Source organism: Populus trichocarpa, chromosome 19 (genome assembly GCF_000002775.5).
Source record: "Populus trichocarpa isolate Nisqually-1 chromosome 19, P.trichocarpa_v4.1, whole genome shotgun sequence".
In the NCBI taxonomy this organism is placed as follows: domain Eukaryota; kingdom Viridiplantae; phylum Streptophyta; class Magnoliopsida; order Malpighiales; family Salicaceae; genus Populus; species Populus trichocarpa.
Window position 1 is genome coordinate 8,530,770 of NC_037303.2, and position 71,385 is coordinate 8,602,154.

At 33.0% G+C, this 71,385-nt stretch overlaps 5 protein-coding genes across 9 annotated transcripts; 2 read left to right on the forward strand and 3 right to left on the reverse strand.

Annotated features, from left to right (window-relative positions):
- The first annotated feature begins 3,604 nt into the window (after positions 1 to 3,604).
- LOC18108302 (uncharacterized) lies at positions 3,605 to 10,114 on the forward strand. Of its 2 annotated transcripts, none has more exons than XM_024591573.2 (12): positions 3,605 to 3,799; positions 3,879 to 3,955; positions 4,061 to 4,136; positions 4,231 to 4,303; positions 4,399 to 4,450; positions 4,774 to 4,838; positions 5,917 to 5,980; positions 6,582 to 6,639; positions 6,738 to 6,824; positions 8,596 to 8,689; positions 9,010 to 9,112; positions 9,605 to 10,114. In XM_024591573.2, exons 1-11 carry the CDS (start codon positions 3,729 to 3,731, stop codon positions 9,100 to 9,102), a joined length of 810 nt encoding a protein of 269 aa, XP_024447341.1. In that variant the 5' UTR covers positions 3,605 to 3,728; the 3' UTR covers positions 9,103 to 9,112; positions 9,605 to 10,114. The 2 variants fall into 2 exon arrangements, with proteins under 2 accessions (XP_024447341.1, XP_006371257.1); XM_006371195.3 differs by having other exon boundaries at positions 4,777 to 4,838.
- Positions 10,115 to 17,082: 6,968 nt separating this feature from the next.
- On the reverse strand, positions 17,083 to 20,667 carry LOC18108303 (probable NADH dehydrogenase [ubiquinone] 1 alpha subcomplex subunit 12). The gene is made up of 5 exons (XM_006371196.3): positions 20,500 to 20,667; positions 20,136 to 20,162; positions 19,623 to 19,711; positions 17,480 to 17,589; positions 17,083 to 17,403 (listed from the first exon to the last, which is right to left on the reverse strand). The coding sequence occupies exons 1-5, from the start codon at positions 20,652 to 20,654 to the stop codon at positions 17,245 to 17,247; spliced, it is 540 nt and encodes a 179-aa protein (XP_006371258.1). The 5' UTR covers positions 20,655 to 20,667; the 3' UTR covers positions 17,083 to 17,244.
- An 8,577-nt stretch (positions 20,668 to 29,244) lies between these two features.
- Positions 29,245 to 36,276, forward strand: LOC18108304 (ERAD-associated E3 ubiquitin-protein ligase HRD1B). Of its 2 annotated transcripts, none has more exons than XM_024591558.2 (8): positions 29,245 to 29,462; positions 29,749 to 30,295; positions 31,262 to 31,438; positions 32,715 to 32,864; positions 32,964 to 33,181; positions 34,554 to 34,707; positions 35,189 to 35,462; positions 35,944 to 36,276. In XM_024591558.2, exons 2-8 carry the CDS (start codon positions 29,763 to 29,765, stop codon positions 36,136 to 36,138), a joined length of 1,701 nt encoding a protein of 566 aa, XP_024447326.1. In that variant the 5' UTR covers positions 29,245 to 29,462; positions 29,749 to 29,762; the 3' UTR covers positions 36,139 to 36,276. The 2 variants fall into 2 exon arrangements, with proteins under 2 accessions (XP_024447326.1, XP_006371259.1); XM_006371197.3 differs by having other exon boundaries at positions 29,249 to 29,462; positions 32,964 to 33,172.
- A 4,431-nt stretch (positions 36,277 to 40,707) lies between these two features.
- Positions 40,708 to 44,273, reverse strand: LOC112325288 (probable serine/threonine-protein kinase PBL25). 2 transcript variants are annotated; one of them, XM_024591353.2, is made up of 6 exons: positions 43,928 to 44,273; positions 43,679 to 43,791; positions 42,834 to 43,030; positions 42,539 to 42,725; positions 41,863 to 42,254; positions 40,708 to 41,748 (listed from the first exon to the last, which is right to left on the reverse strand). In XM_024591353.2, exons 3-6 carry the CDS (start codon positions 42,993 to 42,995, stop codon positions 40,984 to 40,986), a joined length of 1,506 nt encoding a protein of 501 aa, XP_024447121.1. In that variant the 5' UTR covers positions 42,996 to 43,030; positions 43,679 to 43,791; positions 43,928 to 44,273; the 3' UTR covers positions 40,708 to 40,983. The 2 variants fall into 2 exon arrangements, with proteins under 2 accessions (XP_024447121.1, XP_024447120.1); XM_024591352.2 differs by lacking the exon at positions 43,679 to 43,791.
- A 16,737-nt stretch (positions 44,274 to 61,010) lies between these two features.
- LOC7491099 (probable UDP-arabinopyranose mutase 5) lies at positions 61,011 to 64,821 on the reverse strand. 2 transcript variants are annotated; one of them, XM_052449532.1, is made up of 3 exons: positions 64,450 to 64,821; positions 62,453 to 62,582; positions 61,011 to 62,218 (listed from the first exon to the last, which is right to left on the reverse strand). In XM_052449532.1, the coding sequence occupies exons 1-3, from the start codon at positions 64,579 to 64,581 to the stop codon at positions 61,173 to 61,175; spliced, it is 1,308 nt and encodes a 435-aa protein (XP_052305492.1). In that variant the 5' UTR covers positions 64,582 to 64,821; the 3' UTR covers positions 61,011 to 61,172. The 2 variants fall into 2 exon arrangements, with proteins under 2 accessions (XP_052305492.1, XP_024447578.1); XM_024591810.2 differs by having other exon boundaries at positions 61,011 to 62,357; positions 62,453 to 62,524; positions 64,450 to 64,789.
- Between the last annotated feature and the right edge of the window lie 6,564 nt (positions 64,822 to 71,385).

Consider the following 71,385-nt stretch of genomic DNA (forward strand, 5'->3'; position numbering starts at 1 on the left):
CAAATGTAATGGCTTTTGACACGTCCAAAAGATTGATGTCTTCTCCCAAGTGCAGGAGTGTCGAAGTAATAAATAACCCGGCAAGACCAGGGTCGAACCACAAGGAAGTTAATTGTATAAATTATAAGCAACAATAATACAACAACAACAACAACAACAACAACAACAATAATAATAATACTAGTAGTAGTAGTAGTAATAGTAATACTAATAATAGTAATAGTAATAGTAGTAGTAGTAATAATAATACCAATAATACTATTAATAATGATAATAATAAAGATAAAGAAGAAGAAGAAGTTGATGAGAACTTTGAGATGGAAGATTAACGTAAGGATTAAACAATGATAACAACAAATGTCAAGGTTAGAGGATCCACTAATGGTATTTCAAACAAGTATAGTATAAACTCTTTTTATTAAATTGGAAACCACACACAAAGGAGGTTCCAATCAGATTATAAATTGTTAACATGATTACATTAGTTATCTTATTCGAATAATGCTAATACTTGTAAATGTTGTCAGGCATTCATGATTATAACTTATGTTAACAACAAATCAAGTTCCTTTCATAGCTCAGGTGTCGGTTATACCATACAGTATGGGCTATGAAAGTGTCAAGTATTTGTTGTACCAAGTGTTATACAACATAAATCTAGATTAACCATTTAACAAGCAAAGTATTAAAAGTGAACAAGATAACAAATATAAAGCATGTTAGTATCCAACATTAAGGTCCATGTTAAGTTTATATTATACTTATTCTTACACCATTAGTGTACCCTTTTCACCTTGACATAATTAACTTAGCTACACATAATGAAAGAAAGAAACATAAATAAACAAGATAAGAACATAAATGAGAAAGAAGTTAACTAAGTAAAAAAAGGAAATGAAAGGCATAAACAAGAGATTAATATAAACAAAACTTAAGTATTACAAAAGAGAGAGCAAGAGCATGATCTTGATCTGAACACCAAGATGCCTAAATACATGGCAAATGCCTCCTTTTATAGGCCAAAATTCGGAACTATTGATTTGTTGACTAATTGATGAATGGGTGGCCACATCTTGACTTGGTGACAATTCTTATCTTCTTGTCTGCCAAAAATGTCATTGATAACATCATAATTTGAACAGACTTAAATCATGAAAGTTCTAGGAAATTGTCTCATCTTTCCAGGGAAAAAATTTGAGATCATTTGGATTTCTAGAACTCGAGATATGGGCTGAACACTAAACAGTATCTGGGCTGCAGGACAGATTCGGACTTCTTCGTTGTTGCTACAATTTGGACTTGAAAACAGCCTTGTTAAATCTTGGACTCCTCATGAAAGTTGTAGGCCTATCTCTTACCTTTCCATCCATATAAAGTAGACCTAAATCCGAGATCTACAGCTCCAGATATGACCCAATTACCGAACAATGTTCCAGTTTGGACTGCACCAACATCTTTTTTCTAAGTTTGACCATCTCTTTGTCCTTTCAATTTCAGTACTTCAACTCATCAATCAATTCTTTCATTTATGTGATAGGCCTGCATTTAAGATGAACATTTACCATAAATTAAAGGTATCTTATATTATTAGATATGTTATTATAAAACATGCTTTGTTAAGGAGTTATTGATACTTCAAGTGCAAAATGATGATATAAAATCTTGATAAAAATGCACTTTTAAGTACTAATCAACTTTCAATGTAAACATAACTTCTAAAATCACATTTTGAATAGATAATTGTTGGGCTCTCTTGTTGTAATTGTAAAATTTCCAGTACCTATTTATAAGGGATCTTGTTCTTTCTTCCATCAAAACATATGAGAACAATTTGGTTGTGGCTGTCAATTAATTTTCTTGTTCCAACTTTTCTTTCAGTCCCTTTAATTCTTCACCTTATTCTTTTTTGGTTTTATAAATTACATCCTATTACTTTCTCTCTCTTTTCATCTTCTTGGAAATCTCCAGTTTCTTTTAAGCCATATAAAGATCAATATCAAATGGCCACCATTTTTCAGGGATTAGGAGGAGTTGTTGTTGCAACAGCTTTAACCAATTCTTTTGATTCAAATAAATTACTTTTTCCTTCCTCTTGAAGATGCCTCGTAGGTTTGTTTCCTTTCATTCATTAGTTAATGCTTTCATTTTCATTTTTTATACAAGATTTGTTCTAACATGGATTTTGTGTTGTTTGAATTCAGAGAGGAAAGCTAGCAACAACTTTTTGATGGTGAGATCTGATGGTAGTGTGATCAATTGATTACAAATGCAGTTGCAGTTAATTATAGAGGTCAAGGCAGTGGTTACTTAGAGAACAATGAGAATGGGTGTAAATCTTTTTTATAGTCTCTAAGGTTTTTTCTTTTGGAAAAGAAGGAAGAAAAAAATGGGTGTATTGTTTGAATGGAGAAGAATTCTAGATAGAATTTTCGGAGAGAAAAGTTGATAGGAAAATCTATTGCAACAAAGGTTGGCTGTGTTGTTTTTGTTCCTTGTTATTATTTTTTTCTTTTCTTTTTGATTAACGTGGATACTCGAGCCAGCTTGCGCGCACCTCGACTAATCTCACGGACCCTGAAGTTAACGACCATGTAAACCTCCAGTGGTCATCATATTAGCAATCACAGGGCTCAAACCTGAGACCACAGGGGGAGTAAACCCCTTGCTCCTAAGCTCTTACCACTGGACCACTTACTAGATGATTCCTTGTTATTATTCTTTTTCTTCTTTTTTTTTCTTGTGATGGTTTTCTTTAAAAATTTATGGTGAAGAATAGCTGAATTTCTAGGATCTAGGTTTTTTATTTGCTGGAACAATTAAATGAAAATTGTTGGAATTAAGAGGATCAAAATCTAGGATTTTAATGAGAGAAAGGAGTTTCCTTGTTTGTTGTATCATTGTTTTTTTTGTTCATGTGACAAAATTATGTACAGCAGGTTGTATTTTGATATTATATTCTCACAAACACTATGATTATTCACCTCTAAAAAATTTTAAAAAAAAAACCGAATAAAATAAATAAAAGATATAAAAAAAGTTTAGGCAAATGGAATAGGTTTTTTATATCAATTAAGAATCTTTAAAAAGCCAAAAAAAATTCTCAAAAAAATTAAATAAGTTTTTCTTGTTTTTATATGAAATAAATCGAGGTGAAAATACATATCTTTATTCTCATCATATTAACCCTGTTTATTTTTGTGTTTCAAAAGCGTTTTTGAAAAAAATTGAAATTTTTTTATTTTTTCCTTTACATCAAATTAATATTTTTTTTATTTTTTTATATCATTTTGATACGCAGATTTTAAAAATAATTTTTAAAAAATAAAAAATATATTTTTTTAATATATTTCTAAATAAAATCAAATCACATCAAATTTAACAAACTTTTTGGTTTGTGATCAATAGAATCCACCAACAAAAACTTCCCACAAGCATAAAATAAAATAAAAAATAGCTATATTTTTTAACACAGCAGCCTATTGAACATTGTGTTGAAATTATGGTTAAAAATTAGTGTTAAAATTGAATATGCTAAATTATATCATTAATCCATCGAGTTCTTACATGTTTCTTCCCAGGACTGTGTCCATTCCAGCGCCCCCCCCCCCCCGCCACGTGTCTTCTTTGTTCTGGAAACACGACACGTCTTCCCTGTCTGATACTGCTGACTGTGGAGGAGAGCCCCTAATTTGGGGGAAAAAAGCAGCAATTCGTTCATCGAATTAAGAATGACCAAATATCATCTTTCTTTACAACTACTCATCCTTTTTCAGTTCTCGTCTATAATTTCAGCAATCAGGTAGGCTAATTTCTCATCCTGGCTGATAAAGATGAGGGAAAAAAATTCAGACCTTATAATTTTTTTGGCATTGATGTAGGAAGGATATCGGGTTCGAACAAAGCAGAAGTTGCAGGAATACAGTTCAAGGAAGATATCTGCTCTCTGACGATAATGGTCGGTCTGTCTGTCCGTCGCTCATCGATTTCCCATTCTATGAGTTCTATGGTTAAGAAAGCTTGCTAGTAATAAACTAAAGCAGATATACATTTTTTTTTGTAGGGTATGTATGTGATGCGCTATCAGTGGATCCACCATCTCGTTGCTGCCCTGAAAACGGATTGAGATTTTCTTGTCAGTGAGTTTTTTTTTTTTAATTCTTTGTTTGTTTTGATGGCAATCAGAGAAAATAAATAAATAAAAAAGGTGCTAATTAAAATTTATTATTGCAGGGGATGCAACCTTGTTTCACAGTGTTGCAACTCCTATGAATTTTGTGTTTCGTGCTGCCTCCATCCTTCAAGGGTATTTCTTCTTCAATGCTTGTTTATTTGGGTTGGTGGGTAATGGATTCGGTTGCTTTTATCTTGTCATGTCACGATCTGTTCGTTACTCCGCAGACACAAGAGGCACAAGTTCTCAAGGTCAAGATAGCCAAGCCTTCAACTGCAGGTAAACTTATCTTTCTTGCCCTTCCAACATCCTGATTTCTAGTCCGCTTATATTGTTATTCATACAATCAACTTTTAATTCAATTCAATTTTTTAACTAAAATTGGATGGTCGTATCTAGTCTACATAGCACTGAATATTTAGACTAACCTCTGTACCAATCCTTCTTCTGATTGTATTTTGCCAAATCAGTCCCCATTGCTATTCATGCCTGCACTCTTTTAGGGTTTGTGTAATACAACAAACTGAATATTCCCTCTTATGAAATTTCAAATTTTACACGAGTATCATTTGAAAATAGCTGGTGCTTACATTTCCTTTTAGCAGTGAGTTATACAAGTGTTTTTGATTTCTGTGCTGGGAGGTGCCGTCATAATTCGGAGAGCGTGGTAAGTTGTCTTTTGACATATTTTATTTTTCTCAAGTTTTATCTATATGTTGCATAGAATGATGATGATGCAGTCATATATTGAAATCATGAAACCTAGAGTGACCAAATTTAGAAAAGATTTGGACCAATGAGCATTGCATTGTTTGACGAAGTACAACTATAGAGAAAACTCTTTGAAAACAAAGTTTCAATATGGAAAAGGGTGGATAGGAAAACATGCTAAGAGATTTACACTGCTAGGTATGAACTGTCATGAAATGATGATGATAATACTGAAACTAATTTTTCTTTTATTTTATTTTTTTAGGGGGGGGTTGTTAGTGATTGTTCTTAGAGAATTGAACAATAATGAAAATGAGTAGTTATGCAAATAATCTTTGATCTGAATGTGTCAAATAGTAGAGTTGATGGGTGGAGAAGAGGACATAACCTTACGATTCAAATTGACAGGAGTTACAAAAAATGCACTTATTCTCTCTTGAAAAAAATTATTACGGTTATTTAAATAAACACACTAGTGAAAATAATCATTCTGTTAAAAAAATTTGAAGATAAAATGAAAAAAACTGAGAGAGATAGAAACTGATTTGTGTGGTCATCTTGATTTGACATTAGCAGTGCTACAGAATTATAAAATATTTGTAAAGTTAACATGGATGGGAATTCAGAAAGTATCGCTATTAAATAAGCTTGCTAGTTGGACACATTTTCCTTTCTTCTTAAACTACACTATTTTCTTTTCACTGTCTTCGAAACGGAACGAGATCAACTTTGCATATCGGAGACCTTCCGGTCGGAACTTGTCTGGAATTTCCAAGATAACCCAACATCTCAAACGAGATTAAATGGAGGGCTCAGTGTTCCATTTTTTGCACAGATATGAGATAATCCAGCCATTCTGGGCGGAATGGAACAGATCTGACAACACTGACCTATATATCCTCCATCGTGTCACCTTTTTAAATTCTAATGTAGAGGCTGAGATTATTAGCTGCTTTTGTTTCTATCCTATTCGTACCACTTTGTTCTGGTCTAATAGTGGTATACTGCACCTGAAATTGGTATGAACATTGCAGGTTCATGAAAATGCTTATCGGAGTGATTTCCATCATTGCTTTTCCCTGCCATCAAATTCTTCAGGTAATCTATATTTTTATCTTGTCAAAGTTTGTTTACTTACAAATTATGAGTTGCACTCTTGCCCTTTCCCTTGTTTGTCAGATTTGAACTTATGTCACACCCTAGTAACATGAATTCTTGAGTTAAAAGGATGATAGTTTTGTTCAGCAGAGTATTTTTTTTATGATTCTGCTTATCTGTAACCTTTATTGCTGTTCTCATTGTTTTGGAGATTTGGGCCCTGTCCCCGTGTCATCTTTATTCTCTTTAGCCTCAGTTGGTTTCATGTTCTTAAAGCTTCGATATTGAGTGACTTGGAGATTTTGTTAATGTATAGAATATGCTGATCGCTCATTCTAAAAGAATCAAGTTGCAATTTCCTTTTGCATTCTTTAATTTACCACTTAGAGAAATTACGAAGGCCATTCATGTCTTTGATATAACAGATTTGAGATCAAATAATGAATCATACTATTCTTTAATATTCTTTAATTCTCATCTTGGAATTGTCCCCCAAATTTTTTTCACGTTAATCTTTTCTGCAGTCCACTAACTTTTTTTTTTTTTTGTTTATCCTGTGAAAAAAAAATTGTTTTTTTCTGTCCTGAATTTTCTGTGTCAGGGGCCAATTATACACAATTAGAAGCAAGGCTCGGTGGAATTAATGTTGTAATTGGAAAGTGAGTTATCATCATAGTTGTGTCTGTTTGTTAATTTCACTAAATTAAATTCTCTTGTAGAGCTTATTCCTTTCAAATTTCTCATCACTGGTTGATAGGCAAGGTGAGTCCTGTGATTCAGTTTGCAAGTCAAATGGACAGTCATGCGTCTTAAATAAGCTCCTGGTGCTTAATCAATGTGACGTGTAAGTAACATTCTTTTTAAACATATTTGTTTACGTATAGTTTGATATTGTTATAGAATATCTGAAACATTTTCTCCAATGAAGAAAAATCTTTGGTAATATTGTTTACAATGTTGAACTACATAAGGTATTCCAGCTTAGGGTGAGGCTAAAACATGCAAGTGAAATCGTTGGGATTTATTGTTGACGTTTGGTGATTTCAATCATATTTCCCTCAGTATAAATGCTTCCGTAACCAATGTTATGATCACTCTTCTTCAAATTCTCTCTTTTGGACAAAAGAGAATTGGAATTTTTACTTTGTTCCCTGATGCAGGAGCTTTGTTCATAATTTATTTTATTATATTTCTGGTATTAGTGTTGCTGAATTAAGGGCATGTAACTTCTTAAAGTGTTTCCTTTATTGGCTAAGTAGTTCTACTTAGGGACCTAGACTAGGATGTAGGGCTTAAACTAGTATAAATAGGCTGTCAGGTTATTCTAAAAAGTAGTTCTTTGTTATTTTATCAATCTATTCAGATTTTAGAGGTTTCTTATAAACCCTAAATTCTATTATCGTGTTCCAACTTCAATTCTATCCTAGTTTTAACCATTTTTCTAATTTCTGTTTCTTCCCTCTTTCCATACTACGTCATTCCTACTAGTAATGTATACCACGTTTCTTTGATGCAAAAGCAGATGTCGTGTTATTCTCAATCCTACATGTCTATTAATTTGTGATATGTCAAGCATACTTATGAGTTAGGCCAACGTGAACACCTTATTAAACACAATAAAAAAAAAAAAAACACCCTCAACAACAAATCTCATGCAAGTGGAAAAAATCTCTCCACAACCCCCCCCCCCCTTTCTCTAACGAATAAAAAGAAGTTTTGGCAATGTGTGGTGGTGGCTGAAGAGGAAGAGGTGAGGTTGTTAAGATGTGGTTGTTATGAATGGGTGGTGGGTGAAAAGAGGAATTGATGAAAAGGTGTAGGTGCTCTTCTTTTATGGTGGCTCAGCAATGAACATGAGATAGAAGTGGTGGAGGATGTGTTGGTAGCAGGTTTGGGCTTCTGTTGGCTTGGTAAAAAAGAGATTGGGCATGGGTTTTTTTTCCAAGTGTCTGTGGGGCAGAATTTGTGGTAGTAGCAGTTTTATATGAATGGTGGTGGTGGTGGTGGGTTAAGGTTCATGACTAGGTGGGAGTTGGTTGTTGCAAGATAGAGGGGTGTCTTTTTTATTGTTTTTTAATTTAATTTAATTTTACCTTTATCATATAAAAGAATATTTTGAAATGGTAGAAAATTATAGGTGTGCCTTTAGTTATATCTGATCTCATAAATCAATGTCACCACTTAACAACACGTCAACCTTTAACTTCACAGGCTTCCAATTTTGCACTCAATTGTGCTTTTAAAATGTTGACAACCTTAATTGTTAAAAATTAAAGCAGAAACACTTGATTGTGAATTTGGTAAAAGTTGAGACATTGAAAAATGCCTTTTTCTCGAAGGGTTTTAAGTTTTAATAATTAAACATCAAGTGTTAATTATTACTATTTGCTTCATCTCAATTTTGTTTTCTAATTACTCGATTGTGAATAGTGAGTTTTTCATTTTTTTTTCCGTCAATGCTATGGACACATAAAAATGATGCCCTGGTTTCATCTTCCCTTGGGAGATTGTCACTGGTAGAGAGCACAATTTGGACTCCAATGTGATGCAAGTCTCATTTTGCTTTATGTTTTTTATATAAGATGTTTTTCTGGAATCTTTCTTTGTGGACACAGTATGCAGAAATATATGAGTTGCAAAGGAGGTTGTTTAGCAAGCATTGGAACAGATCAACCTGCTGAGGTTGTTGAAGATGCTCCAAGACACTTGGTATATTTTCCCTTCTTGACAAAGTTATAGCAATTTACTACAAGGGAAAATTTGCAGTACCTTTTGAGCGGTCTACTTCAGCATCTCTTGCTTAAATCTCTTCTGACCAATTGGCAATTTACTAATGGTATTAGAACTGGCAGAGGTGGAAAGATCTTAGATCAATTTGCATAGAACATTAGAAATGATTGTTTTTCGAGCCCTGTACTATTTACAATCAAAGAAGAATTGATGTTGTCATAATCAGAAGTTAGGATTCTAAAATTGAATTGATTTCTTGAAGTTAATGTATCAATTATGTTTTTTCTGTGTTTCATCAGAATCCAGGAGCATGCTTGTATACTCGAACACAATCATTGCTTTCCTGTGATGGTTCACTTTGGCATACCAGGAGACTTTGTCCATGTGCTTAGTGTATGCTTGGTAAGTTTCACAGTCTATGAGTTATGTGGATATTGTAGATTCATTATATATGTCACTTCAAGCCTTCTACAGCATCAGGATCAGTCCTGTAAATAGGAGCATATTGATTATTATGCAGTATAAGATATATGCATATGCATGAATGCAGATGTGTTCTCACATGGACACGCATTCAGATTTTGATTGCATGGACTATCTTTCTTGCAATACATTTGACGCGAATTATTACTTGAGGGCTTTCTTCAACATTGAACCAAGACATAGGTAGCTTAATCTAGGTATTATGGTTCCAAATGATAAATCTGCCGTTTTAGAGTAAATGAAATGTGACTTCTGAAGACTGAAAGTACATCTCAAATTTGGTTCCATAATCATGATTGTTTGAATTCTTTATCAGATAATAATTATTGCATGATGTGCTGGTCAATTTTTCTGATTCTTAGTTTTGAAAACCATTAAAAAGTTTTCACTATCTTCACTTTTTATTTCCAGGAAGTTCTCTTGGTGTCTTGATTCTCGGGCATGGAGGATTGTGATCACTTTTGTTGTAATCTTCGCGAATGTTACTGTTAAGTGTAGAGGTTATGGGTGGCTGAAGGAAAGGCAGGGATGATTGTTCAGAGAAGTTGCCGTTATCTTTCTTTCTACCTCCTTGTTGTTTTTTATCAAGATAATGTGCACCACATCCAAAAGAGATGTGGGATTGGCTAGGAGCTTAAAATATTTGTCCTTGAAAGGTTACAAAATATTAATGGAGGTTTGATGCTCTGATGGAGAAGGGTTTTTCTTTTTTTTCTTTTTTTTAAAGAACACATACAACCACACAAGCCATATGTTTCGATGCAACTGGAGTATTCCTGCTCGTCAATTCTGCTGAACTTTTTATCTCTGCAATCGTGGATTGGCTTTCAACTTGAATTGGCTTTGTAGGAAGGCAAAGGGTAGTTTGCGTGGTACTAATACCTGCCTGTTCTCAGGTTATTGGCTCATTTTGCTCCTGTATTTTTGTGTTTTCTTGTTTTTATTTTTTTCATGTCCATGTACAAGGATTTCGATGGATTTTGCCTTTGTATTATAACTTTGGTTAGGGATGAGCAAAAAAATCGAAAAATCAGTTAAATCGAGAAAATAAAAAAAAAATAACTGAAAAAATTGAACTGTAAAAAAAAATCGATAAAAATTGAAAAATCGGTTAAACCGAAAAAAATAACTGAAAAAACTGAATTATAAAAAAAATTGATTAAACCGATTAAAATTTTGAAAAAACAGATCGGTTTGGTTTTGATTTTATAAGCCTGAAATCAAACTGAACCAAACTGAAAAAAACCGGAAACAAACCGAGCCAAACTGAAAAAACCGGTCTGAATTGGTTTTTGTCCAAAAAATCAAACCGAACTGAAACCGGTCGGTTTGAACCGGTTTCGGTTTGGTTTTGGTTTTTTAAAAAAATTAGTTTTGTTATTTTTTTTTATAAAAACCGAACTAAATTAAAAATGATCACTTTTAAGTTTTGTTGAGGATTTTTTTTTTTTAATTTCTGGTCTAATTTTGTTAAGTTACATACCACGTGTCACGTGCTTTATTTTAACACATTGAAAAATAAATAAAGATCTAAACTGAATGGAAAAATGATTTTGTTTAGAACAAGCGGAATTGAATTGAAAAATAAATAAAAGTAATAACGTTGATGTTATTCCTATTTCAATTTTTTTTTATTCTCACTCTAGTACTTATTATAGAGATTAAAATGGTCTTATTTAATGTGTTTCTTCTATTTTATTAAAATCTTAATAAGTAATTAATTTTAAAACTGATCTTCTTTATATTAAGAAAAAGTAATTTATAAGAAAAACAGTATATTATGATTAATATTTTATTTTTCAAAAATTGAAGTCTTTTTTCTCTTACAAATTGGACACTACTTCCCTCACTTGTTTTCTTTATAACATAACCCTATATGGATACTGCATATTAGTAGTGTTGGATACTGTTTAATTGATAATATTTTAAAATAATTTTTTAAATTTTTTATTTTATTTTTGATATTATCATATCAAAATTATTAAAAAATATTTAAAAATATTAATTTAAAAACTCAACAAAAACCCATTTTCAGAAAACCTATAAGAAAACTAAAAATATGTTATTGAAAGTGTATAGTTTCCATAAATGTTGGTTGCAACAAGCAAGCAAGAGCGGATAGCTAATATTAATGTATTTGTCCTTAAAGGGATAGTTAATATTTGAGATTTCTTCTTGAAACTTGTATTGTTTAAATCTCAGGTGTTTTTGAAGCATAACTATTTTTGGTTTAATATCATTCAAATGAATTTATTGTTTTTTTTTTTCAAAAATGAAGATGGTAAAGAAGGGGAGAGAGAGAGAGAGAGAGAGAGAAGCACCTAAATGTTAGGTTTGTTTTAATTGAAAGTTAGGTTTTTTTTTCTTATGCGAATATCTAGGGTTGTTTAGTGTTTATGCGAAGATTACTTGATAATCAGATTTTTTTTTTTTTTTGCTTTGAATATTTGCTTCAAGGTTGGGTTATCGCAAACCACAAGTCGTCTAAGTATCCAGCCTCTAATGATAATCCACATGAACCACCAGTGAGAAATCTCCTAAACTTTTTTAGGAGAGAGATTATTATATCTTAGAGTGCTACTATTTTCATTTGTATTTTAGGTGTTTACTTACTGTGCTTTTATCACACTTCTCTTAGGAAATAATAGTCATAGCATTTTATTTATAGAGAAATCTAAAAACCATATAAATGATAAAATATCAATTTTCCCCTTAAATAATATCACATATATTATTTTAGGATAATTTTAGAAATTTATTCAATCAAGTCTCTGCTTAGTTTTTTCTAAGTCTAGAATTGTAATCTTCTATATTAATTACATTCTAGTTTTCACTTTCTAAAATTTATTTACAGTCAAGTCACGATTGATTAATCATCTCATTTTAATTTCTGATCAATGGTTCTTATGTGTGTGACCTATTAGATTCCCTAATAAATTGGCCTAACTATAAATCATAATCCTAAATAAAATAAGATTAAGTAAATTAAACAATTTAATTTATTATCAATTCAATAATTGATTGATTTATATTTGGAGATCAAGTACAATGTCTATCAATATGTCATGATTCCCCAAATATTAGAAAAGTCATAAGTGATTTGACTTAACCTTTCAGTGACTAGTTTCTTGGTGTAATTATTATTCATTTATCAAGAATGTTCTAATTTAGACACATGGAGTATATTTGCTTTGTCAAATCATGTTAGTTCAAAACATTATAGTCATTAATTCGTTGAATAAGATTTTGAAACTCTTTTCAAAACTCATTCCACATTGACCAAGGATTTCACAATCAATACTATTTGAGAACAAATAGAATTTTTTTTTTAATTCACCTAGGGTGATGAATCTTCTCTTGATTACTCAAATACCTTCATATAGTTTATGTTATACCCGATATTTGCATGTTTGTTACCCTTGATTAGGATAACATGTGGTCTGGATCAAAACATAACACTCCTTATATAAGATAATTTAGTAATCTCAAGTCTAAGGATCACTTACAGAACTATCACGAGAGTCTTTCCATATAGAATTCTCTTGCGGGTCAGTTCAGTATACATGTCATCTAACAAGCACAAGCACTTGCATATAGTTACAAGTATCCCTCATGACTCAGTTTATGAGAGCAATTGCTTCCTATCATAAAGGAAGTAACATAATATGCATCAGTATCAATAGTTTTAATTAATGTTTAGTTTTAATAGAACATTGACCAGAAATATTTAGAAACAATGCTTTGATGCAATAAGAATCTCATAATTATAACAGCTTTATAATTTTATTTGCAAAGCATTTTTATCTCATGGACTGTATCTTTGCTCTAGATTCATTAATTAAACATTAGATTCATTAATCAAACATCAGGTAAAGAAAGCCTTTATTAATAATAAATATGTTTTACATAAATAAAATCAGTATTACGTATAATCAACTGATTGGATACATGGCATATTCACTAACACAAAGATCATGTACTATAGATTATACTAGCTATTTGACCCACGCTTCGTCGTGGGTTGAATAGTTTTTTTTCTTCAAAAAAAAATGTATATGCAGACTTTTACGACGTGTTTTTGTACATAAAAAATTGCAGGTGAAATTCAAAAAGTTTATACATGCATCTAATTAAATAAATCGAGAACTATTTATACAATAAAAAAAATATAAAACCCAATCCCTTCCTAACCGAAGTTAACTAGCCAAACTCGTGACCCGAGTATGGACTCAATTGGATTCAATAATTTTTTATAATTTTTTTATCTAAAATAAATGCTTATAAAATTAAGAACCAACCAAATATCAAGATTGGAAAAAAAATAATCTGAAATAAATTATGTTATCCATTTAATAATCAATCAAATATTAAGTGATGAAATTGAAAAAAAAATAAGTAAGAAAAACTTTTTAAAAAAATCCAATTATAATGGATAAAAATGAGAGTGAGAGAGAGAGAGAGAGAGAGAGAGAGAGAAATGTTCAGTTTATCGGGCTAGGAAGACCTAGAGCTCCTGGGCCTCTAGAAAAAAACTTGGAGGTCCTAGGCCTCCAGAAAAAAGCCCAAGCATGCGGGCCTGGAGCAGCCCACGCGCCTAGGTCTTATATTTTTAATTTTTATAAGGGATGGATGATAGGTCATCCTCCCTTTATTTCTTTGAAAAAAGAATTGTAGACGACGCGTCACGTGCCTTTCCCAGATTCCGATGAACTATGGTCGCTGAAAAATCAGACTAGTCTATTTCATACCAATAAAAACTCATTTTCAACCATATTTTGACCTTAAAAAAAAACACTTTAAACACTTTGTAAAATATATCCATAACCTCTAACAACCCAAAATTTGGCTCCAAAACTCACAATCAACTTGAAATCAAAATTCTTTTCAGGTTCAAATCTACTATTTCAAGCAAGTTTAAGGGGAAAAACACTTTGAATAAACTTTTCCCATCCATAGGAACCCATTGACATCGAAATCACCTATTTTCATGGATGAAATCGGTCTCAACCGAGACTCTCTCTTTTCCACTGGAATCTAACCACTTTCTCTTTTCCCTCTCAAACCAGGAACCAAAAAATAAGGAAAATAAATTTTGGGATCAAAATTGAATTTCATAAATTATTAAGGACTGAAAGTTTATAGTTTGAAAAGTTAGAGGACTATGCCCCTGTTTGAGAATGCAGTCGAAATGGAGGTTAGCCAAAATTTAATTTTTTTCTTTGTTTAAAATTATTTTTTTATATTTTCAGATCGTTTTGATGTGCTTATGTCAAAAATTAATTTAAAAAAATAAAAAAATATATTATTTTAATGCATTTCTAAGCGAAAAGCACTTTCAAAAGCAACCACTACCACACCCCCTAAATTATACATTTAGCCCTAAGTTTAGAAAAGCCATTTCTTTTTTTCATGTTTTTTAGTTTAGTTCCTTATCTTTAAATCTTGTCATTCCTTAATAAATATGCTTTAATTGGGAATCCCAGTTTGATTTTAAGCCAAACAAAATTATTTTAAGTAAAAAAAAAATCATATTAAGTGAGAATAACAAAAACAATTACCAGAGTAACATAAAAATTATTTTAAAAAGATCATATTAGTTACAAAAACCGATAAAGTGAGAATAACAAGTTGAGAAATGGGAATAAAATCATCCTAGAATAAGCCTTCACAAAATCTTCCAAGTTCTTCTTTCTTTTCTTGATTACTAGAAAGAGGATCTCAAATGCCAAAAATGAATTTTTCATCTTAGGTTATGTTTGATTCGAAGTTAAACATTGGATACTCTACATTACGGGTATAAGAAACAGTGATTGAAGGGTATATCTTTGACTTTAATGAAAAAATTACGTGTGTCCTGGCGTAAAAAATAATTAAATTAAAGCATATCCTCCTGCTGGAGTTTTTTCCCAGAGGAGCACAGTGAAAAAATATTTCTCAAACTATGTAAATAATTCTTAAACTAATACTGTAGTTGATATGCGCTTGCAGTATATGCGCAATTAGGTGTGGTGCACATAGCGCAACTAATAAATTTCAATTCCAAGTTTTTGTTTTCTCAAATAATTCACCCATGCAAGAGTCAACATGCTTTTTTATAAATATTCAACAGCATGAAAGAAATTATTAAAAAAAAACAAGGCAATAAAAAAAAAAAGAGGTGACAAAGAAAAGAAAAAAAGCATCGAAGACACATCAAAGCTCTAATAATAAAACTTATAGATGCTGTTTGGTAATGTGGTTGCGGGTAAGGTTCACCGCAACCACATATTTCAGTGGTCGATAACAGAAAAAAAAAAGTGATTTTCATTGGTGGGACCCATCAATTTTGCTGCTTCTCGTGGTGATTTCCTCTTCACAGTGGAGCATGGCTCTACTGTTCAGTAAACAGTGGAGCCATGCTCCACTACTGCACTGTTCACTAAAGTGAACAGTTGTTTTTTTTTTTGAAAAACCAGTGCAGTTAATTTATTTCACTCGCACTGTTCACGTGAACGTGAACTTCTAATTTTTTTTTTTGTTTTTTAAAAAAATTAGTTTAAGGTGAATTAAATTTACTCGTACTGTAATCTCAATTTTATTCCTGATAATATGTTACCTAATTTTATTGCACGCTCAAAAAATCATGAAAACTATAGTTCTTGTCGAATAAATTTTGGACGTAATGAAATTGTAAAAACTTTTTTAAAAAAAATTGAGTTTTACTTGAAAAACTAGTATTTAATATTATTTAATAACACTATATAAATTAGAAGGATATCGCATGATGACGTAGCATTTGTGAAATTTAATCGTAATTCCAATTATGTTCTTGCCGGGTCCGACCCAGTTAAAAAAAATTCAGTTTTTATTTTTATTTTAATTGTGTTTTATTCATTAAATTAGAAGGATATCGCTTGATGACGTAACAAAAAATTCAGTTTTTGTTGTTGCGTGCTTAAGAAACCATGAAAAATATAGTCATTGTTGGATAGATTTTGTATGTGATGACATTGCATGTAGTTTAATGGAATAATAAATAAATTTTGATATCAATATTATTTATTTCATGATGTAATAATAGTAGGTAAATCTACAATATTTAAATTAAAAATATTTTTAATTATTTTATAACCTCAATTTGAAAAGCATTTTTTTAACCAAACACATTAAACTACTTTTTGTCCAACCTCAATTTCAACCACAGTTTTAACCAAACATATATTTTTCCAAACCAACCTCAACTAAAAGTACTTTTTATAAAACAACTTTTTTAAAACCACAACAGCAACCGTAATACCAAACACATTCATAGTACCATCAAAAAGATATTAGTGATACAAATTCATTAATATCATGGAGAGACAACTTTAAAGTTAGTAATGAAATGCTAACAAATAAGCATGTTAGCATGGTGTGACTACATATGTGACTCACCACTAGCTTTGAAGTTGACTTTTCATTGTGTTTATAAATTCATTTCAACAATATCTTTCCGGTGATATTAAAAGTTTTATTATCGAAGCTCTAATATATCTTCAAGACCTCATTCTTTTTTCTTTCTTTTCTTTTCTCTCTTTTTTTTTTTTCCATGTCATCTTTTTGTCTAACCATTAGATTATTTTTATTTCTTTTATGCTAGTGGATATTTATTAAAAAAAAAAAAACATGTTGACTCCTGCATAAATGAATTATTTGAGAAAGCAAAAACTTGAAGTTGAAATTTGTTACTTGACACTACACACCTAATTACGCATATACTTAAGAATTATTTTTCAGTTAAAGTAGTTTGGGAAATATATTTTTCTACTGCGCTAGTCTAGAAAAAAAAACTTCAAAAGAGAGTAGAAAACTAATACCAATGGACTCGGTAGTTCAATGATAACGCATATGCACATGCTTCCACATAGCCATGATTCAAACTGAATATCATCCATAAAATTATTAAAACTTGCTTTGTTCAAGGCTCTTGCAGTGAAGCGAACAAAACAAAACTTCGAGGCTCCAACAAAGTACACAACATTTATTCAATCAAATTGGTTCTGAATATCATCAAATTGGTAGGACTCAAGGGATTACTCGGTCTTAGTGGGTTGCCAAGATTGGTATCTGGTCCAGTCTTTCTGCCCAGGATTGAGGGTGTGTCCTTTAGAATGGTATATGTACTCCTCTCCCTCTCCAGAGAGATTTTCCTTGTGCTCAATACTGTACCTCTTTGGTTTCAACATCAGAAGCTGCAACAAAAGCCAATTGTTTTTGTCAAAATGAATTTTCACATTATATTTCACCAATTACGTAAGAGAGGGTTACCTCATCCCCAGTATGATCAGTTATGAAGTGAAGCCAACCATGCCATTCTGGTGGTACTTGAGAAGCATTGTAGCGACTCTTCTCGGCGTATTCAACCCACCGGTGCCTTCCTACAAATGCCACATCAAGTCAAAAGCAAAGCGCTTAAGGCATAAATGCAAACCTTGAAGACCTTGAATCAGTAGCTTTCACATGACTTTATTAAACTCTACAGGACAGTCTAAATTTCCTGAGGCGTTAACACTTTCCAATAGAGTCTTGGTGATGGCTATAACTGGACCACACATTTAAATAAGCCACAGAAACATTAAATCTAATCCGATGGAAATAACTATATGATTCAGGACATGTCCCTACTGGTTGCTAGTAACATCCTAGTGGCAAGTAAATCATAGCTCAAGTAACTAGGAAAACACCAAAGTCACCATCCTCCCATTCTTCTCATTTTTCACTTGCCTCTTTATATTCCTTTCTTCCAAAGGCAAAAGATGAGAATTTTTTTTTTAAAAAAAAAAAAACCTGTTCATATAGGCTCATTGTAATAGTCAATTGGATTTTAGCATCGAGTGCATTCACAAACTATTGGAATTGGAGAATGACATCATAGAGGTGAGACTAATAACAGTAAATTACTGATAAAACACCAACAAAGCCTCAGCCTCCAAAATAGTTGGATTCGTCTATATGAGGCGAGGGATGCTCCACTCTGGTTATCTTATTTCCTTTAACTAATAAAAAAAAATAGTGGTAAATAACTAAAATAGGGAGAAGCCAAATGAGGAGAGGGATAGTCCACTCCACTTCCCACTATTGTTTTCTTCATCTCCTAAAGTGAAGTTCTGAAGAGCCAAAGACATGCATGGAAAACTAAAATAAAAACCCATAAAAAAATGAAACAATCTAATTTTCCAAATTCCAAAAACAAAAAAAAATAAAAGGCGGGAATAAGAATCCATCATAGAGACAAAGAATCTACACGTTAGGTCCTAAAAGAGTGATATATATCTTGCACTAATAACACTGAAAAGAAGAGTTTTCGGAACCAGGAAGAGGATGCAATTTCCAGTATTGCATGGCCAAAAAGACATTCAGCAATGGATTTGCAAAAGAAAAACTTTCTCTTTTCATTTTTTTCCAAATGGGAAAAGGTTCTTACATGAAGAAAAAAATACAAAAAAAAAGTGAGGATGAGTCACCATCTAAATTGAAAAATAAATCCTAATATAGAAGCTCTTTCCAAATCCCATTAAATATCAAACTAGAGAAACCCTCAGAAAGCTCCAAATGTCAAACACCATAAGGAAGCCAAGAGACTTAGCTTATTACATAGTAACTTACTAAATATTGAGGAAGGCATCCAAGTGTTCTTCTGACAAACACATCAAATTGATGATATCATTCAACATAGACACAAAAGCTTTGTTGATAATTTGAAGAGAGGAAATGTAAACTTGCAACCTCCTCTTTGAAGACAATGTGTAACCATCAGCTAGACAAGGATTTGTGCAACATAATGCCACAAAACCCATCACATCACCCAGGGGCAGATTATTAAAAAGTCCCCCAAAGTTTGTGGACAAAACCACCCTGCCTTATCCTCTCAACATTACAATCAGGAACGAGCGGTCATAAGCATCAGGGCTCATTTCAACATCCAGTGACAAGACATCAGTTGCTTATGATAATTGCCTCAGTTATGAGAATGAGTTTGTTTAGATGGTGTGTGCTTTAAAATGACAGGAATGTTGTGCAGGAAACTGTATTTTACTGAATGAGAATAAGAACAAGATTACAAAAGGAAGATATAGCATCCTCAAAAAAAAAAAACGCTACATGAAAAGGCTTGAAAAAAAAGATAAGAAAAGAAAAATTGGACCTTCAACAGAAATGGGATCTCTTACACAACACATATCTTAAGGTCGGTGATAAATCCTAGAATTGAAACTGATGAAAAAGTTCAACCACTCGTGAACTATAAATTTACATGAATAATCAGGTAAAACTCTTCAAAATATTGTCATGGTAGGAATAACACATGTCACAACTGCACAGTGAAGTGACATAGTTGTCATCACCTTGAACATGCATAGATCTGACAGTGGTAAAGAAACGCATTATATGAAAATGAGAAAGAAAAACTCACCATGTATGGTTTCGAGATTCTGATAATACTTGTTACCAAATTTGTCAACGCCAACAAGCTTTGCACCAATGTTGTGTATTTTGGTTTGCCTAAAATCAATCAAATTACAAATATAAAAATCAACTAAACATTAAGAATAAAAACATTCATAAAGGCTCCTATAAGATATGGAGATATAGCTGAATACAGCAATAGACAGAAGGCTCACCCAGCTCACAAGTGAAACAGAACTAGGACGTGACAGGAAAAATTACAAGCCCAAGTTTACCCAAATATGTATAATGAAAAGTGGATCTAGAGCGGGTAAGGAGATCAAAACGCAAGAGTGTGGCTATGAGGGCTTATTGGACTCAAGCGGTGAAAGGGCATATTAATTCAACTAGCATAATTTTCACCAATGGAAATGCATAAACAAGAAGAATAATTTGTTGGATTGAATCAAATCTTTGCTACAATCTTCAGTTATTTTTTAAATAATAATAATTTAGAATTTTTAAAGAGCTTTTAACTTACAAAAGATTTCCATCGGCAAGAGCATTCCTGAAACAAGAAAGCAAAGGAAATAAGCAGTCAGTATCCTCTTTTTATCTTTGCCCATTTTCTCATTCAGCTTAATCAATTCCAAAACAACTAACAGAAGTCTTCAGTTCCTCAATCCGATTTATATTTCACAGACAACCCATTAAAAATATAGAAATTCTTATTCCCTTGCTCTCAGAATCTGTAAAACCCAACACATCAAGAAGAAAAGGGCATCTTTTAATTGAAAATTAAAAAAAATGCGAAAATAAATTAAAAACAAGTCAGGGTTTTGTTTGGATTGATTGTTTTCGAGATTAGAAAAATAAATAGATAGATAGACAAAGTTGGTGAGTACAGGTAGCCTTCTTCTTTGAGCTCGCGTAAGAAAGCTCCGAATCCTTTCTCTCTGATCGACTTCAATGCTCCCTTCACCACCGTCAATGCCATCTCCCAGATTTCTTCCTTTTTTGCTCGCCTCTGTTTCTTGTTCTTGTTAATGATAAAAATCATGTTACTGTCGTTCGATATTTATTCATTTTCTTATTTGGTTTGGCCAAGATTTATTTTACCCCCTCAAGTATATGGTTCCTATCAATTCATTACCAGGAGTTTACTTTCCATCAATTTACCTCCTCACGTTTTATCCGAAAATCCGGCTTCACTTTCATTAAGGATGATTCTGTAAGCTTCAAATTTGTATTGTTTATCAGTTAATTCCTTAAACAATTTTTCACATGATTCATTTTTAAATTTATATATATATATATATATATATATATATATATATATATATATATATATATAAAAGGATTATGAAAGCAAATTCGCTAAAAAAACACAAAAAAAAATCATAATAAATGTTAATTTAAATAAAATTTTAAAATCTAAGAAAAATTCACCATTTTCAAAAAACATTATCAACTAAAGCATAAAACTGGTGAAAATGCAAAGCAAGAAATCACTTAAAATTCAACTAATAAAGAAATCATACATTTAATTCATTCAGATTTATTTAAAGAGAGAGATAAAAACAAAAGTTCAATTGGATATATATATATATATATATGACCTTAAATAACTCTAAAATTGGTCTAAAAATCTAAAATTAACCTGAATTTAAAAATATTCTAAAGTTTAGATATGTCATCTCACGCGATTACAATGCTAAAAAACATCTTAGTGGAACCCTTCTCATTAAATAAAACTTATTAATACAAAAAATGTTCTTTTAATGGTAGGAAACTATGTCAACAATGATTTTTTTTCTTTACTTTCAAAATTTAGTGGCTTCCTCTCTCCTCTCTCTTACCAAAACTAAAAAATAAAAAAAATAAAGTTTCGGGTCAAAATAAAATTTTCAAAAAGAAAAGGGACCAAAAACTAATAATCTAAAATGTATGAGGCCCAAAGAAAACTTTGTGTGCCAATTATGAAACCGCCACCTATGTTCCCCACCTTTTTCACTTGAATCCCTCATTTTTTAATCTTGCTCTTTGTTAATAATTATAAGCAATTGGTCATCAATTGACCTCAAAATGACTCAATCAAAGACAAAAAAAGATCGATAGCTTTTTAAAAAATAGACTAAAGTCCATAATGAATCAAGGCATTTTGCACAGTGTATATATACTATGCAAACCCCTAATGCCTTTTAGCTTTTTACTTAATGAAGATTTCGAAGAAAAAACAAATAAAAATAATAAAAACATGAATAAAATGATGGTTTTTCTTAGTTAATGTTTAGTTTTGTACTCGCATTTCGCCACGGGTTGAATAATTATTTTAAGTAAAAAAATAATCATACAAGCTTTTCCAACATGTTTTTGGATGTAAAAAGAATTCTCAATCATAAATTAAAATGCTTATAAATGTATCTAATTAAATAAATTGATAATTGATCAAAATATAACTAAAATTAAGATATTTGATGTCGCAACACGGACTATGTACTTTGTTGTATTTCTTAATTAAGTTTATTATAATGTGTTTTTTATTTAATCAAACGATTATATGTGCCAATAAAAGGTAAACAAAGTCATAAATGAAAGCAAATTGAATCAAACTATAAAGTTCAATTATAAAATAACTCAATATTTAATGACAAAGTTTTTTTTAAAAAAAATATATGTCAACCTACGTTAACCCGTGAACCACACAACCATGGGCATATAATCGGTATAACCCCATAGAAATGAAAGCGAAAAAAAAAGAGCATGAAAGACAATCCAAAAAAAATGTTTAAAGATGGAATTGAAAAAAATAATTAAAAATGAACCTAATCAACAACCAAAATCAACATGTGTTCATCTTCAAAACTCGTGACGATGATCATGAGGCCAGGACTAACCACGTAGAAGGCAAACTTAAAAAAAAATAAAGAAAAAATTTTAATAAAAAAAATATCGAGGCTTGAAACTAAAAAAAAAATAGTTTATAAAAAATCAATGAAAAAATATTTGAGTCAACCCATGTTAAACTACTAGCCTCGCGACCATAGGCACATGATTGGAATAATCCTATAGAAATGAAAGTGAGAAAAAAAAAGCATGGAGACCAATTCTCAAAATAATAAATGTTTAAGGATAAAATTTAAAAAAAAAATAAAAAAGGATGATAAAAAAAGTCAACTTATATTAACCTTAAAAAATGATGATCACGGTCATGAAGTTAAGATCGATTGTGTAGAAGGCAAACCCTAAGAAACAACGAATCAAAATTCTTAATACAAAAAAAATATTAAGGCATGAAACTACAATAAAAAAAATAATTAAAAAAAATAAGGATTCAAGTCAACCTATGTTAATCCACTAACCCCGCAACTATAAGCACAATATGGAGATAACCCTGTAAAAATAAAAGTGAGAAAAAAAAATATGAAAATTAATTCTCAAAAAATAAAATATCGAAGGATAAAATTAAAAATAAATTTAATTTTAAGAAGGACGTAAAAATATTAAAGTCAACCCATGTTAACCTTTAAAAGTTGTGATTGTGGTTATGAGGCCGAGATCGACTGCGTAAAAGGTAAACCCTAAAAATACAAATCAAAATCTTCAATAAAAAAATACTGAGGTATGAAACTGAAATAAAAATATTTTTTTAAAAAAAAGCAACAAAAAAAAGTTCCGAGTCAATCCGGGTTAACCCGCCAATCCCACGGCTATAAGCATAGGATTAAGATAACCCTATAGAAAGAAAAGTGATAAAAAAAAGCATGTAAATCAATTAAAAATTAAATATTTAAGGAAAAAATTAAAAAAAAATCAGTTTTATAAAATGACCTTAAAAAATATCAAAGTCAACATGTGTTAACCTTTGAAACTAATAACTCAATAAAAAAAAATATCAAGTGATAAAATTACAAAACAAAATGCAGTAAAAAAATCCAAAACAAAATAAATAGAAGTAAAAAGAATGATGGCCAAATTCAACATAAAAAATAAAATCAAATGTTGAGGGATGAAATTGAAACAAAATTCAATTAGTTGGATAAAAAAACTATTAAACAATTAATGACTAAATTTGATATAAAAATCAAATAAAACTTCGTGTTAAAGGATGAAATTGAAAAAAATAATAAAAAAAGATAAAAAGCAAAACAAATAGGAATCAAAAGAATAAGGATCAAATTAAATATAATAAATAAATGAAAGGACACTCTTATACTCTTCCTTTTTATTAATATTTTATATTTATAAAAAGATAAAATTGCCCTAAAGTCATCTTGATTATAACAAAAAAAACCATATTTGAAAGTGAAAAATGCCTCTAAAAGGAATTTTTACTCTTTTTTACTTGCAATGACAAATAAGTAATTTAACTATACTCATAGAAATAAAAGATCTAATAGGCCCCTGGATCCAAGTTAATGTTTTTTTTTTTTTGCTTATAAAGCTAATTAAATCATTGCGCTATGCTCAATAAAAGTTAAAAGTCAGATTTGCCCCAAACAATTTACTAATAACTAATGTGTCCCGATAAAAAGACAAAATCAACCCTAAATGGCTGGTTAAGTGGGGGTTTATACCATGGGCAAAGCGGGGAAAAACACTTTTTATTGTGACAATGTTTCTCCCATGTGGCTTGGTTTCTTTTAATGATTAAGAGTAAATTGTTAGACCTTAGAGGGATAGCCTAGGTGAACCTAAGAGGAGGGTGAATTAGATATGCAAGGTAAAATTATAACTTAAAAACTTTTTATTTAATAACATGCAATTCTAAACACTCAATTTAATACAAGAACAATGAACAATATAAATACAATAATTAAAGAGTTAGAATTTAGAGAGAATACATAAAGTTTTATAGAGGTTCGATAAACCACTTAGTCATCTCCTCGAACTTTTGTTTAAAAGTTCCACTGTCACACATCGATCTTCTTAGCGGGTGAGATCAAACCTTTTACATGATCTGTTTTGCGAGTACAAGCTCAAACCCAATCCCTGAACCCTTCTTCTTCATCTTCTTCTTCTTCTTCACAGGTTAAAGACTAAAAATCTTTCACTAATAATTATTGAAGGACAAGTGATAAACCACTCATAATTTTTTGTCTTTAAGAGACTTTTCCATGTGTTTAAAGTGTCACTAACACTTTTCATAATATACTCTTTTGGTAGAGTTGATTGGAATAACAATTAAGTTATTTATGATGATTTTGATAATTCATAATTAACCTTGTTTTCTAATTACAAGTGACACACGAGTGTTAGAAGTTGTTTTTGAGAGAGAGTATGCTTAGATATTTGTCTTAGGAGTTCCACCACTATTTTGGCCAATGACTATTTATAGGCTTAGAAATGAAACTAACCATTAGACACAATTTCTTGCCTATTGGAGAATTGGTTAGACCGTTTTTAGAATCGGTCAGACCCTTTTAAAATTGGTTAGGCCATTTTGAAAATCTAAAGTAGTTTCTGGAAAATTTCCAGAAATAAACTAACTATTTTGAGAAATGACTAGACCATTTTGAAAAATAGTTTGACCATTTCTCAAATTGGATGGACTGTTTTGGCTATTATCCAGCCAATGTCCCGTTTTTATGTTTCAGTCTTTTCTTGGTTTTCTTTGGTTCTTTTGAGTTTGTTTAGATTGTGTGGATGTTGCAAAGTGTCTTAAACAAGTCGGGTGCTATTGGCAAAACCCTATTACAAAATCTTGATTGGTGAAGTCGATTGTCATTATATTTACAAGTTCTTTGTTCTTGACTTTCGTGATTTCTTTCTTTCCTTGCTTGTTTGATGGTTTCCTATTTGTTTTAAACCTGTCTAAATCATCGCAAGAATATTTGCAACATATAATATACATATTCATATTTACATGGCATTAATTGTGTTTTACTTAACAATTAAAACAAGATTAATGCATGTGCCACACAACCATCTTTCATATAGCATATTGGCATAGACACATTAAATCATTTAAGCACTATAGCATGTCATTTAAAAGCTTCATGGAATATATAATTATTTATCAATTTATCAATATGGCATACTTATATGCATGGATAAAATTTAAGAAAGAAAAAATTAAAAATAAATATCATAAAGGATTGTACAAAAAAAGTGTTTGTTAATATTAGAAAAATATGTTATAATCTTATTAAAAATAAAGTAGAAATTGCACAACACTCTATTAAATAATATCTCAGACACATCTTAATTAATTTCTTAAAATGAATTTCAATTAAGAAATTTCAAGACTTGGCTTGACTTCAAAAAAAAAAGATAGAAATATTGAAAAGGAGGTCGCTTAACCTATTTTAAAAAAATTATTAAGAAGATAATGTTTTGAATTGAAATAGACTAGTTTAGATAACAAATGAAACACATGATTAGAATCATCAACTTTCTTGGATTTAATAATATTTTTTAGAAGCCACCTTTCATTTAATTATACTATAGACATTTTCAATAAAATGATCAAATAAAATTAAGGATAAGAAAATGATTTTATTTATTTTCAATTTAAATTAAAAGGAGGAGAAAAAAAAGACTAGGTGATTGGGTTTAAGTGGGAAGCCTGAAATCTGACCATCAAAGAGGTGGTAAAAAATCAGGGTTGATTTTTTTTTTTTGGTCTAAACAATAGATTTTGAACATATTTTTACTTATAAACACTCTTATAGACTCAAAAAACTAATATATCAATTTAAAGCACGCTTAAACTAATCCAAAAATAGAAAATCAAGCCAGGTAAAAAAAATTCTTTGTCAAGTCCAATCTTTATTTTTTAGTGAGATAAAGGGAAAAAAAAAACTTGAATGGAACTCTCTTTTTCAAATGAAATCATTTAACATTAAGAACAACTAGTTTAGTAGTAAAAAATTGGTCATTCATCAACTTTCTTTCACATTCGTTATTTTTAAGCAAGTTTCTCTCATTTTTGAAATACAGATACTGAAAAATAAATAAAATAAAATTTTAAAATAAAATGTTCAATTGAAAAAGAAGACTAAATTGTTTTTTGAAAAAAATTGAAGGAAAAAAGAAAAAGAGAAAAGGTGCATTATGAATAGTGGGGTAAAAAGAAAAAACCATTTATTTAAGCTATAACATCAAATTAGGTCTAAACATTTTCATTTTTCTTATTTAGCACAACCAAACTATTTTTCATAAAATTAAATATTAACCAAATATTAAAATGTTTTTTACACTTTAAGAACCCTATAGAAAACTAATTAAAATAAAATATGAGCTTAACATTACATATAACGCAAGGAATAAAAAAGTAATAATTTGATGATTAAAATAAAAAATCTCAAAAGGTTAAAAAGAAGTCCAACTTCGTTTTAGAATAGAGTGCATTACAAGGGAGTAAATAATGTTTTTGCAATAAGTTTTGGTTTTTGTTTTTTTAATAATTGTAATGTAATTTGTGGATTTTTTTGGCAGCTGATTTTCTTGTTGCTATAATTCTTTTTCCTCATTTTTTTATTTAGGGTAGTAATGTTATATTTTATTTAAATACAGACTATGGTAAAAGTAGAACATTAACAAAAGCTAAACCGCGTTGGGGTTTCACTGTAGTTACGCACACAGATTATTGTGCATTGTTATGAAGAAATTACCCTTTTACCTTTGAGCGGATTAAATTTAACCTTTTGATCTAGGGTTTTTTGATCTTTTTCTCTGGCTCAGTGGTCATTAAAAAATTATTTGAGGGTGTGTGTCTTTTCAATTTTATTAACATAGTAAAAATACTATTTTAACCCTATAGTCAATAAAATTTAGAACTGTTGACTAAGAACTTTCTTTACTTTTCACAATCTTCAAAACAATAATACTTCTTTGCCCTCAAGAAAAAAAAATTGGGCTGCTGGACAAGGGTATTTCAGGTTTTTCCACTTTCTATATATAGTATAATAATGTTTTTAATCTTAGAAAAGATAAAAAAAAAACTTTGCCTTTAGGGGTATTTTCACATAAGTATGTTGTGTAATTAAGAGGGTTATGAGGGGTGTTTTGGTTTTTTTACGTTTTGTTTTTTATTTTTTAATCAAAAAGCTGTTGGTGCATCCACACATACCAACGAGTGTGTGACGTCTATGTCATTCAGGTGACGTGTGTAACGCGGTCTGATGGCTAAATCAAGTTATCCACAGTCTCCCTGAATGCGCAACCGTGTCATCTTCCACATGTTGTGGCGTGTGTATGCTTATAATGGTTGGATTGCCACTGATGATCGAATTTTTTTTTTGCTTTTTCTTTCTTTTCTCTCTTCGACAGTTCAAGTGTACAATTGTCCTCTTTGTTTGTTATTTTTTAATTTCAGTCCTTATTCTTTGAATTTCTTATTTTATCCTTATTCCTTTTATAGAAGTTTTGTTTTCTTTTCAATTTTATCATTCAATTACAATTTATCATATGTTTTGTTTTTCATTTCAATCTTCATTCATTTAATTTCTTATTTTGTTTTTATTCCTTTTATAGTTTCAGTCCTCCTAAATCTGTCCCTATTTTTGGTTGATATTTTAGAATTCATCCTTTTTATTTTGATTTTGGTCATTTTCTCTTTCGTTTGAGTTTTATTTATTTACAATTTAGTCCTTCAATTCTAATTTGTGTATACTATGTTTTTCAATTTGGTTCTTTTACTTTTGATTTCTTATTTTTTCTCTTGACTCTTTTATTAAAGTCTTTATAGTTTTTAATTTTACCCTTCAAATCAAATTTATGGGTTTTTTCAATAATAATAATAATATTTATTTTAGTTTGGTCATTTTTTGTTTGATTTCTTATTTATTTCATTTTTTCTTTTGTCAAAGTTTTTTTGATTTATGATTTTATCATTCAAAACAAGTTTATAATTTTTTTTATTTAAAATAATAATAATAATAATTTATTATAATGGCTATGGTGGTTATAATACCAATAATTGTGGTGATGATAATAATAATAATAGTAACTGCGATAATAATAATAGTATATTAATAGTTAATAGTAATTGTGATTGTGATAGCAGCAGCATCAGTAGTAATAATAATAATAATAGTGATAAAAATAATAATAATAATAATATTAGTTATAGTGACGATGATAATAATTATAATAATAATATAAACAGTAATAATAATAGCGATGATAATAACAACGATAAAAATGATAATGATAATAATCGCGATAATAATAATATGATATTATTTATTAATAATAATAGTAATAGTAGTAGCTGTAATGATAGTGACAATATTAATAATGATAATAATAATAATGATGAAAAGAGTAATTATTATAATAATAATAATGATAATTCATCATTCAATGTTATATTTACTGAGAATTGAGTTTTACTGTTTTTTCATGTATGATATTTTTAATTTAATATCACATATTATTGTTTTGAAAAGTTTACATGACTTTCTTTTTTATTTTTTGTCTTATTATTTTTTTAATTTTATTGTTAATTATTTATTAATTTTTTTAAACCTATTAAATAAACCAATTCACATCAAATATCAAATTAATTATTAAATTTTCTTATCAAATCATCATGAATTTTATTTAACAAAATTTCCTAAATCAGATATGCATATCCTGTCCCTATGAGAGAATTGTTTTTTTTTTTTGAGAAACTTGTTATTCGGGCCCGAACTTGTCAAAATTCGAACGGGATGAGGAAAAGCCAACTCCTAAGAGACGTGGCTTCTCTTAATTGGGTAGGGTGACTCGACATATGTATCATCATTACGGATCAACGAACAAGTTCTCCTTTTTCTCCTGGAAAATCTAAAGCCACAGACACCACCGCATAGAGTTCGCAAGCAATCTTTTAATTTTTTTGATTTATTAGCGTTACAGGAATAGCTATATTCTTACAAAGGTAACCAATTTCATTTTTTCCTTGCAATGATTTAAATTTTAATTCTCTGATTCTATATCCTTCGATTGTTGAATCAGTGCTGATTTTTTTTCTTTATTTTTTCAAAATTAGGATCTGTAACGGATTTTGATTTTGGTAAATAGTTGTGTTTGTTGGTTTCTGAGTGATTTCGATTTTCTTTTTAGATTCGTTAGGGTTTCATTTGTTATGTTCTGTTGATTATTTTTAAGTGGGGAATTGTAATTAGGGTTTGTTTTAATCAATAATTTATGTGTTGATTATGTAGATTGGGACGAAAAAATGATGCGGCTGCGCACATACGCGAGCCTCAGTTTGGTGGGTGCTCTAGCTGTAACTTATCATGCATTCAACAGTAGAGGCCAGTTTTACCCTGCTATGGTTTATTTATCCACCTCTAAGATCACTTTAGTCCTTCTTCTCAACATGGGTTTAGTCATTATGTGCATTTTATGGCAATTCATTAAGCGGCTATTCCTTGGTTCCCTCCGTGAAGCTGAAGTTGAGAGGTTGAATGAGCAGTCGTGGAGAGAGCTCATGGAAATTCTCTTTGCCATTACTATTTTTAGGCAGGACTTCTCCGTAACCTTTCTTGCCATGGTCACCACCTTGTTATTAATCAAGTCTCTGCATTGGTTGGCTCAAAAGAGGGTTGAATACATTGAGACAACACCATCTGTTAACTGGTTATCTCATGTTCGGATTGTTTCTTTTCTGGGTTTCCTTTTTCTCCTAGACAGCATGTTTTTGTACAGTTCTGTAAAGTATTTGCTTGAAACAAGGCAGGCTTCAGTGTCTCTCTTCTTCTCGTTTGAGTAAGTTAACTATGCTTATGCCTTTTCCCTTTTATTTATCTTCTATTTCATCACAATTACATTATGTTCTTACATTCAACTGCCAGAATTGTTGAGCCATCTAGATGTTTCCCTTATATGTTTTTGTTTATGCTGGCTCTTAATAGCTTGTAATCTCATACCTTAACTGGTCAGCTGCATTAATGATCTCGTATTGAGTTGTGTGGAGTATATTCCAAGGAAAAATAGAATAAGAAAAAGAAACCAAAACCAGAGCATAAGAACAAATGGTATACTCATTGATTTTCAAATTATTCAAATGGTATTTAGAGAACACATGGAAGTTAAGTAGAGGCTTGAGAGATACAATCTTAAAATTTAGAGAAACTTGCTCATATAGCAATGCAATTGATCATTACTGTGCTACAAATAGTTATCTTGCAGCTTAATTGTTTTTAACTTTGTATCTTCAACTCCAGATTGGTCAATGTGGGACAAGTTTTGGTTAAAACTGGAACCATGACAATGATGGAGTTGTGGTTGGTTTCAATTTTCAAGTTTTGGTTAAATATGACTGTTTGCGACTTACTAGTTTTCAGCATGTGGGGGAAGTGCTTGTAGATTTGATCAAAGCTGCATGGGAGTTTTCAGCTTGAAAGAAATTTTGATCTGATTTTAATTTGCACTCATGCTGCCAAAAGTGTGGTCCTGGAAAAATCAGCGGCAGCCATAAATGCTGTGTTCTAATTGGTGTTTATTATCTTTTGTTTGGATGTTATCTAGATGTCCCTTCTCAGGTTACCTGGATTCTTGAAATCAATTCTAGAAAACTTGAATGTTATTGTAAGAAAACCAAGCAATATCGATTTTTGATCTCTCCATGCTTGTGAAATTACTCAATTCTACACTTAGGAACACACTTGTTTGCAGTTCGAAATTCCTGTGTTCATTTTTGCATTCATTAATGTCTACCATTTTGAATCTCAGGTACATGATACTGGCGACAACAACTGTGTCAACATTTGTAAAATATGTTTTCTATGTGAGTGACATGCTTATGGAAGGACAATGGGAAAAAAAGCCTATTTACACCTTTTATTTGGAATTTGTTCGGGACTTGCTTCACTTGTCTATGTATCTGTGCTTCTTCCTTGTCATTTTCATGTAAGTAATCAAGTTTGACATTAATTATCATTCTGGCATCTTGTATATATGATTTTTTTTTTTGTATTTTACCCTGTTCACCCACATGGAAATTATGTTTTTATCAACTATGATATTGTTGGATCATTGAGAGAGTATGTAATACATGCAAAGTTATATACATTTACTTCTGCAATAGAGTATTTGATCACGTATAGATCTAACACTTGTGAATGATGCCATGTGATGTTGACTTGCTTCCACAATGATGAGTTGTAGATAGACAGTTTTTACTTGGCAACTATTGTAACATCTTCCTACTAATTTTCATTGGAGAGATGTTATCAGGCCCTTGGAGTTTTTGACTGGTAGGATGTATTCCAACTATAGTATCTTTCCTACTATCGATCTGATTTTTAATGGTTATTTTCATTAATATCTCTTGCAAAATGGTTTGTTTTTCAATTTTTGACATGTGTGTGTACATGCGCTCATACACGCACATTCATTTATATATGGGCGTTTTCTATTTGCATTTACAATTATTTTGGAACGCAACCTTTTAATACCTAGAAAGGAATGTCAATGGCAGGAGTTGCATTTCTATATTTCTAGAAGGGAATGCTAGATAATTTCTCCTCTAGATCTTGTTTGAAAACTGTTATAAAGGGAGGATTTGGAAAACATGGAACTGGTTTAACAAGATAGCGGTTGTGCTATTGGGTCTGATTTTAATTTCTGCAGCACCCCTTTCCTGATCCATTATAACATTGCATGCCCACCCATGGACACATGTTTCTTCTTGGAATGACATCGAGATTACACCTCAGTTTGACCTTGTTATTGTCGCTTCCTTATACTGATTTTCAACCTATTTATCTTGAAGCCCCTTGTGGGATTGAAGTGCATTAGAAATTTTGTTGATGGTAGAGGACATTGAAATTGTACTTTAGAAACACTTGTTTCGATGTGTAGATTGAAAGACAGTTGAAAGTGGGTGTTGTAGAAAGCACTGTGGGTGGTGGCCAAGAATCATGTGTAAATATTTTGAACTGTTGGGATTTTTGTTGAAATTGTTTGCTTATATGGAGTTTTGTTTTAAACTGTATTAATTTGTGTTACAATCAATCAATTTGTTTATTTATTTCGTTCCTGTAGAATTTCTTTTCTCTTGCTTGTTATAGATGTTTTAATACATTCAAAGTTATACACTGCACTTCAATCCTATATTTTTTTGATCTATTTGTTCCTTGAACACTCTCTTGTTCCTTGACTAAATCTGAGTTTGTTTCTGCAGGAACTATGGTGTGCCTTTGCACTTAATACGGGAGCTTTATGAGACACTCAGGAATTTCAAAATTCGTGTTGCTGATTACATTCGTTATAGGAAGATCACTTCCAATATGAATGATCGGTTTCCAGATGCAACAGCTGAAGAGATTGATGCGTGAGTTCTGCACCTTCTCTAGCTCTTATGTTTATGACATGTTATTGAATATGCATGTCATTCTTAACATTCTTAACTTTTTTCCTCATAAATTTTCAGAAGTGATGCAACCTGTATTATTTGTCGTGAAGAGATGACCACAGCCAAGAAGTTATTATGTGGACATCTTTTTCATGTTCATTGTCTGCGTTCATGGTTGGAGCGACAACATACTTGCCCTACATGCAGAGCCCTAGTTGTACCACCTGAAAATAGTGTCAGTGCATCTGGAGCACAACATGGAGCACAACCAGATACTCACCAACAGGGTAATTATGGTGACATATCATCACAAATCCTCTTCTTATTGAAGCTTATTTTACAGAGCAGCTGTTATAATAAATCATGTTATTTGAGCACTGTTTTGGATTGAATGCACACACATAAATGACAAATTGTGTTTGCAGACAGATTTATTATATGTACTGATCTGACAGCTTTGTAGAAGTGAGCAAATAGGTTATATTTGTTTACTTTTGGAATATTCACGTACATGCATGCATCCATGCCTACTTGCACGCCTCTATGTGCATATGGTTTGTACATTATAGACATTGATGATGATATTGCTTTCTTTTCTCTAGGTCATAATCTTGAAATCGTAGTTGTTGAACAAGAAACTTGATGAATTTTGAAGAAACATGTGGGAAATGAATCATTTTAAATCCTTATCTTACTCATTAGGTAGAGGCTGTCTTGTAGTTATACTAGCTTATATTCACCATTTTTTAATGCAAACATGAACAATGATATTGGTATCTTCAGTGTTATTATTAGGTGCCATCTTGCTGCCTCAAAGGTCTCAATGTGAGGCGATTTGATTTGGTGCTGTGCCTCATGCCTGGTGCAAGAGGCACTCGTGTGAGGTCCACCTCGACATTGCCAACAAGCCAGTTACTTAGGATGAACACATTTCCATCCTAACCCTGTCTAGATAACACATCCACTGATTCAAAAGTTGTGGAACCTTCAATTATGGGAATAAATGGGCTCTCGCAATCCTTGTTGCTTTAAAGCCCCTTTGTGCCTTCAATGACTGGTTTTCTATTGGATTCAATGTACAGCTTCATTAATTTAACGGAGAAGGTAATGGAGCAAATGAAAAGTACATTGAAAACCCATAGAAAGAAAATTGAAATGAATCTTACCACATGGGATGTGGCAAGAAAAAGGGCTTTTATTCTACACAGGCAAAGCATGATTTACCTGAAATGAAAGAAGAAAGATGACTTGAATCATTGAGGATTTCAACTATTTTTGGAGAACAGATGAATGAAGTGATTTTAGCTCATTTCCCTTTTTCTGTGCATATTGTGTTACTGGCTGTTAGTTGGATGAGGTCTGAAGCCAGTTTTATCCAAAAGCATTATTAATAAGCTATGGAATCGTGCTGAGTGATCAAAATAGGAAACTAAGCTTTTGTATAGTTATTTTCTTGGATGGAAATAGTATCACATGGATATAAAAAGAATCACAATTTTCCTCATGGGTTGTTTTTTCCGATTTTGTTCTTGTTATTCAGTGTTCTCATTTTTTCAGTTATCTTGTTGGAGCAAGCATTGAAACTTACCCTTTATGGTTTTATATTCTTTCAGTGAAGCTGACTTGATGCTTTGGGTTTCATTAGCTAATTTTTGTGATTTTGAACAGAAACTGGCACTGCAACATCTGCAACTCGGATTTCAGCTGGTGGAGTGGCTGATGATAGTTTGAGCAGGAATCAGGTCAGACTCCAAGCTGCTGCCGCTGCCGCTTCTGTATATGAGAAGTCATTCACATATCCTTCAGCAAACACTATAATGTGGTATGCTCTTCTTTGCAGTAGCATTATTTTTATATTACCAAGCAGCATGTGCACCATGTCTGATCTTAATTCCTTTAACACATCTTATGTTTGGTTTCTATGCCTTTGGGTCTCTATTGTCACGCGCACACATGCTTCTCGTATTCTTGTTTGCAATTCATGTCAAATTTGAAATGGACTCTAAACTTGGCAACTCAGAAACATATTCATGTAATGCGTCTGTGTGTTGAAACCAAATAGAGTATTAAGTTTTTGTTCATGAACCAATCTTGGTTTGACTGCTTCGACTGTCTGATTGAAGACGTGACAAATATCTGAGGTCTAATATGCTAGATTACTTTCTTCATTCCCAATTCTACTATTTACTTTACAGACATGATGAAGGCCCAGCCGATATTTATGTCCTCTCCTAATCAATCTGTGTTTCCAACTAGTGGCCCTGGTTGAATTTTGGAAAGAATTAATCCTTCTTTATTTGTAGGTCACCTGGATATGCCTTACTCCCTCAGGTTCAGAGGCCTTTGGCTGACTCCACCAATATGGAGCCAAGTGGAGATCAAGGTGTCGTTGGACAACCACGGCTGCAATTTTCTATCCAAGGTGGACCCCCAAACTTGACCTTGCCTCAACTTCCCCACTGTGTCTTTGTCCCCATTCAGGCACCTGGTGCTTGTGTGTATCAGGGAGAGAGAGCGTGCAGTACACCAAACTCTGAGTTGGAAGCTCAGAAAAATTTTCTTCAACATCAGATTGAGGTATCATTGAGTGCACTTAACAGATTATTATTATTATTATTATTATTATACAATGTTCAACGGGGAGTTAATCTTATTAGTAATATTGGCAAGATTTTGATTCTGCACTCTTTTCGAGCTTAATTGATACATGTTATTCAATGCATAACAATGTTAATTACGCAAATACTGTGGCACAGAAAGTTACACAATTTCATACAGCTTTGTTTATGGGAATTGATTGCCTTATATGCACTATATTAGCAAGAGATTATTAGGTACCCCTGATGTCCCCCCCCCCCCCCCCCACTAACATAGAAGTGGAAGCCATGGGTAGTTATGATGTGGGTGACGGAAGTTCCTAATCATTTTTCTAGTACATTAACAATGCATTTGTTCTAGTTGATTGTCTTCGAGCTTAAATATTTGACATTTTAAGCAAAATTACATTGGTTTCTCATTGACATGTTTCTCATGCTCCGTCTTTTGCCATTTGCAATAGGTCCTGCAAAGTCAGCTCCAACTACTACAGAAGCCGGAGACTGAGGAAAGTATGCTTTTGGCTCCCACAACATCATCAGATAATAAAGGCAAGACTGTTGCATCATCACCCTCTGTATCAGAATCTGGTTATCACGCAGAGATTGGCCAGACTGATGATGCTGACACAGCGAATAACGTAGATCTCAAGCTTTAAGGTTGCAAACTCTAGTATTTTTTTTTTTTGAAATTTGAATAATAGTCTTGATCTCAATAAAATAAACTAGATATTTCTATTTATATTAGTTTGAGTTTTGAGAAACTTATAAGCCAAAGGAGATAGATTTTGTTGTGATCCCTCGTGTTTGCCAACCATTCTTATTTTGATGAGACGAGTAATGCATGGAAGGTATATCTACCTCTGCAAAAGTGGGATCAATTAACATTTAAGATTCTGTTTATCATAGATTTTGAAACCGTGAGAAATCTAAGCTGATTTTTTTTTTTTCATAGAGTCTTGATCAACCCACCAAATTTTAATTTGGAAGAATAACTTTAGTTTAATTTATTAGTCATTTTTGTCTAACAGGGATTAAATTGAAGTTTTTCATATCCCAATTAAAAAATCCATAATTTTTAGGTTTTAAAGAAGATAATATGTTACTCATTTCTAATAAAGATAGAGTGATATGTCGTTTGTCCTTGTTTTATTGTCTTCTCCGATTGAGAAGGCTAATCGAGATGTTATTTTCAGGTGAATGAAAATGACATCTCCAATCATCTCTGGACCTTTAACCACCACTAATAGATAGAGAAACATTTTCTCTACAAGGATGAGCCACCCTCATAAAAAATTTACACTCTATTTCTTTCACAAATTAGACAATATCTTGTCTCTAGTCAGCCACTTTGTATTAACAGATTAAAGTTGATAACGAGTCAATCTTTCAAGTAATGAATGTGGAGTTTTGGAGCTTCAAATTGAGTGTGTTTGTTTCTAAGGGTAGATATGCATCCCCTCTACATGGTTCATGTAGACCAACGATATGATTATCTTTCAATTTTCTCGATGACCTCGTTAAAGTAGCACGCTAAGTCAGCCATGACTGAAGAAGAAAAACTCCTTTGATTGACTAACTTTGTGACTACTTTCTCTTGATCAAATTGAACCCACAAGATGACAAAATGAACTAGAACCTTTTTTTCTAGGGAGATTATGAAAGGATGGGAGGAATCTTTCCAAAACCATCTTTTTTTTTTGAAAAACCATTCTGGTTTTAGCAATAGTTTTTGGAAGGATTTTGGTTATAAAAGAGCAACTGTTCTTTAAGGAGAGGGGGATGGAAAAGAAAAAGAAGAGAAGAGAGAAAAAAAACACCGAAAGAATTGAAAGAAATCTTATAAATGATTAAGAGAAGCTAAAAAAAGAGTGCACCAAATTGAGAGAGAAGGAAGGAACAAAATCCAGACTAGATAGAGGTGAAAAGGAGCTGAAAATCAAAGAGAAAGAAACCAATGATCTAGAGGAGAAAGCCATATCACTCTTATTGTAGGGTAAACCTTCAAACTTTAAGGAGAAGGTGAAGTTCAATGAACACACTACCCTTTTTGTTTTTAGTTCATGTTTTAAACTATTGTTTGATGGCTTAATGTTTATACATCATGCTTTAAGTTGTTAATATTTGTGTCTAAATGCAATTTGTTTATGTTTGGACTAATATATACATGGGTGTTCACGATTGGATTTGATGCATATTTTGTTGTTTTAAGGTTATATTATGATGTTATTAATAATATTTAAAGGGCAATTCAACATGTTTTATGTTTGTTTTAGTGGGCAAGTCTATTTTAATTCTTCTCGTTTCTCAATAAAAGCATGGTTTTGTGTTGTTCTTGATGGAATGTTGTTTTGTTGAAAATAGGTTTATTATAATGTTAGTAAAAAATAGATATAGAATCACCAAAACAGTGTTTGTAGCCTAGGATGTGCTCTTCTAATCTTTCTATGATTTTGGATTGAATACTTGTTTTTGTTTCTATTTGGTTCCTTACATGTTCTAGAGAGTCTTAGTAGGTCAATACAAGCATTCTTGAGGTTGTTTTGATTTGGTTTAAGGCTTGCTGCCAGGACTTAGTGTTTTCTTGGGTTTTAGACATTTCTAGGTTTGTTGGCATTTCTGGGTTGATGTTCATCCGTTGAACATTGTTTTAGGTTCCTGATTTTCATGCTTTCTTGGTAGGTTGATGGTTCCTACATATGCGTGCATACTGTTAGGTCTTTAATCTGAGACTTTCATGACTTAAAACATAGATTTTGTAGCTTTTGATATTTGTTTTTGTCTTTTCTTTCCTTTTTTTTTTTTGTATAAAATCGAATAATCGGGACTTTTATTGGATTATTGTGATAATCTAGCTCCAAAACCTTTTTTCAATGATGTTGGTGTATGATTCTGTACCTTTAATTTTGTGCAATCTCGTTTGAAATCGAACTTATAGTTCTAGGTTTATTTATTGTGTCCTTCATCAAATTTAAGCAAAAAAACCTATTTGATCTTTAGTGTTTCTTTATTGTTTCTAGACTTTGTTTGTGGGCTTAAGTCTTTGGCTAGGAAGCCCGACTCGGTGTCTAGGCTGAGCCTTTCCTTTAAATAAGACAGCTCTTGACAAGTTTAGTTTTTACCAAAGAAAAAGTGCAATTTTTTGTCCTTAAAACATTGGTATTGTGCATTGTAAATCATCACATTGTAAATGTTTAAAGGATCATAAAAGTATTACTTTTTTTATTTTTTATTCTAAAAACTGCTTACGCGTGTTGGGTTAAAGCTAGGACGTCAGACCCAAGCCAATATTCTCTATACTCTTAATATTCTTTATATTTTTTAAAAAATTATTATTAATCTGCTACCCATTATGTTCCAATATGAGAATTTATATGCATTTATTGAAGACAAGTTCCTTCTTGTGACATGCCTGGAATATGATGCTTTACGTACCTCGACTATGAGCTTTTACATTTCAAGGAAAATCATGTCATCTGCAATGAGAATTTTCTATGCAATGATTCCATTAGTGAAATCAGTAACTCGAACTCTGAATCTCAATCCATTGTATTTGATCAGGTGTAGTGAACACTTAGCTATTATTTTAATTACACATTTTAATTAATTGAATATATGCCTCTATAGAAATGAAAGTGTATTTCTTTAATTCTCATTCCAGTTTTTCATTTCTGAAATTAATAAAAAAATAAAAATTATTGATTCCCTTGTTCTTAATTTTCACTGTCCTTTTCTTCTTTCTTTTTTCATTTCGCAGTTATGTTTGAAATTTCAATTCATATTTAATTAATTAAAATGTTGAAGTAAATTAATAAGTTCTTTGATAGACTTTACTAGCCAAGGAAATAGATGACAAATATCTTTCATATGCTTAGGAACGAAACATCATAAAATGCGTTGACCTTTCAGTTACCTAATTTCTCCTTAAAAAATGTCTATATAACAAATGAACAAAAAAAAAAAAAAAGAGCATAGTCTTTCCCTCATATTATTATTATTAGATTATACCATTGTTATAATTGCTACTACCCGCTAGAACAACTGAACATGTTTATGGTTGCTATTAACAGTTAAGTACTTTATTTTTATTTTTATTTTTTTTTATTTAATTTTATCCATCAACATTTTATTCATTTTGAATTCATCATAATAATGTATTTTTAGCTTACTTTCTATAAAATTATTACAGTCTTAAACAAACATTCTAATATTTAGTTGGTGCTCAATTTTTTCAAGTATCTATTTTTGTTATCATATTATTAAATAAAAAAAAGCTTAAAATCAAAGTTTTTAAATTCAATGGAGTCTATGATCTAGATTGTGGGTTTTTTGAGTTACGTTGTGAAGCCCATATTGATTCAATATATTGCCGCCTCAACATTCAAAACAAAAGATATTATTTTGAGATTTTTTTTGAGTTAGGTCAAATTATGCTTTTATCGGTCGTCCGAATTGTTTTTGAACTCAACAAGTCAATCAGGTCATGTAAAGTCACCTCTCATGCAAGTTAATTTTAAACCTGAGCTAAGAATGGATTTGGGTTGAAAGTTCTCAAGGTTGACCCGCTAGGTCGGCTTTAATAAAAATATCAAATAGTTTTTTTTATTTCATCTTCTAATTTTTTTTCAATTGAATTTTTTTTGGCTTTTCTTAATCAATTTTATCTATTAATATTTGATTAATTTTGAATTGTTATTCATAATGTGTTTCGGTTTGTTTTTTATAAGATTATTGTAGTTTCAAACAAATATCTTGATATTTGGTTGATGTTCAATTTTGCAAGTTTCTATTTTGTTATCCAATCATTAAATAAAAAATAGTTTAAAAAATAATGTTGTTAAACCCAGCGGAGTCCATGATCGAAGTCGCGAGTTTGGCGAGTTAAGCCGTAAAGTCAAGATCTATCTAATATGTTATCGCCTCAATATTAAAAAAAAATATCAGCTTGAAATTGTTTTAAAATATTTTACAAAAACAAACATAAGAAAATATTTTTCAAAAAACAAACAGAAAAATCTGAAAAATATTATCACGAAAGATATTTTTCGTGAAAAAAATAATCCTAAATAAGTATCAATTGTCAACTAATATATCAAGAGAAAAATTAGACAACTTTTTTTTTTCTATATTAAAGAGGCCAAGTTTTTCCAGTTCCGCTTGGGTTTATTATTTTTCTTGACTGTATTGTGGGTGTAGTAGGGTTTTATTCTAATGAAATCATCCCTTGGTAAGTATAAACTTGAAAACGTCCATTAAAAATAAGCATACACAAGAGTAGAGAAGAAAACCTTTCTGCGGGTGTTGTTTTCTCAACTAAGAAATGAAATACCAAATTAATTTAATGTGCAGAATGATGGAAAACGACGAGATTGAGATCTTCACGATGAACAAGGACTTCCTTCACCTGATGCGTTGCTGTCGGCGTCTACTTCCTTCCTGTGAGTCCTTCTGTACATAAGAAGAAACACTCCCATCAAGTGATACCTTGCTGATGTGATCCGCTACTATTGTGACTTCACAGATCCAACTTCATCCTCTAAATCCTGGCCGCTGCTGAAGCTTAAAGAAGCGTTTCTGTCTCGTGACTTGCTGCTGCTGCTTTTGCCGCTGGTAGAAACAGTGCTTCCTTCCAGTCTTGATCCCGTGCTGCTTTTGTGGCTCAAAGAATTTTTCGATTTTTTGCTGCTCTTGCGGTGGAAAGAGGCATTACAATGCGAACTCCTGCTGCTAGCGCCATTTGAGGAAACACTTCCATATTGTGATCCTCTACCATTCGATGTGAACTCCTCCAATCTCCTGCTGTTTTTACGAGCGGAAGAAACACTGTCATCCATTGATTTCATGCTGCTGCTTGTGGTGAAGTTTCTGCTCCCGGTAACAGTCTGTTGATCTCTACAGTCACTGTCCCCATCCTCGTTATCTGAACTTTCATCATCATGGTGATCTGAAGTATCTCCATCATGTTCTTTTTCTCTGTCCTCGTTATCTGAACTCTCTTCGCTCTGACTGCCATCACTAGCCTTATCATCGTCATCTGAACCATCTTTCTCCTCTGAAGGAGGGATCAATTGAGGCATATCAGTAGCTGTTGACAGAAAACTTAATGCTGTTACAACGTCGCTCATCAAAGGACGGGCTGATGACTCATCTTGCAGACACATTGCTGCTATTGCAACAACTTGATTCAGGTCTTTTTCGGGAAATTGCTTGTTAAGAAGTGGATCGGCCATATCTGGATACTTTTTTGGGTCCTTGAATTTCGGTTGTGCCTGCTTGATGACAAGCATATAACGATTAGTAAATTATTACAAGCTGCTGAAGCTGATTTATACAAATACATCGAATGCATTAATGAAGAATGATTAAGAAGTTAGATTACTAACCCAAGAAACTAGATTTTGCTCGTCGATGGGTTTTGTAGTGTCTATGGCTCTTCTTCCGGTAATGAGCTCCAGCAAAATAACTCCGAAACCGTACACGTCTGATTTTTGTGTGAGATGACCTGCTCTAGCATATTCTGGAGCACAGTAACCATAAGTTCCCATCACTCTTGATGAAGGATGCATCTTGTCCCCAGAAGGCCCAAGCTTGGCGAGTCCGAAATCAGAGAGCTTGGGGGTGAAATCTTCATCCAGAAAAATATTGGAGGGCTTTAAATCGCGAAATATAACTGCGGGATCGGCTTTTTCATGCAGGTATTCTAGTCCTTTAGCGGTACCAAAAGTTACTTTCATTCTGGCAAACCAGTTCAATGGCTTTCGTTCTGCTGCTATATCTGCAAATTCGTTAAATTTTGTACTCATTAACACCTATTCTCGTGCACAAAGAATTCTGAACATAAACTTACTCTTTCTTTTCATTAAAAAATAAAGCATGGGGAGAATCGAGATCAACACAGGGATTATATTTTTGAAAACTTGTGAGGTGCACACAGCATGCGTGCGACGTCTTAGAATCTTGATAGTTTGTGAGAGAACGACTACAGATTATAAGAATATACGTGCACATATTTATGTTTGAATGCAGAGAGGAGACCAAGGGAAAAAGAAAGAGAAATACCAAGGAGATGATCCTCCAGAGAGCCTCCTGACATTAATTCATGCACCAAAAGCCTCTGGTCTCCATCAGCACAGTATCCAATGAGGTTGACCAGGTTTGGGTGGTGTAAACGACTAAGCGTCAAGACCTCACCGAGAAACTCGTTTCTTTGCAGTCCATTCCTGTCAAGTTGCTTCACAGCCACCACCTATGTTTGCAATAGTAGTAGTAGTAACAGATACAACAGAAAATTAATGTAAGCTAGATTTTGTTATGCAGTTTATATAAAACACCGGAAGTTGAAATCCTCAATGACCTGCCCGGTTGATGCCAGGGTCCCTCTGTAGACTCTTCCAAATCCACCTTCACCCAACAGGCATTCTTGACGGAAGTTCCTGGTTGCAGTGGCAAGCTCGCGGAAGGTGAAGGATTGGGTCTCAATATCTCCTATTTCGACATTATCTCTATCTTCCTCCATCTTGTTTCCATCTCCGGGTTTTTGTTTCTTGATCTCTACAGCAAACAACATGAGAATTAAGATCAATTCCTGCACGCGAACTAAGCTTGGAAATTAATCAAGTGTTAGTTTCTTTCGAGTGGAAGTCATTAATTTGAGGCAATTACAGTCCAAACTAAAACCATAAGAATGACTCATTAATTCAAGAACGTATCGAAATTCGTTAAAAGATAATGAGGGTTACATTTGGCTTCCTCCATCTTATGTAAAAAAAAGATTTAAATTGTAACTCAACTCGTCAAATTTTATGTTTGCTCTTCAATAGTCATGAGTTCGAGTTTTTTCAGGGCCACTGAAAACTTACATAATCGTTAACTTCAGAACCCGTGGAATTAGTCGAGATGCATACAAATTAACTCAAATATCCATATTAATAATAATAATAAAAAAAATCTCAAGTTTTAGGTTTAAAACTTATTCTTTGGCCCCTTTTAAAAAATCTTCCATGGTTTGTACCTCTCTTAAATATGCATTTCTGACGCTATTCAAATGGATGAATTTTCCTGTAGTTACGTGCAAATCCCTGGTGGTTCTAGTCTAATGAAGCTGATTTTTAAGTCCCTCCTAAAACCAAATCAAGGTTAAAAAAAATAAAAATAAAGGCAGTAGAAACAACATGTATAGGAAATTAAAGCTATGATTACTTTAATCTTTATCGTTAGGACAATATCAATCTGTATTCTTCTCCCTTGGTACGTACGTATCCGTTTATCTAATTTCCACATATGTTGTTGGGTGAGATAAATACCTTGTACTTCTGGAAAATAGATAAACATATAAATCATTTCATGGTACGTGAAGGAAAAGAACAAAGCGCAGAATTTAATTACATTTGATTTAAGATTTCAAGACCAATATTTGACCTTGTTTTCGATAATTGAGGGACATATTACCAGACAACATTGGCGACCCATTCTCTCTCTTGCTTTTCTGAGATTGGAAGCACGAGAAGCAATTCATCTCTTGATCGTTAAAAGCCTCTGATCAGGGAAATGAGAGCACCACGGATTCTTGGACAAAATGCAACTTGCCAGGCGTTACAAGCCCCTGCGTCAAAAACCATAAAAGCTTGGGAGGGAGCTGAGAGATTGGTGAAGGAGGAGGACAGGGTCCTTCAAGGGAATTGAAGGACCCCACGGGTGGGAAGGAATCAGGCAATGAGAAGGGAAAAAACGTTATTGAAGGGAGCTAGTTTTTTGGGCAACGAACATGATGAACTCATTCATTGGAGCTCTCCAAGAAAAAGGTGGAGAATTTATTGGAACATCTTTGACAAGTGTGCTTCGAGAGGAGACCAGGAATTGCGGAGTTTATATTGTTGTCTTCCCATGCTACTGGAGAGGGTATCCAATCATTTTGTGATGCTAACGAACTAGTCTGCTTGGTCTGCTCTCCTGTCTTATATCATGAGCTAAATCCTACTTGTTATCAACTTTCAGACCAAATATATACATCAAGAAAAACATTATCATTCAGGACAAAAAGGAAAAGAAAACTTCGTATGATATGAATGACTAGGTATGATACAAGGTTTTAGGTGTCCAGTCAAGTAGACTATGTATGGTATTTTTAAAATAAATAAATAATATTCTTCTCATTATATTATCATATAAGTTATTTGAATATACATTAATGAAGAGAAAAAAAACAAAAAAGCAAAACCCATCTGTTAGATCATAGGAGGAGCCATTATTAACACCTCCAAGTTAGAAGACTTGCCAAGACGCATCTCAAGATCAATCTTTTAGCCTTTAATGCATTATCCCAAGATCAAATCTATACTCGTCACCAATCATGGGACCGAACGTGCATGTGTTAAATGAAGGCATGCCTTCTGGTCATGTGTTCTTTAGAGATTTTGTTCTTATAATCATCATCAATAATATAGAGTCCATATATAAATCCCAAAATTCAAACAACTTTTATAGAGGCATGTTGTCACTTTAAACATATATCTCTAACTAGTCTAAAATTATATGTAGCATGCATATTGACCATTATATCTTTTACATGGACACAATTGCATTGATTAAGGTTGTATAAATATCATTAAACCCCAATACAAAACATATACAATCATCATTTTTAAGTTTGTAAACACACACACAACATAATTTTTTAAAAAATTTTCCTTTATCACCGGTTATAACTTAAGCATTAAAAGATTCTCTAATTCTAATAAAATAAAAAATTAATAGGTATCCATGATATTTAAGTCCATCATTCTCAACCTTTTAAGGTTTCTATCAGCTTTAGAATGAATTTTATTAGTATAGATTATTTTGTGAACCTATCATTTATGATATTCAAACTCCATATTCATATAAAGCTTAAAAAATACATAATTTAAAGAAACCTAATAGTCCAATGATATCCATTACTCCTAGTTTTGATGAACTAAACCATTAATTGGCTACTAATTATTGCCTTAAGTTTATGTTGTTATAGTTTTAATTATCATTAACATTATCCCAAGGATTTTGATATGTCTTGAAGTTGCGCAAATATTAAAATCATAGTGATAGATCTTTTGCTTTAAGGTTAGCTTTAGCTTGTTTATTATTACTCACATATTTTTAAATAATAACTTGACTCTTAAAAACAAATTAATATACTCAATAAACATATCAAAATAACTAAATAACCATGCCATACACAAAGACTAGGACCTTTGATAAATAAAAAAGTTATTCATACTTGATACAAATTTTAAATCATTCGGTAAACCAAATAATCATACTAGACATAAAACCTAAGACCTCTAGTACAACAAATGACCTTATCTTCTAGCTAAGTGGTCGGCCATGTACTTTCATATGAGCTAAAAATTATCTTTGTCTTATATATAAAGCATGTATGAGATGTATTTACCTTGTTATTACTTTAAAATTTGAATTTAAAACTTCATACCATTTTTTTTTACCATTTGAAACAAACAAGACAAGCTCTCTTACACTTATAGTCGTCATTTAGCCTCAATATATCATATTTATTACATCATTTAGTACAAACTATATAGTATAACAAACCTCTCATTTATTCAAAAATTTTGTCCTCCTGCTCTTCTCTTTTGAACTTTTAGTTTAACATTCAATTATAAAAAGACCATTATTTTACCTTTACAACTTCATGCAATCTTTATCCAATCATTGATATGATGTTGAGAATTATATTTTTACTACTTTAAGCAAACACTTTTATTATTCTCTCTTACATATTGATTGCACCCTTCACTTAACTTAAAAATAGTTAGATTAAATCCTTACTAAAAATTTGATCTTTTTAGTGTTGTTTTCATTACTTATGAGTAAAAGATACTGTAAAAGTGTAAATGATACTCTAACTACTTGGGTATTTGGTAATGTGCTTTTGATTAAGTTATAGTGATTAGGTTTCGGTCTTAAGCCTGCAAAAAACAATTATGAGGGTTTCAATCTTAAGATCATGAAAAAAAATTGTGTTGGCTTTAATATGAAACCCATGAAAAGGATCATGTGAGAGGTTTCATTTTTAATCTAGGAAAAAGATGGTTATTATAAAAAGGTGAGTATTCACCTTTGAAAAAGACAAATTAACTAATGGTAGAAATTCAAGCTTACGGCTTGAAGAGTGGAGTAGACGGTTAATGTCAAACTATAGTAAGATCTTCGAGTATTTTCTCCTTTTCTACTATTATTGCTTGTTATCTATGATTATATTTGTATGGTCGGTTAAAAACTAAGCTTGTTTATTTTTTGATATTGTAATTAAATGAGGAAAAAAAGGGTTAAGTTTACTTAAATTTTAAAAAACATAATTCAATTCTTTGGATCTATAAGTCAAAGAAGGATGGATCATAATATGTAACTTTACATCAAAATGAGAGAACCCTTCAATGAACCAAGAAGAAAAAAAATACTATCAACAAACAATAATGAAAAAAATTGAAATATTTGTTATGGAATCATCACAATGAAACTTATAAACATATCATCCAAAAATAAATTGTATCATGATTTTGTACAACCTAAGAATTGTATAGGACATATATAAAATAAGGGCCGGAAAGATATGGGAGGATATAAATGAAAATTAGAAAGTGGAATGTCATTAGAGGAGTAAGATCCTCCATTTTATTACTAGTATACATAGAAAACTATTAAGAAGAAAATACTACAACAAACTTAAGAATGAGTGACTATAATTGAATGGGACACTATAAGATTAATTGGGAAAATTCCCTTTTTAACATCCTGTAGTTTGGTCCGGTTGATAAATGTCCATATAGGCATTAGTTAAAGGGACTTGGCTTACACTTAATATTATCAAGTTGAAATTTAATTTAAAACTCTTATTTGATAGAGTCCTAATTAGAGACCCATGTCTCTCATATATATATATATATATATATATATATATATATATATATATATATATATATATATAGATACCACATAAATTTTATGGTAAAAAGCTTTTCTGCTAATTTTTATTACATGAAAAATAAACACTCTCTAAATCTCTGTTTGTTTTCTTTTGGCACATCAAAAGCTATAGGGATTTTTGATGTTTGTTAATTAGGTGCTCCGGTAGCCACTCAATGAATGAGTTTGGTTTGATTCTTGCTTTGTGCAAATGAACAGGAGCTTGTAATTCAAGTAAGAAGATTTTGATCAAATCATACCTGGTATATCTTCTTAGAAAACCTTTTATTCAATTTTTATTTTATACCAATAGTGGTAGCGAAGCAAGTTGATACTTTTTTTTTTTTTATTAACGTGGGTGTTCGGGTCAGCTTGCGCGTACCTCGATTAATCCCACGGGTCCTGAAGTTGACGACCATTTAAGCTTTCAGTGATCCTAAGATTTGTGAAACTCGAACATGTGATCTTTAGGAAACAAACTTAGATTCTGACCAGTAAGCTACACCCCTCAGGATTAAAAAACCATGAAGCAAGTTGATACTTGTTTTCACTTTGATACGTGTTTATTGCATGATTATTGTTGAGTAATATATGATGATTAATAGATCTATATTTGTTCGATCTTGAGTTTTGCACACTAAAAAAAGGGTTTTACATATTATTTTTATGGTCATTAAAACCCAATTTGTATTACAATCACACCTGCTGGATTCCATGGGTGGTTGTACCGAATAGGAATTGAACTTTTTTTTCCGGTTATAATAGTCTTTTATTAAAACTATTATTTCAACTCAAGGCATTAAAATATATATAAAAAAGGGCCATAATTAATTAAGAACCTGATGTTCATGGGATGTAGTGCTCTCTTATATATGTATAAAAGCACTTAATGTCCATGCCCCCACCCAATTTACATGATGAATATTAATTAACATGTCTGCATGTTCAATGAATCCCATTCAAGTTTTGTTAAGCTAAATCCAAAGTCTAAAGGAGCGGGTAATTGTGTAGGAGGTAGATCTTTCCAACTTTGCATCGACGAGGTAGTGTCCTATAAGCAGTAATTGTATAGGTTTTTGCATATAAAATAATGTGTTAATTGAAAAAAAAAAATTGATATGCTACACCTTAGTAGATCTCATTCTAATTTCATAAATTATTGTTCTCTTTGATTTGAGTTGGTAAATTTATTATGCTTGCTTTATATTTTATTTGCTTGATGTGTGGTGCTAAATTAGCACAAATTACATCACTATATGATGAAAGACCTTATCCGCTCCCTTAAAAGATGAGTGTGATCTTTTTTGCATTCTAATTAACTAATGTGTGTTTTTTACAAAAGGAATGGAGAAACTAACATTGCATAATTTTGGCATTCATTAGATTGTTTAAGTGATTTTTTTAATTATTATCTTGATGTTCCAAAATAATTTATAGACATAATATCAGTGCAACATGATTATTTATAAATTATTTATCTACTGTAATAAGAAATTATTGTTGTAATTTTACCATTTTACCTTTTATTTTAATAAGGATGTAAAAGGATGTGTTTTTACACTAATATTATTTTCGCATATAACGCCAAAATGCCAATAGAGTCCACATGGGACTCAAAATGAATAAATGTGATGTATGGAATATTACAGATAAAGGGAATAATCCCTACATTTTAATCTTGGTCAATAAGATATAATATTATGACTTACATATTAGGAGAGGATTACTAGCTTCTGTTGTAATTTTTTATTTTAATTATGTAAGAAAAAAAATTATTATCTAATTAGATTGAGAATAAAATGAAAGATATGTGGCTAATTTAAATTGTGCAATGAATATAAAAATGACCTTCAACAGTTTGGTAATTGAATTGACCAAAGATGAGAAACTTGATGGAAATAACTATGACATTTAGCGTAGATAAATTTAGTAACTCTTAAATGAGATAGAGGTATTAAAGACCTTGACCAATAAGATGACCCAACCTAAGCAAGGAACAACTATCAAACACTGGTGTGACCAATAAGCCTATAAGGCATAGGTTGGTAAGGATAGAACTGCATGCTTTTCTATGTTAAGATTTATACAGGATAACCTAATTAAAGAATTTAAGATTCATTGGACTGCTAAGGAAATGTAAGACCAACTTAAGATGAAATTTGGTATCATGACACCAACTAGTTTATGAGCCTTAACCTTTAAGTTTAACGAATATATGATGGACCTAAAGCACTCTATGATTAGAGAGTTGTGAGTAACTATTAATAATATCACTAACGAACAACAAGTTCAGGTTGTCATTAGATCCTTACTTGAATCCTCTGAGGGCCACATGAAGATGGTGCTAACACATAATGAAGGTATTAAGACTTACAATCATATTGGTTAACATCTTGAACTTGGATTTGAGTGCAGATAGGTAAATTGTACTATAATTTTAGCAGTTAAAGTTAGACGGTGTAGAGCATTCAAGCCTAAACACAAAGGACAACAAAAGGGAGCTCTACAAAATGATGCTGCAAATATGGCAACAAGAGTTGGCCGAGTAACCAAATGTCATAGAGGTAAGAGTAGAAAGAAGAACATGACCAAGATTAAATTTTATAACTATAAAAACATGGATCACTTTGCTTGGGATTGCTCTGAGCTAAAAAAGGTACAACCCTATTCTGACCCTCTTATTGGTATATATGCTCACACATTTTGTTGTTCATATTATCTCTAGTTAGATCATAGACATGAGAGCAACAAAACATATAGCTAAAGATTGAGTTAGATACATAGATTATTGGTGTCTACCAGCAGGCAATCATTATGTTATTACACTACACCATTAAACAGTTTTACCGACGGATTAGGTTCGTCGGTGTGAGGCACAAGAACCGTCGGTAATATTTTTACTGATGGTGTCACCGACGGAATTTGTTCGTTGGAATTTGGATCGTCGATAATTTCCCATTCTGTCGCCAATTCTGTCGGTAATACAAAAAAACCAAACATAGACGACATTACAGACGACAAAGCGCGCCAAAAAAAAATTCCCCGCGAGAATTTTACAGACGGAATAAGTCCGTCTGTTTTTCCAACGGTATTTACCGACGGACTATCTGTCGGTGATTGTGGCATGGGCGGTAAATATTTCAGAACTCCCTGTCAAATACCGACGGAATATATCCGTCGGTAATAGTAATGGAAAATACCGACGGAATATATCTGTCGGCGATTGTGGCATGGGTGGTAATTTTTTTGCAAGTCTCGGTAAAATATCGACGGCATGTTTCCATCTGGAAATCCGTCAGTATTTATTTAAAATACTAAAAAAAATTTATTTATTAACAGGAAAAAAACTTAATAACCAAATAAAACTGTATTAAACATTAAAAATATAAAAATAATGTTAAATAATATTCATCCAAATATTCATTACAAATTTAATGTTTTAAAAAACAAAAATAAACTAAAATAGCGGCGGAGCTAGAGGAGGAGGAGGAGGAGGCGGGTTGTTGCCAGGATGGTACGGCAAAAAAGGAGCACATGGATCATCACCCATCTTTGATCTAATCTCCATAACCATTTGACGGAGCTGATCATAATCCGTCGAGAGACGTTAATATTGTTGTTTCAAGGCTATGAACTCCTCTGACTGGGTGCTCGATACTGATGGAGAGCTCCCAACGATTGAGACACTACGGGCCGATCGCAAGTTTTCGGCCGTAGTGTTGGAGAGCCCGTAGACCCGATTTTTATCGGGTCAACTAGACGATCCGACCTCCATCCACAAATCCGGATCAAAATCCGGATGGGTCGAAAGATTGTCCCCATATCTCTCCCTTAACCAGCTATTATAGGTCTCTTGATTTTTTTTTTTAAATCATCATATTTAATTCAAGAAAACAATAACTTACGAAATAAAATGATTGAACGAACATACCACAAAGTGTTGAGCACGGTTGTCCAGGTACTGCTGCACCCCCTTTTGGCGGTCTTGACTCCGCACGTGCGTCTCTACAAATAGCTCCATTGGACTTGGCTCACGTCCAAGAGACGTAGCCTGTAAGAAAACAAAAGGTTGCAAGTTAAATATATTTATAAGCAACAACAAATTAATTAATGATATATTTCATTTAAATTAATCTTACCATCAGCTTCGCATATGCGCTGAACGGGACGGAGCCGCCGTTGTGCGTGGTCACCGAACCATGAATTTGCCGGTTCCGGTTGTCAGCTCCGGACTGTGAGCGCAGTGAGAACCGCTCAGACATCACGTGCTCAATATATGCTGCCCATATATCTCCCGAGTTGAATGGCGGTTTGAATTCTCGCCAAACCGGCACCTTATTCCATCCTTCAAGACCGTTGTCCCTCGCATATCTTTTCGCCTTTTTTGATGTCATACCAAAAATCACGCAACCTACTTCCATAGTAACTAATTAGAATTTAGAACATAAAATTAAAAATTAAAAATAAATATTATTTTTGATGTTACCTAGTTGCTGCGTGATTCTCCCATACCCTCCTGACAACATTGTTGTCCGCGCTATCCCAATCAAATTTATTCTGTGTATATAAATAATTCATTTAAAATAAAAATATTACAAGATATAAAATTATAAAAACTATTTATTAAAAATAAACTGGAAATTAAAAATTAACACCTACCTGAAATTGCCGAAACCAGCCATCGATATTAGGTCTCCACTTAGGATGTCTGGAGACCTGACTCTATTGAAACAATGGAATCTCCATCAACGATTTAAACGCCGATGTTATTGTCTTGGCAGCCTCAATGTTTGTGAACCTGAAATTAAATTAAATTAATAAAAAATTAATTAGCTGTTCATAAATTATGTTATCAGTATATATAAAAAAACTAAAACCTAAACAAACTTACATTGAGAGGTCATCCTTCCATTGTGCCAGGTATTTGCGGGTGAATTGACCCCGCTGTGAAGGCACACAGCCTTTGCGCTGTGAAACCGCGCTAGAAGAGGCAGCATCACAAGTTGGCGCAGATGCCTCGCCGTGATCAGCACCTAAGGATATGTCTTCCTCGCTGTTAGAAGAACTAGTTGCAGCCGTCTGCTGACGATGTGCTATAGATTTCATTCGATGCATCTACATAAATGTATACGAATTATTACATAATTAACTTTGATTATTTTAAAAAAATTCGGCAGCACCTCCCCTATACTAGAGACTACTCATAGTTTTCAAACCTGTAATCTTTACAATAACCACAATCCAATTGACTCCAGCAACATCATATACAACTTAACATCTATAAAAATTCAATCATTTAAAAAAATTCGGCAGCACCTCCCATATACTGGAGACTACCCACAGTTTTCAAACCTGCAATCTTTACAATAACCACAATCCAATTAACTCCAGCAACATCATATATACAACTTAACATCTATAGAAATTTAATCATTTAAAAAAAATCGACAGCACCTCCCATATATTAGAGACTACCCATAGTTTTTATACCTACAAATATTTATAATTACATAAATATTGCAAAATCAACTCTATACAACCTAACATCTATAGAAATTCAACATCTATATATTTTCAACTAACATCAATACAAATTTATAAATAACAATTAAAATTAATCAAAATAATAAACAACATAACAAACAATAATATCCTAAAATTAAGATAAACTAATTAAACTTAATTCTATATTTCAATCAACATTTAAAACATAAATTCAACAATAACAATTATGGCAAAACAAACAATAATATCCTAAAATTAAGATAAACTAATTAAACTTAATTCTATAATTCAATCAACATTTAAACATAAATTCAACAATAACAATTATGGCAAAACAAACAATAATATCCTAAAATTAAGATAAATTATAACATTTATGTCAATACAAACAATAATATCATAAAATTAATAAATAAAAAGAAAAAACCAAAGAACACTACACAAAACCTCCTAAACACAAAACAAACAATACACAAAACTAAAAAACACTACATAAATTCAAAATAAATTTAGGAATAAAAAATACTTACCTTAATAGTGTGTTGCTTTGAAGATTTTATCTACAAACAATACAGAAAACAAAGAACACCAAAAAAATAATCATAATTAAAATAAAATAAAAAAAATACAAAGATAAAGAAAGAAGAATACATACATTTTAATATGCTACAACTACCACCCAAACAACAAAATCTCTTGCAAAAATGTAATATAAACAGAGAGGAGAAGAGAAATAGAGATGAAAAGCCGGGAGAAAAAATAAACCCGGAGGGGGGGCAGGATTAATATTGCAATTTTTCCGACGGAATTACCGACGGACATTTATTATTGTCGGTGGCATTAAATTCCGTGGGTAATATCCGTCGGTAATTAATTAATATTCACACCAAAAAATTCAAAAATCCCACCAGACTTTTCGAGCCGTCGAAAAATCCGTCGGTAACCGCGTGTCGGAGCACGAGCGCTTTAGTTTTGCCGCGTCCGTTGGCAAATCCATCGATAAATGTGCCAACCGACCAGGCGCTCTGACAGGCGTGCGCTTCGGGATTGCTCCAACCGTTTGTGAATCCGTTGGTATATCCGTCGGTGATTATGGCAGGGGCTTTAATTTTTTTGCAACTCTCGGTCAAATATCGACGGGTGCTAGTCCGTCGGTGTACCCGTCGATGATTGTGGCAAAATTTCGTAAATATTTTTCAACTCTCGGTTTAATACCGACGAGTTCCATATCGTCGGCAGTTCTGTCGGTGAAACTGTCAATATTTTTACAGCTCCTCCATGTATTTCTGTCTATCCTTCTGCGTAAAATCTTGAATTGCAAACTTACAGCACGCACAACACAATAACAAGAGCTAACAATTAAAGAAGAATAAATATTTCATGTTCCAAAATATCATCCTTAATATTACATTATAAAAATAAGGCTTTATAGCATGTTTAGTCAGAATTTTCATCTTCGTCCTCAATTGAATTGTTATCATCAGCTTCATCACACTCTTCAATGTGGTTATCATCTTCTTCATCAACATTCTCTAGTCCATTAGAGCTCAAAACAACATTTAACTCCTCTGCATCAACATCAACAAGACTATCGTCGAAAACATAAAAATTCAAATTTTCTTCTAAGTCAATCGAAGGAGCAACTCGGTATGGTTCAACCAACTCACTAGCTTAAAAGATTTCATCTATCACACTTGTGTCTTCGTTCTCATCCTGAACAACCTTAACACAACCCCTGGGTTTGGTTTTTAAAACAGATAACCAATCAACTCTTGATCGGTCTCTTCTAAAAAAAAGGGTGTATGTGTAATAAACTTGTTGGCATTGCTTTGCGAAAACAAAGACGTCGTTTACGTTGTGGTGTCTAGCTTTTGAGTTGATTTCAACAAGACCATAGTGAGGATCTACTCTTATTCCTCTGTTAGTTGTGTCATACCAATAGCATTTGAATAAAAACACTCTATTTTACTCGCTATGATATTGCAGTTCGATGACCTCTTCCAATCTATCGTAGTAGTCAACTTCAAACTTACTAGAAGTCAATCCCTTAATACAAACACCGCTATTGTATGTCTTTCTTCCATGCCTGTATTCTTCAGTATGAAAGACATATCCATTGACAAAATACCCGTTATAGCACCTGACTTTTCTTTCAGGGCCCAAGCTTAGTAAAGACAGTGAAATATCAGCACTACCTCCCATTTGATAAACCTTGTATATTAAATACAACAATAATCAATAAATGGATATTATGTAATATTGACGTATAGTTACTTACATTGCACGAGATAATGAGTTTGTGATAGGACTTACATGTGTTCTAAACCATGTGGCAAATTGTTCATCTTATAATTGAAAGATCTGGGATTCGGTCAGCTGTGAGTTATTGGACAGTAAGTATCGTCGATGTTGCCTGCAAGGTTGTTCCAAATTATATGAGTTTATGGTATCACAAAACATAAATAGTAACTCTTGACAAAGTTTAAGTCGAACATCTACTTACTTAATAAAAGGTCTCAGCTCATCACGGTTAAATAGGACATAATTGTGTGCTTGTCTGAACTTTATTTCAGACAAATATCTTCCCCTCGCGACATTTTTAGGTGTTGGTCGTCCAGGATTGGAGAATATTGACAAGTTCCCACTTGAAGGCACTTTATCACCATCATCATGTTGTGGAACATGGTTGATCCTCAATCTCAAATGAGGTTTAAAATAGTATGAGATAAATGTTGAGATCTCCTCAACAATATAGGCCTCACATGTTGACGCCTCAATATGCACTTTATTCTTAACCTTTTTTTTTAGATTGAACAAGTACCTGTATATATATAAATATATAGAATTAATAAAAAATTATCAATTAAAAAAAAAATGTTTAATTATGAATTACATAACAACTGTAATATCTAACCTCTCGAATGGATACATCCATCTGTATTGGACCGGTCCTCCAACTTTTACTTCAAACGGTAAATGTACGGGAAGATGCTCCATTGAGTCAAAAAATGTAGGGAATATCATCTCAAGTTTGCATAATGTCTCGACGATATTCATTTCAAGCCTTTCAATGTGATCAACATTCAACTTACTAGAGCATATATTTCTGAAGAAATGACTGATCTCTATTAGTGCATCCCATATCCCCTTAGGCAAGAAATCATGAAAAGCTAATGGGATGAGTGTTTGCATAAACACATGGCAGTCATGACTCTTCATTCCATAGAATCTGTATTCCTCCGTATTAACTAGCCTTGATATGTTCGAGGCATGTCCATCGGGGAAACACAGACTCTTAAGCCATTTGTAGACTAGTAGTTGTGCGTTTTTATTTAACACGAAGCTTGCTCTTGATTTTGCGACTCGTGACCCATCACAAACCAACTCTATATTTTTACAGTTACAGAACAACGCTACATCCAATCTAGCCTTGATGTTGTCCTTTGTCTTCCCCTTCACATCCATGATTGTGTTGAAAATGTTCTCAAACACGTTCTTTTCAATGTGCATGACGTCAAGGTTATGGCGGAGAAGATTGGTCTTCCAATAAGGAAGCTCCCAAAAGATACTTCGCTTCACCCAATTATGGGTCAAACCAAAACTATAAAACTTCTGCTTACCTGATTGGAGACCAAACACAATGTCACCATACTCTGACACAACATCAAGCAATTCTTCACCGGAAAGACGCGGGGGTACAACATCCTTTTCAACTCTGCCAACAAAGAAATCCTTTCTGTTCTTTCTGTACCTGTGATTCGATGGCAAGAAACAACGATGACAGTAAAAAAAAGAAGCTTTACCCCCATTTGTTAGCGTGAATGCCTTGTTGTTCTCCATACAGTATGGACATGCTAGCTTTTCATGCGTATTCCAACCAGAAACCATTCCATAAGCTGAGAAATCATTGATAGTCCACATCAAAGCTGCTCTCATAACAAAATTCTGTTTTCTCGAGATGTCATAAGTCAAAGCTCTAGAGGACCACAACTGCGTCAACTCATCAATCAACGGATGAAGACAAACATTTATATTCCGTCCCGGACTGCTCGGACTGTTCGGACCTGGTATGAACATAGATAAAAACATGAACTCTGGCCTCATACACATCCCCGGTGGCAAGTTATAAACCGTCAGTATGACCGGCCAACAAGAATAAGGAGCAGCAAATGACCCGAATGGGTTGAATCCGTCTGTACACAAACCAAGACGCACGTTCCTTGATTCAGCTGAAAAGTGAGGATGCACACTATTAAAGTGTTTCCAGGCTTCGCCGTCAGAAGGATGCACCATCACTTCATCAACCACATGATGTGATTGGTGCCATGTCATGTGTTCAGCAGTCCTTAGTGACATGAATAACCTCTACAGTCTATGTGTGATTGGGAAGTATCTAAGTTTTTTATATGCCACGAGAGTCTTCCCTCTACCAGTTTTGGGTTTGTAACGGGAATGCCCATATGTCATACACTCGGTCAGCTCAGCATTTTCAAGGTAGTATAACATGCAGAAGTTAGGGCACATGTTAATTTTTTAGTATCCTAAACCGAGGGGTTTCATCATGGACTTGGCAGCATAGAAGTTCTCTTTCAACCTATTCCCTTCAGGTAAAATGCTTCTCGCCCATTCGATAATCTTGTCATAACCAGCCTCACTCAACCCATGATCTGACTTGATGGTGAACACCTGTGCTACGACCGATAATTTACTGTGGTTCGTGCAGCCATCCCATAATGGTTCGTCAGAATCTTTCAACAGATCAAAAAACCTTGTTGCATCTGCATTAGGTTCTTCTTCTACAATTGGACATTCACTGACATTACCTTCACTCATTCTCATTGCATCCATAACCATGTTCCTGTAAGGATTACTGTTGTCATTTCCAACTTCATGCATGTTGCTAGCACTAGAAGTTGACCCAACCACCCTTTCTACCATGTTCTCATTAGGAACAAATAGTTCCTCGTATGCATACCAAAACAGGTAATCCTCCATGAACCATTTGGTTAAAAGATGCATCGTTACAACATCTTGATGCAAAAACTTTTTATTTTTACACTTCCTGCATGGACACATAATACCGCCATCAGTAAAATTCCTCGGGATAGATGTTGTGAAATTAATAAAACCCTGAACCCCGTTACAATAATCTATCCTCCGCAATCCTTGGGGTGAGTCCCGATACATCCATGAACGATCATCCATGACTTCTATCGAAAAATTATGACGACAACATGTATTAATTAATTATATTACATAAATAAACATAAAAAAAATATTTGTTTGCCCCGACATTATCCAACAAACTAAAAAAAAAACACTTAATTTAAATATTTATTATCAATTATCAACTATCAACGTCCATACAAATTTATACATATATAAATTTATGGAAATCACAACTTCACAATAGAATTGATAAAAATTAAAATGGACCCGTTAAACAAGCTATTATTTATTTCATCACAACACATTTAATTCGGTGTAATTCAAACAAAGTTTCAACAATTTACAAACAAATATAATTTGACAAAATCTAAAACAAACTATAACAACTACTAAATTATACATTCATACTACAAGTTTCTTTGACAAATAACAATCAAACAAGTACATACGTTAACAACAAACATATACTAAAAACAAAATTCACATTTAAATGTTAAAACTAAAAAGGATAGATTTACTTACAAAAAATGATAAAATCCACAAGAACGGATATTGTTGTGACCACGTACAAAAGTATAAGAAACTTGAGTGCTTGTGTTCAGAAGAGGGGGAGAGTTGGGATGGATGGTTGGCTGCAGTTCGGGAGGGGAGAGGAGGGATGGGGAAGAAGAAGGGGAAGAAAAAGAAGAAGAAGAAGAATGGGGAAGAGAGTGTCGGCAGAGTGGGTCTATATTGGCTTTTACCGATGGAATCATCGACGGACAGGTTTCATCGGTATACCCGTCGGTGATTCCACCGGTGAATGTGCCACGTCACTGTACGGAGATCCCTGTTTGAATCCATCGGTCATTCCGTCGGTAAAATCATCTGAAAAAAATCCATGTCACCACACCGTTGCAACTTTCCAAAAAACTATATAATCCGTCGGTGATACGGTTGGTATATACCGATGGACTGTTTTCGTCAGTATATACCGACCGTATAACCGACATATATTTTCTGTCGGTAAATTCCGACAAAATTAGAGACGAAAGTATTTCCGTTGGTAAAAATTACCGCCGAAAAAATTCTGTTGGTTTTCACCGATTTTATGGTAGTGTTATGGGTAATGGCACTCAGGTTGATGTCCTTGGATTTGGCACATATCGTTTAAGAATGTGCACTAAGTGCGATTTATTGTTTATATGACGTGTTGTGTACCTCAAATGCCTATTGTAATATCTTATTAGTTTTAGCTTTATTCCCTTTAGGTTTTTCTTTTTTACTTGGAAGGTACTTAAATGGATATATGTTTAAGTAGAAATTTGTTTAGATGTGGTCAAGTGAAGGTTCTTTTATGTTGGATTTGGACTTGCATTTCAATAATGATATTGTTTTAATGACATATTTTACTTCTTTTGATATTATATTTGATTTAATTAGATGGCATATAAGATTAGGATATATAGGACAAGATAGATTAGCTAGACTAGCTAGAGATGGCTTATTGGGCTCACTCACTAAAATAAGCATGCCTATATAGGAGCCATGTTTAGTAGGAAAACCATGTAAAAAGCCTTTCAGTAAGGCTCAAAAAGAAAGTTACCCATTAGATCTAGTCCATTCAAATATTTATGGACCTATGAATATCCTGTCATGACGCTTCTTATTTTCTAACTTTCATAAATGATTACTCCTGGCGTGGTGTTGTGTATATGTTATCTCACCAATTAGAGGCCTTAGATTATTTCAGACATTTTTTTACATAAGTTGAGAATCAAAAAGAGAGGAACTTAAAGGTTCTTCGTACTAATAGAAGTCGAAAGTATTTATTAAAATAGTTCAAAGAACTATGTGAGGAAAAAAGAATACGCATGCAATTAACAATTCTTTATACTCTGTAAAAAAAATAATGGTGTTGTGTATAAAGAAAGAATTACACACTTTTAGATACAGCTAGGTCTATGATGACATAAGCTAATCTTCCAATTAATTTTTAGGGGATGCACTATTGACTATTGCCCATATTCTTAACCATATATCCTTGAAATCAATTCCCTCCATCCCTTATGAACTTTTAGAATGGTGAAAAACCTAATTTAGAAGGCTTGCACCCATGGGAATTTGTTAGTTATGCTCATAAATCTTTCTATAAATATGAAAAATTAGGTCCTAGAGCAAGCAAACATATTTTTATTAAATAGTTGATTACTTTAAAGGCTATGTTATATATGGTGAACATCCTAATAGAAAAATGACTGAGATAGAGTCCTTTGATATGAATTTTCTAGAAGAGGATTTCGTAAGTATTGGTGGATCACGTTTTCATTTGCCATTGAGATTTTTTTATATGTATACTTATAGATTGGCACCCGAATTGAGAATTGTTATATCAACTGGGGACTACTATGGTTACACCAAAAATGTATTACATATATTTTCATTTATGTCAAGAGCAAATATACCATAATCATAGTAAGAAAAAAATTACTATTGATTTCATCTCATTAACGTCAACAAGAATCACTTCAAGGGTTAATAGTATTTTATTTACCTGGAAGATAATTTTTCATGTACAAGGAGAAAAAACTATGACCCAAAAAAATAAGAGTACATAAAGGAGAATTCTTCATTTTCATTTCACCACTAAGACAATGTTTGAAAATGCAATTCATATTTTTTTAAATTTTAAATTTAAAAAATAAATTAATTTTTTTATATTAATATATTTTCAAATAAAAAATACTTTATATCACAAATACTGTAATTCTCCCATAAATCTTTTAAATCCTGCTGCTGCTCCGTGTCAGAAAGTAATTTAAAAGCAGCCCCCTTTAAGTCACATGTCACAACTCAAAAGCAATTGCTTGCTCAATGGCTTTCTGCCATTTTTGTTTAAATTATATGGTATGAGGCAAGATTGTCATAACGGCGTCCCTCAAACACAAAATTAAAACAAACCATAAATATAGTTGACATCTTTTATCCCTGCCTCACAAAATCACAGTGATTTTATAGGGCATAAGTTGCATGCAAACACAGTAATCGGAACAAGAAATATAACCATCAAAACTACCCTTTTCTACAAAGGAGAGGAACCAGACCCAACTGCCTTCCACAGCTTGACCCATTCAACCATGGCTTCAGCAGCACGAGTGAAAACGGGATTTGATGGTCCTAACTGTTGCTTCACTGTTGTTGCCATCTCAAGGATGCAGTCTTCTGTTGTAGCTGCTGTTTGTGGCAGCCTAACTAACTGAAAGAACGGGACAATTTCCTCCGTCAGCTTTACCCCTTCCCACTCTTTTTTCAAGCTTTCTATCGCACTACCTCTGTCTTTTCTCCACACATACGGTAGCCCACTTTTCACACCAAGACCAAGGTGATCGCACACAACCTTAACACACATTCCACTCCAAATATCTTCCATTGTTTCCCATCTAAGATTTCCTTCCCCAGCCAACTTCAAAGCTGGCAATAAAGCCGGCCCCACGGCCTCACGATCAAAAGCAATGTTGATTCCACTGATGGGCATCATGGCCCTAGATGGAATGGTCATAACAGCATCAACATATCGAGAATTTCTCTGCCCTGGCTTCAGGGCTTGTGTAGGAGCATCCAAGTCAGCTAAATTAAGCCAGAGTCCACATGACAGAGCACACGTAACCCCACTACGCAGGCTAAATGGGTACCCACGAACAAAATCTGCTCCCTCACGATAAGGGTCATAGAGAGTATTGAAGAAAAAAGGAGTGGCTGGAGTTGTCAGGTTAGCAAGATGCTGGGCCACAGCATCTATTAGAAAACCCTTACTGTCCTTAGCTGGGATGCAATCATCATCGATTGAGACAATGTATTTCTTACGAGATACAAGAAAGCCGAAATACCTGCATGAGTAGCCGGAGAAGACTATGGAGGAAGAAGAGCCCACCACCCGGTCGATATGAGACTTGGAATAGACATCAAAATTAAAGCCCTCTGGTATCCTAAGTTCCTCTTTGAGATCAGGGTCTTTGACAATTATCAAGTGGAATCGGGAGAATATGGGTCTCCACTCATTCATAAATGATGTCAGGTCTGAGTGAAGTGCTCCTATCACAATGTCAACCTCACTGTCTTTGATGTTAGCTAGAGACATCTTCCCAAGTTACAAAAATGAAGATCCAGAACCAAGAGACTGTCTCCTAAAAGCAGCTGGTGTTTGGGTTTAAAATGTATCCAAGTCTACATGCACAATTTTGTCTATCTTAGAATTTCTCAGAACATCCTATCAATAGACAATCAAAAAGTAAGAGAAAAGCTTCAAAATCCAGCTCAAAACATCTGGAAGGATAGGATGAAAAAATTTCAAATACAACTCACTAGTAGGTAGGACAGGGGTTATGACATGTTGGATGTTCAATGCCTGGATGAATGCAAGGACTTCATCATTTCCTGTCGCCACAAACAATTTCAGAACTTTCTCAGTCAGTTTTCCAGCTTTCAGTGTTCTCTGCTCAACATGGAAAAAACAATGTTACAATAGGATATGAAATGGACCAAAAGAAGTTAAAAAGTAGAAGAGCAGTTAGAAATGAGGAGAAAAGAGAACAGATTGACTTTTATAGCTCAGATGTGAACGGAATATTTATTGCTTTGGTTTAAGTGACAATCTATGCCTTGCATTGTATGACTTATAGCAGCACAAATTGCAAGGGAAAAAAAATTACAATAGCTTGGAACTAAACATTGAATTAAACCATTAGATGGAATGGAAATGCTAGAAAATCAGCCAAGACAAAGCTATAAAAGTATCAAATGAGCTCAATGGTCACAAAGCAGCAGATCAAATTGCTATTGCCTAAGCAAGATGTTCACTTTCACTTCACTTAACCTTATGACCTTCCTCTCAAAACATTCTATTCAGTGTAACAGAAGCAATATTGCAAACAAAAAAGCCAAGATAGGATTTGCTAGCAATCTGATAAACTAGGTGAAATGTAACTCTTCTAACTGCAATAGAACTTCAAACTCGTATCAACATGACCGGTGATTTTATTCCATTACCACATCAAAAGTTCCAGAGTAACATATTAGCATAGACATTTCATGATGTCAGTAATGAATTTGTTGCACGCAACCTTTCAAAGTAAATTCTTGTTAGAGCATATAAAACTATTTTTGTGACCTCACCTAACAACTTAATTTTTTAAATTGAGATAGTTTGTTGACATTGTATAAAAGCCTTAATGTTAATGGGCTCAAATCCCACCACCCCTATTCTTCAAATTAAATTAAAAATTTCAGCATAAGATGGTTGCAGGCATGTGCAAATTTCAAGATAAAAGGGCTTTCGCTTGAGGGGTTATGTTAGAGCATATAAAACCATTCTTGGGGCTTGATCTAAGAGCTTAATCTTTGGGTTGAGATAGTTTTTTGACAATTTTAAATTAAAAATGTCCATCATGCAATCAATAAATACAAAATGATCATGTAACCGCTTTGCCTTATGTTGTGTTACATGTTCAGCTTTCATAAAAGCATAATGCAAAAGGTAAACTACCAGATAGTGCACAAAGAAAAAATTACCATTATAAAACAGAACAAAGCATGTCAGGTCATATTACAGAACAACGGCTTTAACAACAACCAAGCCTCAATCCCAAACTAGTTGGGGTTGGATACAAGGATTCTTCTGCACCATTCCATACAATCAAACACCAATCTGCCTCAAAATCAAGGGATCTCAAATCTTTGATACCACTCCCATCATGTCAAATAACTAAAAGAAAATTGAATGTAAATCTCAACGGCTGCGAAAAAATTTTCACCTCTATGGAATGCCGCAGCCTAAAAGGCTGAATCTCATTATTATTCCCTTCTCTGGTTGATTTGATATAAATATGAAAATCTCCATGCTTGTAATTCATGGAAAATTGAGATTATAACTGATCTTGTCCAACTCCTTGTGAGAACTGATATCACCATAGCTTTCTTTATTCCAACTTAAAAGAGAACATGATAGAGCAACAAGCAAAGAGCACTTAGCATATTACCTTTTAAATTTGTGCTTTTAGATTGTAAATAAATAAACTATTAGTGAATCACTTCTATGTGTGAGCTTCGTGTTGTATAAAAATCCAGGACAAAATTACATGGATCAATATCAAATTAGAAACAAACACTCCAAGTCTCATCTCATCGCAATCACCATAAAATCACAGATCATGAAAGAAAATCAGAATACAGGATGTTGCCACGGAATAAGTGAAGCCAAAAACAAAAATTAAAAAAAAGGGCAAACTTCTAGATAGATCTAAATCTATAGATCACCTCTTCTGTAAATAAATAGATAAAGGAGGCGAAGAGATGAGAAGTACCAGGAAGAGATCGAGGATAATGTGATCAGGTATGGAAGAGAGATCAGAAAAGTTTGAGAGGTGAAGGACAGCTGTGTCAATTGTTAGGGAAAGTAACGATGGCGGTGTGGTTCTCATCCAATCTTCTCTCATCTATCATCCATTCATTTATTTATTTATTATATTACTGATTAATCAATATCACCTCTCTCTCCCTCTCCCTCTGCTTTCTAAAGAAAGAAAAGTTTGACCAGGTCCACAGTTTGTCGAGAGATTGCTGGCCGTGTTCTCTCCGCCGTCGCTTCCTCTGCTCCTCACTCCCCGCCTGCCTGCCTGATTATATAGTATTTTACATGTAAATCGATATCAAGTTATTTCTATTCGAATTCGAATTGTCCATCTAGTTTCCATGTAAATCTACCAATCATCATAAGAGCCGGTTTGTATTTTAATCTTATTCTCTATAACATCTATAAAATTTTAATTTTTAAAAATTATTTTTTTCTATAATTTTAAATTATTTTAACAGATTGATATTAAAAATAAATTTTAAAAAATAAAAAAAAATTATTTCAATATATTTTCAAATAAAAACACAATATATATATATATATATATATATATATATATATATATATATATATATTCTCTTCTTTCATCTAACTAATTCAATTATTTTATCCTATTTTTTTAATCTCTATATCTCTATTTGTTCAATTTTCAATAAATATACTAGTAATCTCTCAACCTTGCTATGGTCGGTGATCGGTTGTTTAATCATCCATCTTTCCTTCTAATACCAAGGTTGTTTTTTCGCACGTGATTAGAAATTCAAATGAAAAATATTAAGGGATTAAAATCTAAAGGTGAGAAGTTAAAGTGTAAAAAGTGCTAGGAGTGAAATGTTAAGGATGTTTGGTAGAAATTGAAAAAATTGTGTGATAAAAGTAAAACTTATTATAAAAAATTAACATTTAAACAAATTAATTTAAAAAATACATCTTCTACCAAACTTTAGTTTTCTCATTTTCAGTTCTTTTTTAATGGGAAGAGAGAGAGGAATCACTGAATTTCGATGAAGAGAGAGAAAGCTCTTCGTTAACAATGATTCCAACCACCAAACATATTAAAATTGATGTGAACGAGTTTCACTAAAGAAGTCTTTATGGAGGTTGTTTTAAGCCTCAATGTAGCCTAAAAAACCATATCTAGGTCACGGATGCAATATTTTTTTGGGTTTCATTTAGTGGTTTGGACTCTCATTGTAATGGGTGACCTCCTAGATGGAAAAAATAAAAAAGTGAAGAGTGGAAGATGGAATAGTGGTCTCATTGTAATGGGTGACCTACCCAAAAATATGATGGTTTCATTGTAATGGGTGACCTACCCAGATGGAAAAAAGGAGTTTTGAAAGGGACGAGGGCTTAAAGGCGCACTCGAAAGGAGGTAGAGTTAGAAAATGCACTACCACACTGGAAATGAGGTGAGGGCTCAAAGGCGCGCTCAAAAGAAAGTAGGGTTAGACAACGCACTACCTGAGAGGTGAGGGCTCAAAGGCGCGCTCAAAAGGAGGTAGGGTTAGAAAACGCACTACCTGAGAGGTGAGGGCTCAAAGGCGCCCTCAAAAGGAGGTAGGGTTAGAAAACGCACTAGGAGTGAGGGCACAAAGGCGCACTCGAAAAGAGGTAGGGTTAGAAAACGCACTACATGAGAAGTGATGGTGTAACATCGATCTGTCTGTCGCACATGTGTAGCGTCGCGACGAAAAGACATCCACTCTCATGTTCTAGGTGTTAGTATCATGAGAAAAATCAGGAAAAATAGAAAGACAAGGAATTCCTGTCTTTTATCAGTTAAATAGAATGGGAGTCGCCACCTAGTATTTTGGTCACTAGGAACCCTAACTGGTCTCAGAGATCAGGTACGGGGACTGGTTGCGTAAAGGGAAGGTATTAGCACCCCAAATACACCCTACCTAAAGTAAGCTGCATTGTTTTATTGTTTGATAAAATCTAAGGTCTTGTCGTGTTTTCTAGTTGTTGGTCCATCTATGGTTTAAGATCAAAGTCCTCCTCGGTAAGGAGATCCTTATTTTATCGGGTAAAACCTAACTGTTCTGACGTCAACAAAAGAATTTAATATCTGGAATACGTCTTACGTATAAGGTTGTGAACCTAGATATTAAAAGAAAAACAAAATAATGTTTTTGGAATTTTTGAAATATTGGCCTAGTTCTCGTGACTTTAATAAACTGGTTATTAAAGCCAAAATGCATGTTAATATATATTTTTGAAATTTTCTTTGCTATATGAAAATACAATATGATTTTATTTTTATTTTTGAGAGACTTGGCCGTATGCATGAAAACAAAACAATTTTTTTTAATGTTTTGACGAAAATCGAGTATTTTAATACTAGATTTGTATCTTTACAGTATAAAAATACAAATCAATATGAAGCAAAACTCAGTAGAAAAATACTTGGGAAAATCATAAATTTTTCGAAATGTTTTTTTTTTTGGATTGGGCCGAACCCGGCCCAACTATTTTGACATGGGCCGGGCCAGCCTAGTTATGCTGGCTGGGCTAGGATTGGCCGAGCCATGAACAGTGGCTCTCCACTGTTCACATGCTACGTGAACAGTGGAGACCGGGGTGAAGAAGAAGAAGAAAAGGAAGGGGAAGAGGGCTGACCTGCGGTGGCTCTGAAGGTGGCGGAGTGGCGCTGGGGCTGCGGACGGTGGCGTTGTGATGGTTGTTTTTCTTTTTCTCCTCTACATCTCCCTGGTTCTTCTTCCTCTAGCTTTTCGCTTATTCTACTGCTCCTCTAGCTTCTTTCCTTTCTCTCCTCTGGTGCTGGAGAAGGAGAAGCCGATGGTGATGCTGAGCTTCGTTTGCTGGTTTCTTGTTTCCTTAACCTTCTCTTCGTCTCTTTTCTTGTTACCGATTCCTTGTTCTGCTGCCTCTGGTTCTTGCGGATGGTGTTGTAGAAAGGTGAAGCTGATGGTGATGTTTTTTTTCTTATTTTTCTCTGCTGGGTGGACGTTCCTACGCAGGGTTCTTCTTGCTTGGTCTGGTTCCTATGTGATTTTCCAGACTTTATTCCCTCATGTTGCCCCTGTTCCTCCTTTTGTTGTTCGTTCTTCCTCTGTTTTTGTGTTTTCCTTTCCCTTCTACCTCCTGTCTCTATCATCTCTTCCCCTCGGGTTCTTTTGCTCCTCCTGCTCTCCCCCCTCTTCTTCTTTTATCTTTCTTTTTCTGCCCCCCAGTTCTCTCTGTTTTCCTTTCCTTTCCCTTCTGCCTCCCCTCTCTCTCGTCCCCCTTGTTTTTTCTTTCCTCTATCTCTCCCTCTCTTGCTGCTCTTTTCTTCTGCTTTATAAGGCAGAGACAACCTTGCACTGGTAACGACAGATTTCAATGCTTTTAATGGTGAAACGTCTCCAACATTTTATTGCTAAAATCATTGCAGGAGAAGACGATGAACAGTTGTTCATGAAACGTCTCTGTTTCTTCAATTCAAATGGCCATTTTGATTTGGTCCTTGTAGTTTCACAATTTTGTAATCAAACCCCTTGACAAATTATAATTGGATCCCTTGATTTTGGCGCCATTTACAAGATAGTTCTCGTTCTTTTGATTTATGCGATTTAACCCTCAATTCATCAATAAACTTTTAATTTCTTCAATTTAGCCCCTGATTTGACTAAATCAACTCTTAAAAATTGTAATTTGATCCTAGAACTTTAATTTCTTCCAATAAAAGCCTAAATTGACTTAAAAATCAATTTTTCTTTCAATCAAACCCTCCATAAACTCAATTAAACCCTTGATAAAATTTAATTGAGTCCATAAACTTCTGATTTTGGACTTTTCTTCCTCAACTTGAATTTTCTTTGTCAACAGGGCTCTCATCAGTAAAAAAATATACTGTTAATTTTCAATTCTTGTATTTTTGAACCTCCTCAACCAATTTCTAGCTATTTTGTGGGCATTCTAGCGTCCTTTTCTCACTCCTATTATTTTTTGGATTCCTTCCGAATATTATTTTTATTTTTATTTTATAATTTTTTTGTATTTTTGTTTTCATTTTTTGTGTGGGAACCCAAAAATGGGTAACAACACTGTCAATGATGAAAGCAATGCATTATGATTAATATGCATGTATACTTACCTGAGAAATATAGGTCCCCCGTTTCTAACGCTCCTTTGTTTGTTATTCGAAGCCTTCCTTGTTTTTCTGTGCTGGCTCATTCGTGTGCCAACCATTCATTCAATTGTAAATGCAATGTCTATCGTAGGTTGTCCGCAATGATTACTGCTCTTGTTGTTTACCAATCATGACCGTGCCCCCAAGTGTGGTGTTGCTTTGATTCATCATGAATGAGTTTAACCAATCATTCATCTTCTAGATTCTCCTGAGAAGTATTCTCTCATTGATTGTGCATATCATGCCAACACTCATCAAGAGGTTTTCTATTATCGACCTCATCCTAGATTTCCAATCAGTCATGAACTTGCCCCCAGTTGAAACAATACTTTTCAAGTATATGTTATCATCAGTCTTTTTGGAAACTACCCAATCGTCCAGACATGCATCTCACAACTTGTAGTAAAAGGCTCATGATTGTGAAAAGGATGACATATACTTTAGGTACATCTTTGTTCCACCGTCAGTCTTTTCATATCGTCATCGTTTGAAACATGGCTATCGACCTTTGAACCCAGACATTTTTATATCGTCATCCAGACATGCATCTCACAGCTTAGTGTTCTTCTCAATAGATTCTCCTCAGCTCATCTAATCAAATTGTGAAAAGAAATGTCTCGGCCTCATCAATGATGTTGTTTTTTATCACTCATACTCATGCGATGAAGTGTGCCTTTGGGCTTTAGAACAAATTGTCCCACAGTCAGTCTACGTGGTGGGCGCATTTCCGACAATATAATAACATCTATCAATAACCACGTTTCAAAGGATGACAATATGAAATTGCCCTTCAAGTGCAACATTGTTCCATAGTCAGTCTTGGTGGAGTGTATCTTTTTGCCATCCAATTACATCATTCATGTATCCTCATCGGTCGATAGCCATGTTTCAAAGGATGACGATATGAAAATGTCCTTTAGGTACATCTTTTTTCCACCGTCAGTCTTGGTGGTGTGCATCCTTCCGACATTCATTCAAAAGCAGCCAGGTGATAACATCTTTCAGGAGTCATAACCATGTTTCAGAGGGTAAACTCAAATGTCAATATAAAGATGTCCTTCAGGCACATCTTTATTCTCAATTGCTTCTAAAGTTCACTTGGATCATGATTGTCTTTGAACAATATTGTCCCCAGTATGATCTGAATATGCTCGTTCATTGATTATCTTTCTTTGAACCTCATTGTCCTCAGTTCACTGATTCATCATTTAATCATCTTTCATTGCCTCCCAGCTAATCTGAATAGTGCTTGTTTTTCCTTCTCAGGATCCACTATATTGTCCCCTGGCTGCTCAACTTTTCAAGGAGTGTCGAGAAGTGCCAATGTCATTTCTATCAAGAATTTCACAGACTCAATCGATGTTCTTCTTTGTTCAACAATTTTCCTTGTTCTGGAATCAACTCTCACATTTCAAAGATCATGTCTATTCAAAGTCTAGTTTGTTGAAATGAAATCAGAGATGTTATTTTTTGAAAAGATCTTTTGAAAATCAAGCTTTTTGCTTAAAGATCCAACACATATTATTCAAAATATACAGTCCTTTGATTATCATGTATTTTGAAAGCAGAAATTGACCCATTGTAAGATTACAATGGCTTTTTTCATGGTTTTTTGTATCCATTTTAGATTCTGATTTTTGGGTATATCTTTTGATGGTTTGTGATGAGGTGACTTGTTTGTGAATTTGAAAAAACAAGATGCCCAAGTCAAACTTAAGGCTTTATCAAGAAAGGTTGTTTTTTTTAACATTTATTTTATCAGCATGCATAATAACAAGTAGCTTAATCCATGAAGCCACGACCCTTATGCAAAAGCTATTCAAGTTTTGAAGCGCCATTTATCGGTTCAAATTGCTTACTTGATCAAAAAAGATTTTTAGAAGCACGTAACGTAGGCTATGGTTCATGGCTATGAAGGAAAGGAATTTCACAGGCTCAAAAGGTGTTTGAGGGTTTTAAGATCAACATCAACTCCTTTTTTGTCGTTGTCTTTATAGATGAAATGACGTATAACCATGTTAACCTCTTCAGAATTCTCTTAACATGGGTTATAATGCAAATCCAACTTTTCTTTGATGAATGACCAATCTTGATCATTTGATGACATCAGAGGCTTTATTATGGAACCAAAATTCATGCTTATAGCTCAATATTTTTCTGGTGTTTGACTTTTGGTGTTTGTTGTGTCTAGTAACTGTGACATGATTAATTCCAACACCTATTTTCACTACTTTGTCTGGATGGTAAGGAAAGACTGGCATCAATATTTTTTGCTCCCTAGTCTATGTCTCCTTTTCTTTTAGCCCTTTCTCAATCATTGGACTTTCGTTATTAACCTTTCTTTTTTCATTGATTCTATCAGTGTCTTTAAAATATCTCTCATTTACCCCCCAGTATGGGATATGATCCTAGTCAGGGTTTCTTTTGAAAGAAAATTATTTTGGCTCAAATATGGATTACAAGGGATATAATCTTTAGACAGTGAAATGGTAACAAAGATGGTCTTTTCTCATTTCATGCAAGGTCGGTTAGAACCGATAAATTTTGACCCATTTTCACTACTTTGTCTGGATGGTAAGGAAAGACTGGCATCAGTATTTTCTGCCCCCCAATCTATGTATCTTTTTCTTTTAGCCCTTTCTCAATCATTTAACTTTCGTTATTAACCTTCCCTTTTTCATTGATTCTATTAGTGTCTTTAAAATATCTCTTGTTTGCCCCCCAGTGTGGGATATGATCCTAGTCAGGGTT

What these genes read in the sequence shown, in the direction of transcription:
- LOC112325288 (XM_024591352.2), bottom strand. Translation starts at nt 43,994, where the DNA reads ATGAATTGCTTCTCGTGCTTCCAATCTCAGAAAAGCAAGAGAGAGAAT. An exon ending in TCTGGAGGATCATCTCCTTG is followed by an intron (nt 42,255 to 42,538) that starts GTATTTCTCTTT and finishes ACGAATTTGCAG; the next exon opens with ATATAGCAGCAGAACGAAAG. An exon ending in AGCAAAATCTAGTTTCTTGG is followed by an intron (nt 41,749 to 41,862) that starts GTTAGTAATCTA and finishes GTCATCAAGCAG; the next exon opens with GCACAACCGAAATTCAAGGA.
- LOC18108303 (XM_006371196.3), bottom strand. Translation starts at nt 20,654, where the DNA reads ATGATTTTTATCATTAACAAGAACAAGAAACAGAGGCGAGCAAAAAAG. An exon ending in CTTGCCGATGGAAATCTTTT is followed by an intron (nt 19,712 to 20,135) that starts GTAAGTTAAAAG and finishes GATTGATTTTAG; the next exon opens with GCAAACCAAAATACACAACA. An exon ending in CTGATCATACTGGGGATGAG is followed by an intron (nt 17,404 to 17,479) that starts GTAACCCTCTCT and finishes CTTTTGTTGCAG; the next exon opens with CTTCTGATGTTGAAACCAAA.
- LOC18108304 (XM_024591558.2), top strand. Translation starts at nt 29,763, where the DNA reads ATGATGCGGCTGCGCACATACGCGAGCCTCAGTTTGGTGGGTGCTCTA. An exon ending in TTCTTCCTTGTCATTTTCAT is followed by an intron (nt 31,439 to 32,714) that starts GTAAGTAATCAA and finishes TTGTTTCTGCAG; the next exon opens with GAACTATGGTGTGCCTTTGC. An exon ending in TCACCAACAGGGTAATTATG is followed by an intron (nt 33,182 to 34,553) that starts GTGACATATCAT and finishes GATTTTGAACAG; the next exon opens with AAACTGGCACTGCAACATCT.
- LOC7491099 (XM_052449532.1), bottom strand. Translation starts at nt 64,581, where the DNA reads ATGAGAGAAGATTGGATGAGAACCACACCGCCATCGTTACTTTCCCTA. An exon ending in TTATCCTCGATCTCTTCCTG is followed by an intron (nt 62,583 to 64,449) that starts GTACTTCTCATC and finishes CATGTTGAGCAG; the next exon opens with AGAACACTGAAAGCTGGAAA. An exon ending in AACCCCTGTCCTACCTACTA is followed by an intron (nt 62,219 to 62,452) that starts GTGAGTTGTATT and finishes AGATGTCTCTAG; the next exon opens with CTAACATCAAAGACAGTGAG.
- LOC18108302 (XM_024591573.2), top strand. Translation starts at nt 3,729, where the DNA reads ATGACCAAATATCATCTTTCTTTACAACTACTCATCCTTTTTCAGTTC. An exon ending in GGATTGAGATTTTCTTGTCA is followed by an intron (nt 4,137 to 4,230) that starts GTGAGTTTTTTT and finishes TTATTATTGCAG; the next exon opens with GGGATGCAACCTTGTTTCAC. An exon ending in AAGATGCTCCAAGACACTTG is followed by an intron (nt 8,690 to 9,009) that starts GTATATTTTCCC and finishes GTGTTTCATCAG; the next exon opens with AATCCAGGAGCATGCTTGTA.